The sequence below is a fragment of the Zosterops lateralis genome (assembly GCF_965231275.1).
Source record: "Zosterops lateralis genome assembly, chromosome: 28".
Lineage (NCBI taxonomy): Eukaryota > Metazoa > Chordata > Aves > Passeriformes > Zosteropidae > Zosterops > Zosterops lateralis.
In genome coordinates this window covers 5,153,042-5,220,786 of record NC_139788.1, presented here as the reverse complement: position 1 = coordinate 5,220,786, position 67,745 = coordinate 5,153,042, and the positions used below count along the sequence as shown (strand labels likewise).

General features: G+C 49.7%; 5 protein-coding genes across 11 annotated transcripts; 3 read left to right on the top strand and 2 right to left on the bottom strand.

Moving 5' to 3' along the window:
• Nucleotides 1-18,130: 18,130 nt before the first annotated feature.
• SYF2 (SYF2 pre-mRNA splicing factor) lies at nt 18,131-21,609 on the top strand. 2 transcript variants are annotated; one of them, XM_083879340.1, is made up of 7 exons: nt 18,143-18,334; nt 18,413-18,529; nt 18,676-18,801; nt 19,761-19,878; nt 20,225-20,315; nt 21,001-21,099; nt 21,177-21,609. In XM_083879340.1, the coding sequence occupies exons 1-7, from the start codon at nt 18,278-18,280 to the stop codon at nt 21,340-21,342; spliced, it is 774 nt and encodes a 257-aa protein (XP_083735466.1). In that variant the 5' UTR covers nt 18,143-18,277; the 3' UTR covers nt 21,343-21,609. The 2 variants fall into 2 exon arrangements, with proteins under 2 accessions (XP_083735465.1, XP_083735466.1); XM_083879339.1 differs by having other exon boundaries at nt 18,131-18,529.
• Nucleotides 21,610-22,341: 732 nt separating this feature from the next.
• RSRP1 (arginine and serine rich protein 1) lies at nt 22,342-27,638 on the bottom strand. The gene is made up of 6 exons (XM_083879278.1): nt 27,472-27,638; nt 27,296-27,351; nt 25,589-26,185; nt 24,785-24,939; nt 23,640-23,723; nt 22,342-22,865 (listed from the first exon to the last, which is right to left on the bottom strand). Exons 1-6 carry the CDS (start codon nt 27,540-27,542, stop codon nt 22,677-22,679), a joined length of 1,152 nt encoding a protein of 383 aa, XP_083735404.1. The 5' UTR covers nt 27,543-27,638; the 3' UTR covers nt 22,342-22,676.
• Nucleotides 26,239-30,987, top strand: TMEM50A (transmembrane protein 50A). Of its 3 annotated transcripts, none has more exons than XM_083879280.1 (7): nt 26,239-27,112; nt 28,274-28,380; nt 28,970-29,082; nt 29,673-29,740; nt 29,896-29,988; nt 30,380-30,440; nt 30,669-30,987. In XM_083879280.1, the coding sequence occupies exons 2-7, from the start codon at nt 28,288-28,290 to the stop codon at nt 30,712-30,714; spliced, it is 474 nt and encodes a 157-aa protein (XP_083735406.1). In that variant the 5' UTR covers nt 26,239-27,112; nt 28,274-28,287; the 3' UTR covers nt 30,715-30,987. The 3 variants fall into 3 exon arrangements, with proteins under 3 accessions (XP_083735406.1, XP_083735405.1, XP_083735407.1); XM_083879279.1 differs by lacking the exon at nt 26,239-27,112 and adding an exon at nt 27,788-27,828; XM_083879281.1 differs by lacking the exon at nt 26,239-27,112 and adding an exon at nt 27,817-27,863.
• On the bottom strand, nt 30,668-38,670 carry LOC310919761 (RH-like protein; the record flags this gene model as incomplete). Of its 2 annotated transcripts, XM_083879277.1 has the most annotated exons (10): nt 38,413-38,670; nt 37,717-37,903; nt 37,354-37,504; nt 37,078-37,219; nt 35,379-35,536; nt 34,852-34,989; nt 34,484-34,629; nt 34,072-34,151; nt 33,158-33,231; nt 30,668-32,873 (listed from the first exon to the last, which is right to left on the bottom strand). In XM_083879277.1, exons 1-10 carry the CDS (start codon nt 38,540-38,542, stop codon nt 32,847-32,849), a joined length of 1,233 nt encoding a protein of 410 aa, XP_083735403.1. In that variant the 5' UTR covers nt 38,543-38,670. The 2 variants fall into 2 exon arrangements, with proteins under 2 accessions (XP_083735403.1, XP_083735402.1); XM_083879276.1 differs by lacking the exon at nt 30,668-32,873 and having other exon boundaries at nt 33,077-33,231.
• A 3,146-nt stretch (nt 38,671-41,816) lies between these two features.
• On the top strand, nt 41,817-66,400 carry MACO1 (macoilin 1). 3 transcript variants are annotated; one of them, XM_083879548.1, is made up of 11 exons: nt 41,817-42,413; nt 49,073-49,214; nt 50,044-50,170; nt 51,346-51,469; nt 51,832-52,010; nt 52,487-52,982; nt 60,128-60,286; nt 61,247-61,429; nt 62,137-62,257; nt 63,963-64,137; nt 65,109-66,400. In XM_083879548.1, exons 1-11 carry the CDS (start codon nt 42,334-42,336, stop codon nt 65,309-65,311), a joined length of 1,989 nt encoding a protein of 662 aa, XP_083735674.1. In that variant the 5' UTR covers nt 41,817-42,333; the 3' UTR covers nt 65,312-66,400. The 3 variants fall into 3 exon arrangements, with proteins under 3 accessions (XP_083735674.1, XP_083735673.1, XP_083735675.1); XM_083879547.1 differs by having other exon boundaries at nt 41,831-42,413; nt 52,484-52,982; nt 65,109-66,398; XM_083879549.1 differs by having other exon boundaries at nt 41,836-42,080; nt 52,484-52,982; nt 65,109-66,398.
• The last annotated feature ends 1,345 nt before the right edge of the window (nt 66,401-67,745 follow it).

Genomic DNA, 67,745 nt, shown 5'->3' with positions numbered 1-67,745 from the left:
ATGATCCGGCCAGGGAGCCCTTCAGAGGAGGAAAACACCAGCAGAAAGTCTCTGGGATGGAAATAAAAGGCATTGAAGAGGTTTTTAGGAGGATTCACACCTCGGGTCTGTCTCTCCCTGGAGCTGCCTGCAGTTAAAGGCTCCAGACTCCCCTGCAGCCTTCCAGGGTTTATAAAAACAGGGATGGAGCCCTGGGTTCGTGTTTTGGTTTTCTGAAATTCTTTTTTTCAGGGAATTCTTTGTAAACAAGAGAAATGTTTTTGTAACTGTGTTATTTATTCTTTTTCTTAGGAAGGATTTCTTCTTGCTGTCCCTCTGCTCTGACCAATGGGAGTGAAGAGGTTTGTCTTTGTGTCACCAATGGAATTGGTCTGTGTGAAATAGTACAAAAGGGAGACACATCCCAGAAATAAAGGAGTAAACAGAATCACAGGGAGAGGGAATTTCCAGGGGCAGGGAGAGACAGGACAAGGGGTAGGATGGTTTTAAACACACAGAGGAGGAATCGAGGTGGGATATTGGGAAAAAGTTTGTCACTCAGAGAGGGGTGGGGGCCCGGCACAGAGTGCCTAGAGGACCCCTGGCAGTGCCCAAATCCAGGCTGGAACACCCTGGGACAGCAGGAGGCGTCCCTGCCCACAGCAGAGGGTGGCACTGGGTGGATTTTAAGCCATTCCCACCTCTAGGGTTTGGTTTTCTTTCCCCAAGATTCAGCTGGTGGATCCAGTGAGCCTTTTTTACCCTCTGAAGGCTTTGAATCTGGCACGAGAATGAACTGGAGTCCTCAAGGTCTTGGTTTTCTTGGTTTCTCTTGTGTTTATTATTTCTCATTTTACAATTCTCTGTGTCTGGCCAAGGTGTTCACAGCAGCTCGGACACAGGATGACTCCTCCGTTATGGGAGATCGCTTTGCTTTTATACAGATAATTATGCGTCTATTATTTACCATTTCATACCAATGCCCAGTGCCTATACCAGAAGAGTCATCTCTACTCTGACCCAATCCCCTCAAACCACCTTGTGCCACCATCACCGCAGAAAATGGGGGCCAAGGGAGAAGGAGAAGAACCCAGGGCACCGCCCTAAATCCTCCATCTTGTTCCCTAATTCTAAGAACCCCAAAACTACAAAACTTCCCACCCAGTGATAAACTACACCACTGTCTGTCACACATTTGTGACTTGTAATTCCTCTCTGTGTTGGAAGTTTTTCTCATGGACTGAAATCAAAGCCTGTGTCCTCCTGGGCTCTGTGCCAGGGTCCCAAACCCCCCTGTACAGACCCCAGACCCTCTTTGTCGTGTCTCAGACCCCTCTGCTGAGGTCTGTGACCCTGAGGGGTGCCCTGGGCCCCGACACCCACCCAAACCATCCTGAGATCCCATAATTCTGACACCTTCCACCCTAAACACAACCCCAAACCTCCAGCAGCTCATCTGGATCACCCTCCCCATCTCCCCCAGAGCTGCCCTGGGCAGTTCCCGGGTTAGAGGTGAATTTCTGTGCATTCAGGGCCATCAATCCCTCACCCCCAGCCCTGCAGAGCACCCGTGGAGCTTTTCCTGGCCATAAACCAGCACCTGGCACAGAGCAGCCTTTAAAAGGCTCTGAAGGGCCTGGAGGGACCATTCCTGCCTCACCTGAGGAGGGATAAAGATGGAAAATAATGGGGGATCCACGGGGATAGAACAGCTCAGCCCCTCAGGATGGGGATGGTGGGGGGCTCCTCTGGAATTTGGGGCACTAAAAGTGCAAAATGTGGGTCTGAGGTGATTCTTGGTTCATCCCTCTGGATTTTGGGGCACTAAAAGTGCAAAATGTGGGCTCTGAGGTGACTCCCGGCTCATTCCTGTTGGAATTCTCTTTCCTGCTCCAAGGTCAGAGCAAATAAAACTCAGGGGACATCGTTTTTGAAGTCCCACTTGAAATTTATCATCCTTATTTATCACAAACTCACAAGATGTGAGCTCTTTTTAACAAGTTGAGGAATTGAGCCCCAAATTGTGTCTGTCCAAGGCTATTTAAGTCCCGATGGTCCAACAAAGAGTTGACATCTCTTTTATTTATGCTTCTAATCCAGTTATGATCACCCAAACCCCAAATTTCTTTCACCCAGTCAGAAAAAACCATCCAGATTGGTGAAGAAGAAGGAAGAAGGTCCAAAAAGACAACTAACCCACACCCCAAATCCTCCAGCTTGAGTCATGTGTATTATCATACACTAAAACCCCAAATTCTGAATTTCTAGGACTCCAACACATTCCCAATGAGGCTGTCACAGTTGTGTCCCCAAAAATCCTGGACAAGGCTCAGAGACACAGAGCAGAGGAGGGCTCTGACCCTCCACAGAAACCCCAAAAACTTTCTCCTCCACCAAAAACCCTTCAAAGCCTCAGAAAACCCAAATTTCTCCTCTGCCAAGCGAGCCAGCCACGTTATCCTCTCCATAAAATCGAAAATTGCCATTAAGAGGGAGGTTTTTACCCTTTGAAAACCAGGTGTTTCCACTCTCAGGGGCACCAGGAGCTGCCAGGGCAGAGGGTTTATGGAGATTTTCCATGCTGGAGTCGGAAAAATTGAATAAATGAATGGAAGGAGCCCTCAGAGGGCAGGGCCAGGCCCATCCTCCTGCAATTCATTAAATCCTTCCTCCTCCCGGGGCAGGTGCTGATCAAGGGAAGGGGCAGGAGGTGGAAAAAACCCATTTTTGATCAAAACCCTTTTCAATCCCGACCAAAAAACACAAGTGGCTCTTTTTCCAAGCGGCTTCCACAGCCTCATAAAGAGGGTAATGACCCTGTAAATCTCAGCCTTGGGTGGTTTGGGGGCAGCTCAGCTCAGCCCCCAAAATGCTGAGGGCCCCCAAAGGAGCCGTGCCCTAAAAGGCAGCGCTTGGCACCCCCCAGGTGATGCTAAAAACCAAATTAGGATTAATCCCAGCAGGGATCCGGGTGTGGGGCAGGATTAACTCCATTTCACAGAATTATTTGGGGTTTTTTTGGGCTGGAGGGGACCTTAAAGCCCATCCAGCCCCCCGCAGGGTCACCCCATCCCATCCAGCCTTTCCCCAGTTCTCCCACCAGGGCTGGGCTCCCCTGAGGGCCAGGGGGGTTTGGCTCTGTGACAAACCCACCTGAGCCCTCCTGGCCCCAGCTGTGGCTCTGCCAAACCAGCCTGGGCATTTTCTGCCCCTCCTGGGTGGGTTTGTGGCCCCTGCAGTGGGGGAAACTCGGCTGCTGAGGGGTTTTTACTCCCCTTGGCCACAGGGACCAAACAAATCAATGTTCAATGAACATTTCAGGGTTCAGGGAGGATTGTCCACCTCAGCACAGGCAGCAAACCCTCCTGGGTGAGATGGCTGTGACTGAATCTGGGCAAAACTGACCCAAAATCAGATCCCAGGGAAGGGGGTGGGTGCTGTGGGCCCCTTGCCCACCCTCAAGGACCACCCAAGGGTGCACCCCGGGGTTCTCCTTGCCTACCCAGTTTCCCTAAAGGACATCCCTCCCTTTCCTGGGCAGCCAAACCCCCTCCAGCACCTCCAGGTGGGGATAATAAAAAGGGTTTATTCCCTCTCCAAAGCTTCCACTTTATTTTCTTCCCCCTCAGTGCACAAAAAAAAAAGGATTTATTCCCCTCTCCAAAGCTTCCACTGTAATTTCACATCCCCAGCAGCCCCAGCCCCTCCACCTGCCTCCCCCACGTTCGTGCCAGGTGAGACCCCAAACCCAACCGCCCCCAGGGCTGGTTCCCCCCAACTTCCCCAGTCAAACCCACCCCGGGGGGAGAAGGAGAAGAAGAATCAGGAATGGCTTTGCCCAGATGTGTTGCACAACCTTTAAAAAAGCAGAAGCCTCACTTGCAGAGAAACCTGTGCTGGGCAGCCCCGAGGAGCCCCAAACCTCTCTGCCCACAGCCCTGAGCAGGAATTCCTCTGAGGGGACAAATCCTCTGTCCCCCAGGGCCAGGGATGGCTCCAGGTTTGCTCCTCGCAGCCCAGGGAGGGGGTGCAAACCCCGGGGAGAGCCCCACACCTGCCCAGGAGAGGTTTGATCCCTCCTATTTTTAATTAATGGAAGATGTAACGCTCAAGGCAAAGAGAGCTGGGGCTGTCAGGGACAAAATCCTGGGTGTGGACATGGAAAATCAGCCAAATCTTCGATGACCCAACAGGGAGAGGAATAAAAGGCTGAAAATTCTCCCATCCCAGGAATAGCCCGGGCAGTTCCTGAATTACCACGGTGCTAATGGAGCTGCTGTGCTGGCAGGACACCCAGAGCTGCCCTCACCCCACGGGATCGATGCAGGAGAGCTCTGCTGGCCTCTCCTCTCCTCCCGGGACAGCCGGGACGGGGATCCCACAGCCCCACAGCCATCCCCTCACACCACTGCAGAGTCCAGAACCAGCAGGAGCAATGCCCACACCTGCAATCCAGCCCAAACCCCTCGTTTTTCACCCCAAACAAAGCTGTCCCTGCCCTCCCTGGAGCGATTTGAGCCTCCCAGCCCCATCTCAGAGCCCCTCTCCTTTCCCTTCCTTGCCTCCTCTTCAGACGTGACCTTTTGATTTCTCGGGTAGAGTGTAAATTACATGTCGCCAGCATAAAATATTAAATCCAATTTATATTTAATTATTGATGTTATTATGTATTCCATAGTAATGGCAGCAGGAAAAAAAAGAAGATCTCCACCCCACCATTAAAGAGCTGGGTTGCATTAGCAGCTTCTTGAGGTTAAGATTTCTTCCTCCTCTCCTTCTTAACCATAAGATTGATGGGGACTGGAGGGGTTTTGTAAATAGTCTTCCAGAAATATTTTATCTGATTATTGTACCTATAAAAGGGAGGAGGGAGGGGGAGAAGGGGCCTTTTCAAACCGCTGATAATTCGCTCAGCTAAAGGGCAAAGAGCTCCCCAAGCAAGCCCAGTGCAGGCCCCCGCAGGCAGAGAGAGGGGCCGTGGAAACCAGCCTGGGTTTAAGGAGAAAAAAAAGGCTGGTGGGGAACCACAGTGGTTTTTCCAGCTGAGATTTAACCAGTCTGTTAAACTCCAGCGTGAGGTTTTTACTAAAATATTAATCAATTCTGCTTAGACTTGATTAAGGTAATTTTCTCCCCATTTATTATTTAAGGCAGGAGCCACCCAAGGTGTGCAGGGCTGGGTTGGGGTGGGGTTTGTGGACACCCAGCACGGGCTGGGAACCCACCAGGGCCAAGCTCACCCCAAAGTGCCAGGAGGAAACCCCCAAATCCCCTTCACCCCTCCCCGCAGCAGCCTCGGGTTCACCAAAACCCGGCCATAATTCCATTTATTCCTCAGTGCCTCCCCACCCCACACAATAAAAACAGCATTAAAACCATCATCATCCCCTTGGCTTTAGGATCCAAATCAATAGAGCAAATGGAGAGAATCCGACCCAAGAAAAGTCAGGAGGGCGGGTCCGTCTGGGGACCTCTAAGTGCTGCTGTCACCGGGCTGGGTGACAGCCCCGGGAGCTGCAGCCCCCAGGGGAAACGTCCCTCCAGGCCCTGGGGCTGCTCCCTGGTCACACAGAGAAATGGTTCCCTGGATGCCTGAAGTTTGAGCTGTCCTGTGTTTCAGGTTCTGCACTGCCCAGGGGTGAGTTCTGAGCTCACAGTCAGTGTCACTCAGCTCTGCACACAGCAGGGACACAAAACAAACCCTTTTCCTGCTGCACACCAAGGACAATGGTTACAAGTTTCAGGCCCAAAAGTACAAACAAGAGTGAGCTGGAAGGAGGAACAAGAAGGATGGGACCTCACAGCCTGGAGCTGGAATTGGACAATTAAACCCCAATGTGCAAATAGAGCAAAACTTTTAAAAGTGTGAGACCTCGAGATTGTTCATCCATTTTAAGTCCATTTTGTGCCCATTTTGTGCCCATTTTGGGTCCCCCTTGAATATAGCACTGGCCAGGCTCTTGTCCTGCCCAAGGTGTATCCTAAAGGCCTTTCAATAAATCTCTACTTTATTCTCTGGCTCTGTCCAGTCTTTGTTCCAGCTCAGCCTTCCCAAGGCATCACCCTGATATTCCCATTCCCCACCTGGAGGGTCAGAACATCTCTGGAGCTGGTGGGCAACTGCAGCTCATCCTCCCATCCTCATCCTCATCCTCATCCTCATCCTCATCCTCATCCTCATCCTCATCCTCATCCTCATCCTGGTGTTAATTAACACAGATTATCCCCTTCAGTCACCCTCTGTGGTGCCCAAACCAGTTCCAGCAGAATTCTCAACCCAGGCCCCTGATCCAGCAGCAATTCCCAAATCCCATTTGCTCACAGGCAGATCTCTACCTTTAAGGGACATTTCAGTGGACAAATGACATTTCTATGGATAAATGACATTTCTATGGATAAATGACATTTCTGTGGATAAATGACAGCAGTGGTGTCTCAGAAATACCCAAAATATTTGGGTGGGTGCCAAACCCAGACACCAGGACCCCCACAAGGGCACCAGAGACCCTAAAAATCCACAGCCTGGATCATCTTTAACCCCATTTCTTATCCCTGCAGCCCCAAATCCAGGGGACACCGAACATTCTACAGGTGACAAAACCCAGGTGTGCTGCCCTGGGGACACAGAGGGATGGCCATGGTGACAAATGCTGGCTATGGTGACAAACCCTGGCCATGGTGACAAAAGCTGGCAGAGCCACCGCGCCTCCCTGCTGAGGAGTGCTTGGAAACAACTGGAAAAACTCTGGAATAACACTGGAATAGCACTAGAATAACCCTAGAATGACACGAGTCTGGAATAACTCTTGGATAACTCTGGAATAACTCTGGGTTAATTCTGGAATAAATCTGGAATAAGTCTGGGTTAACTTTGGAATAGCACTGGAATAACTCTGGAATAACTCTTGGATAACTCTGGGTTAACTCTTGGATGACTCTAGATTAACTCTGGGTTAACTCTGGAATAGCACTGGAATAACTCTTGGATAACTCTGGAATAAATCTGCAATAACTCTGGAATAAATCTGGAATAACTCTGGGATAACTCTGGAATAACTCTGGAATAACTCTTGGATAACTCTGGAATAAATCTGCAATAACTCTGGAATAAATCTGGAATAACTCTGGGATAAATCTGGAATAACTCTAGAATAAATCTGGAATAACTCTTGGATAACTCTGGAATAAATCTGGAATAACTCTGGGATAACCCTGGAACAACTGTGGGTTAACTCTGGGATAACTCTGGAATTGGTGCACCGGGGGGGACGCGGTGTCCCCGCGGGGTGGGGATAGGGACAGGGACAGGGACAGGGACAGGGACAGGGACAGGGACAGGCGGCTCCTCCCTTTGTGACCCCCAGGACGGACCGAGCCCCACTTTTGTGGGGAAATGTCCCATCCCGGGGCGAGGAGCAAAAGGACAAATCCCGGGCTGGGATCGGCAGGGAGGAGGCGAAGGAGCCGGGCTGAACATCCCGAGGGGGAAATCCCAAATCCCATCTGGGCTCCGGCAGGATGGAGACGTTTCCCCTCTCCGCCCCCCGGGCTAATTTTACCCGCTCTGGCCGGAGTTCGCAGCCCCTGGTTCTCGTTACCCCCCCGCCGAGCTCCAGGCACGCAGCATTTTTGTAAAGTTAACAGGGTAGCAGAAATATCCTTGTTTTGTTGGGGTTTTTTTTGTTGTTTTTTTTTTTTTTTTTTTTTTTTTTTTTTTTTATTTTTTTTTTTTTGCCTTTGGCCACTCCAAAGTTGGGAAAAAATTACGGAGTAGCAAGAGGCGGCGGGGAGGGGAAAAAAAAAAATAAATAAATAAAATAAAGTAAAAAAAGAACGGCCCAAGCCAAAGCCAAGCAGCAGAGATTAGACAAAAGCAGAAATAACCTCTGGGCTCTGGAGGGGGGATTGATCCTGCTCCAGGGGTGGAAGGAGGGAAAAAATTCAAAATGTAAAAAACGAGTTTATGTATTTAAAAAATACAAACAAACAAAAACACAAAACAAACCAACCAACCAAAAAAAAAAAAAAAAAAAAAAAAAAAAAAAAAAAACAAAACAAAAAAAAAAAAAAACCAAAAAAAAAAACCCCCAAAAAAACCAAAAAACAACATAGCCAAAAGCAGGGAAATGTGCCCGGGCAGCGGGGCCAGCCCGGCCCTGCAGAGGCTCCCCAGCCCCATCTGCGGGCTTGGGGCAAAATCCGCAATTCCCTTCCCTTGGCACTGCCGGGATGAGGAGACGGGGCCAGGGAGAGACGGGGATGAGCTCGAGGGGTCAGTGACATCCGGACAACAAGGGAGGGAAAGGGAGGGGAGAGCGGGGCTGGCCCTGAGGGGGACAAATGTGCCTCCGGGAACGGCCCGAGGGCTCCGGGCAGCACCGGGAGCTGTCCCGGCCCCCGCCCGGGGGAACAAACACCCCGGGCCCGCAGAGCCCCGACCCCCGCGGCTCTCACATCCCCAGGGAAGCCGGAACCGTGGGAGTGTGAACCCCCCGGGCGGATCCAGGAGCGCCCAGAAATGTGGGAATGGAACCAGAACCAACAGGAAAAAAGCGGGGTTTGGAGCTCAGCCCCGGCCCGGAGGGACAAAGCGGGGATGGAGCCCAAAGCACCGGAGCCATCCCCGCCCCGGGAGGAAAAACACCTTGGTGGGGTTTATTTTATTTTGTGGGGTTTATTTTATTTTGTGGGGTTTATTTTGAGGGGTTTGTTTTGTGGGGGCTGATTTTGTGGAGGTTTATTTTGTGGGGGGGTTTTGGGGTTTTTTTTTGCGGGGATTTATTTTGTCGGGGTTTATTTTGTGGGGTTGATTTTCGGGGGGTGATTTTGTGGTTTTTTGGGTGGGTTTTTTTTTGTTTGTTTGTTTTGGTGGGGTTTTTTTGGAGGGTGGGTTTTTGGGGAGGTTTTTTTTTTGCTTTTTTGTGTTTTTTGGTGTTTTTTGTTGGTTTGGTTTGGTTTTTTTGGGGGGTTGGGGGATTTTTTGGGGGGGTGGGTTTTTTGGGGGTTTGTTTTGTTTTGTTTTGTTGTGGTTTTTTTTTTTGTTTCTTTGTTTGGTTGGTTGGTTGTTTTTGGGGGTTTTTTTGGGTTTTTTTTTGTTTTTTTTTTTGGGGGGGGAGAAGGTTTTCAATTTTGTCGGGATTTTTTTTTCTTTTTTTCTTTTTTTTTTTTTTTTTTTTTTTTTTTTTTTTAATTATTTTTCCCCCCCGGCCGAGGGTGAGGAAGCTGCCGAGAGCCCTGGCGAACACATGGCCCCGCGGAGAAAAGCCAAATGCAGAAGGAAGCAGAAGGTGACAGCGGAGATACCGTGACTAACGGGATGTTCCAGGCCTGCGGAGGAACTGGCGGTGCCCCGGGGATGTGCCGGGGGCTCGGCGGGCCCCGATAGCATCAAATGGCCCCCAGGTGGTTCCTGGTGGACAGATAAAGGCGGCCAGCAGGAACACGTTTGCAGAAGTGACACCCGCGCCCGCTCCCGGCCCGGCCCGCGGCTTTCTCTGTTTGTTCTCCCGGGGAACAGCAACACCTCAGCGCCCGGAGCATCTTCCCCAAAGGCGGCCCTGCCTGAGCATCCCCCGAGCTTTCCTGACCCCGAGGCGGGCAGGGGCTGGGGGCAGGGCTGGGCGGCACGAGCGCACCTCTGAATCTCCCCATTTACCCCAAAAAATCCTCTCTCAGCCCTGCACTGGGGTGCCTTTCCCCACACCTCTGAATTCCCAAAAATCCTCTCTCAGCCCTGCACTGGGGTGCCTTTCCCCACACCTCTGAATTCCTCCATTCCCCCAAAAAATCCTCTCTCAGCCCTGCACTGGGGTGCCTTCCCCCACACCTCTGAATTCCCAAAAAATTCCTCTCTCAGCCCTGCACTCAGCTGCTTTTTCCTCACCCCTCTAAATTCCTCCATTTCCCCAAAAAAATCCTCTCTGAGCCCTGCACTCAGCTGCCTTTTCCCCACATCTCTGAATTCCCAAAAAATCCTCTCTCAGCCCTGCACTCTGGGCTTTTTTTTGTGCCTTTTCCCCACACCGAAACACCCAGACACTTTTCCATTAGAGAATTATTGGCTTTGGTTATTATTTGGCCTTTCCAGCTGGCACAAAGGATGGGGAAGGCTCGAGGGGCTCCCAAAAAAAACCCAAAAAACCCCACAAACCTCCCAAAATGGCCTGCCCAGCCCCCGGGGAGGCTCCGGGTAAGGGATGCTCTGGGCAGGAACATCTCCCGTGGGACAGTGGGGATGGAACAGGCTCCAGAGGGAAATTAAACTGGAATTCCCGCTGGAATTGAGGTCCCCGGGCAGCAGCAGCAGCAGCAGCAGCTCCCGGCTCAGCCCAGCTTGCCCCCAGCCCTCCTCTGCTCCTTCCACCCCAGTCTCACCATATTAAGCAGCTGAACTGCATCATCCGAGGAGTGTCAAAATTGGTTTTAAACGGTTCTAATTATAACCAGGAAGTTTTAAAGCTGTGTGGGTGGAAAGGAATGCAGCAGATTAATTTAATGGCAGTTACACCACGGCACAATGGTGCTTCAATTAAGAGTTCTTTCTGACTGGGGTTTGTTGGGGGTGTTGGGTGCTTTTTTTTTGTTTGTTTCTTTTCCCTGTTAATAATAAATGTCACAAATGAGAATAGACACATTACTTCATCAGATGCTTTGGCGTATCTGGCGGCGGAGGAGCCCTTTTTGCGCAGAAATAGTAGCCGAAAGGGTAATTTTATAGGGCTTAGCACTCACTTAACACTTTAGAAGCCAAAAAATCGGGCCCTCAGCAGAAACCCAGGAAAAGCTGCACCTGTTTCCAGGCCGGCAGAGCCACAAAGGGCCGGGAATGGTGTGCGAGGCACGATCGCGGGGCGCTCACATCCTGCCCCGCCGGCTGGGGAGCGCATGGGGAGCGGGGCCTGCGGGGCCTGCGGGTCTGTGGGGTCTGTGGGGCCTGCGGGGTCTGTGGGCCCTGCGGGCTCTGTGGGGTCTGTGGGCTCTGCAGGGTCTGTGGGCCCTGCGGGGTCTGTGGGCTCTGCGGGCTCTGCGGGCTCTGTGGGCTCTGTGGGCCCTGCGGGCTCTGCAGGGCCTGCGGGGTCTGCGGGCTCTGCGGGCTCTGTGGGCTCTGTGGGCCCTGCGGGCTCTGCAGGGCCTGCGGGGTCTGTGGGCTCTGGGGGCTCTGTGGGCTCTGTGGGCCCTGCGGGCTCTGCGGGGCCTGCGGGGTCTGCGGGCTCTGTGGGCTCTCTGTGCTCTGCGTGCTCTGTGGGGTCTCTAGGGTCTGTGGGCCCTGTGGGCTCTGCGGGCTCTATGGGCTCTGTGGGCCCTGCGGGCTCTGTAGGGTCTGTGGGCTCTGCCGCCTCCCCCGGCCCCGAGCCCCGGCCCGGCCCAGCCGCGGGGTGTCCCCGGGCACGGAGCGAGCGGGACCCGCTGCGGCTCCCCGCGGGCAGGGAAGAGGCTCCGGGCCTTTGAACAGCCTGGGGGATCCTCCAGCCCAGGTGTCCGGACGGGAAACGCCGTTCCCGGCCCTGCCGAGGCGGAGGGGCCGCGTGTGGGGCGGGCTCGGGGGGTCCCGGAGCCTTCCTGGGGCCGGGATGTGCCTCACGGATCCCTGGAAAAGGGACAGCACGGCCCCGGGCCTGCCCTTGGGGCTGCCCTCATTAACGCCCGCCGTTAATTGTCTCATACCTGGATCCCCCATCCTTCGGCTTTTCCCTCCCGGGCCCGTTTCCCTTCCCGCTGGAAGTTTTCCCCGGCCCCGGCTGCCGGTGCTGCACAGGGAACTGCCCCAAATCGCCTTTGTGGGGGTTATTTTGCGGGGTTTGTTTTGTCTGGTGTTATTTTGTGGGGTTTATTTTGTCTCCTTTTTTTTTTTTTTTTTTTTTCGGGGTTTATTTAGCCGGGGGTTATTTATTTTGTCGGGGTTATTTATTTTGTCGGGGTTATTTTTCCCCCTTTGACAGGTTTATTCTGGCGGGTTTCGAGCCCGCTGGGATGGGGGCAAACCAAGGCTGGAAATAAGGAGGCAGCGAGGATGCTCCCACGGCCCGGAGACAAAAACCACCGGGAAATGCCACCAAAAAGAGCTCGGAAAAGCCAACCTGGGGCTGGGAGGGGTCAGGGGACACCCCGTGGAGCCCGGAAGGGCACCCAGGGTACTGGGAGCACTGGGGGAAGCTGCCCCCTGTCCCCCCCAGCCCTGAACCCCACCTTGGGGGTGCGGTCCTGCTGCTTTACCAGCACCAGCTTCATTTTAAATAATTTAAAGATGCCCCAGGCGCGTTTGCCGTGCAAGAACCACCCCAAATTGTCCCGCTGAGGGACAGGGACAGGGACACGTCCCCGGAGCCACCCCAGCCCTGCCGGGGGAGCCTCCCTGCCCACGGCCGAGTGCTGGAAAACAGCAAAGCCTGAGCGATATTCCCCAAAATCCGGCTCTGTCTGGGTGATTTGTGAGCTCTGCGATATCGAACCGCTGCCTGGAGGGACCCGGGTACTTAAAAACCCCGCGCAGGAGGCGAACAGCGAGATCTATCATTTTACTTTTGTGGTTTTCAGATAGTTTATGACACCGGGCTAATAACTCCCTAACCAAAAAATCTTCATTGATCCGGGGGAAACGTGACGTTATCCTCCTCCCCGGGCGGCCTCCGGGGATGGCTCCGTCCTCGGGATGAGCCGAGAGAGGGGACAGAGCAAACCCTGGGCGCCCAGGGCACCCTCCCGGCTGTCCCGTGGGGCTGAGGCTCTGCACTGTCCCCTCCCCGCTCCCAGGTCCCCCCGGCAGCGCCAGCAGGACGCCAGGCACCCCGGGGACAGTTAATGAATTGTCACTTGTCGCCATCCCCGCTGCTCTGGGGACACCCCGGGGGTGGCACTGCCACCCCACCCGGCCGGGCTGTCCCCGAGGGGACAAAGGCACGGGGAGGGATAAACCCTGTGTTTGTGTGATAAACCCCCGCAATTCTGCCTCATCGGCAATGCGCGGTAACGAGCGAGCCGCTCTCGTCCAGGAAACCCCGCCAGGTTCCGGTTCTTAGGGAAAGGAGGGGAGCGGGGGGAGCTGCCGGGAGCTGCCCCCTCCCCCGGCCGGGAACGGCTCCGAAAGGACGGAGAAACCTGCCTGGGGGGCTGGAGTTTATCGGCTTTGGGGCTGGGCATCCCAAACCAGCCCATTCCCCATCCCGCCGTGCATCCCAAACCAGCCCACCCCATTCCCACACTCACTGTGGATCCCAAACCAGCCCACTATGGATCACAAACCAGCCCATCCCACTCCCTCAGTCCTCTGTGGATCCCAAAACAGCCTGTTCCCCATCCCACTGTGCATCCCAACCCCTCTCATCCTGCTCCCCCAGCCCACTGTGGATCCCAAACCCTCCCACCCCATTCCCTCAGCCCATTGTGGATCCCACTGTGGATCCCAAACCCTCCACCCCACTGTCCCCAGCCCACTGCCCCAGTCCCAGCTCTGGCCCCGGGCAGGGCAGCCTTGGGCAAGGCAGCCCCTCCTGAGGGCACCAGGGACACCCAGCAGGACCCTCTCTGTGACTCCAGAGGGTAAATCAGGGAGGATTTCCCACTTTTCCCATTACAGGGACACACAGCAGGACCCTCCCTGTGATTCCAGAGGGTAAATCAGGGAGGATTTCCCATTTTCCCCCTGGCTGGCTGCTGGCATTAAAGACAAACCACCGCCATCATCTGAACTCCACGATCAGGACCTAATTCAATCCCACCCTGCTCATTGTTGGAAGGGCTGAGCATTAAACTGAAACCCTAAGCCAGGCCTGCAGTCATTTGGCCGGGGAGGAATTGATTTTGGCCTTCAGCACTTTCTCATTTTCGATGGAGTCCCCACGTAACCAGGTTAATTTCTGTTAATCCCATTAGCCAGGTACTTTTGGCTCTCCAGGCCAATGATTTTGTGTCTGATCTGAGAGATTGTAATTGCAACCCGAGGGGACACAGAGAGGAGCCTGTGATGGAGAGGAAGCGGCCTGAACACAGAACCAGCTTCTCTTCCACCTAAAAACCAAACCCTCTTCACGTTTCCCCTCGCTCCGAATTTCCCCATGTTTTAGAGACCACACGCAGTGAGATCCATCTCTAATTAATCTCCCAACAGTTTAGATTCCCCCATTTTGCTGCATTAATGTCATTATTGTAAATTTGGTGGGGCCCTGTGCAAGTTTCAGACCTGGTTTTCTTCTTCCTGACTCAGACCAGTGCTGGTGCCTGCAAAGGGCTTCCCAGGGAGGTTTGTCCCAGTATCCCACTGGGCCCAGGCCCAGCTGCTCCCAGCCATGTGGGGATCCCTGGAACTGCCTCTTTTCCTCCCCAGCACATCCAAAGAAAAGGAGATTTTCCCCCAGGTCTGAGATCCCCACTGAGGCTGGGGACACCCATCCCTGCCGGGGACACCCATCCCTGCCTGGGGACACCCATCTCTGCCTGGGGACACCCATCCCTGTCCTGGGACACCCATCCCCAACCTGGGGACACCCATCCCTTCCAGGGACACCCATCCCTGCCGGGGACACCCATCCCTGCCGGGGACACCCATCCCTGTCCTGGGACACCCATCTCTGCCTGGGGACACCCATCTCCATCCTGGGGACACCCATCCCCTCCCTGGGGACACCCATCCCCACCCTGGGGACACCCATCCTGGGGACACCCATCCCTGCCTGGGGACACCCATCTCCATTCTGGGGACACCCATCCCTGCCTGGGACATCCATCCCTGCCTGAGGACACCCATCCCCAACCTGGGGACACCCATCCTGGGGACACCCATCCCTGCCCGGAGACACCCATCCCCCCCTGGGGACACCCATCCCTGCCTGGGGACACCCCAGCGCTGTCCCCGGTGCCGGGTGGCCGCGGGCTGAGCCCCCCCCGCCCTGGGGTCCCTTCCGCCGCCGGGGCCGCTCGGAGCACGCAGCGCCGGGGCCGCGGCAGCTGCGGAACAGCCCGGGAGGAAACGGGAGCGGCTCCCGCAGCTGCGGGCCCGGGGCTGCCGCCTCAACCCCCCCATGACACGCGAGGGACACGGGGACCGCGCTGGTGGCACCGGGGACACGGGAGGGACACGGGACACAGGGCTGGACACCCGGACAGGGGGGGCTGTGGGGACACCGGAGTGACTGTCACAGCTCGGGGACACGGCAGTGACCGTCACAGCTCAGGGACAGAGCAGTGTACATCACAGAGCCGTGGGGACACAGGAGGGACCCACTGTGGTGCAGGTCCAAGTCGTGGCACTGCACACCCAAACCATGGAATTGCACACCCAAAATACAGAATTACCCCCCCAAATAATGGAATTACACACACAGATAATGGAATTACACCCCCAATAATGGATTTACACACTCAAATCATGTATTTCCACACTCAAATCATGGACTTGCACTCCCAAAATATGGAATTACACCCCCAAATACAGCACTGCACACCCGAAACACAGACTTACACACCCAAACCATGGAATTACACACCCAAATAATGGATCTACACATTCAAATAATGGAATTACACACCCAAACAATGGAATTACACACCCAAAGCATGGAATTACACCCTCAAATTGTGGAATTACACCCCCGAATAATTACACAGTCAAGTCATGGAATTACACACCCAAGCCATGGAATTGCACCCCCAAATCATGGAATTGCACCCCCAAATAATAAATTACACACTTAAATAATGGAATTATACCCCCAAATAATTACACCCCCAAACCATGGAATTACACACTGCAGTCACAGCACTGCACACCCGAGTGCTCCACATCGCTGTCCCCAGGGCTGGGGGTCACCCCCTGTGGGGTCTCAGGCTCTGTCACCCCGTTATTTCTCTGGGAACCTCCCAACCCTCTCCTTTCCCCTGTCCCGGGAGCTGAGGGGCTCTGGGTGCACATCCCTGATAAAATCTTTGGGGGGAGATAAGGGGACATGCCTGATAAGATCTCTGGGGGGGAGATAAGGAGACACCCCTGATAAGATCTCTGGGGAGGAGATAAGGGCACATCTCTGGTAAGATCTGGGGGAGATAAGGGCCCATCTCTGATAAGATCTGTGGGGCTGCTGCTCCCCCAGCCCTGGGCAGGATGTTCCCCTTGGGGAGGGATGAGTCAGTTCCTCCGAGCCGCAGCCGCTGCTCTCTCTCCATGGAACTGGAATTTCTCGTTTCATTCGGGCGCTGCAGGGGAGGCCGAGCCGCGGGAGACAATGGAGGAGCACAAACACTGTGAAAATATCTAAAAATACTTTATGAACTGTCGGTGACAGCCCTGCCTGTCCCCGCTGCCAGCTCCGCTCCTGGGCTTTGCAGACAAAAGGGTTTGAAGCTGTAGCAGTGGGTTGTAGCTGTTCCCCTCTCGGCTCAGTTGGTGTGTGGGTAGTGCAGGTCGTTTGGATTATTCCCGGCTCCCGGGCACCGGGATTTGGGGAATTTGGGGGCTGGGGGGACACAGGGCACCCCCCCCTAGCTGAGGTGCCTGGAGAAGTGACCTGGAACAGAGGCTGGGCAGAATTGAAAGGATAAATATTTATTAAAATGTAAATTTAGTTAAATTCAATTTAGTTATAAATAAATTATTTTTTTGTTAATTGATTAATTGATTTTTTTAAAAAGAATAATTTATTAATAGTATTTATTTAAGAGGCCTTTAAGGATACACTTTGGGCAGAACAAGAGCCTGACCAGGGCTACAGCCAAGGTGGGCTCTGAGCCAGGAGTTTGCCCACTTTTATAAGTTTTGGTCCCTGTCCCATCCCTGTCCCTGTCCCATCCCTGTCCCTGTCCTGTCCTCGTCCCTGTCCCTGTCCCATCCCTGTCCCCATCCCTGTCCCTGTCCTGTCCCTGTCCCTGTCCCTGTCCCTGTCCCTGTCCCATCCCTGTCCCGTCCCTGTCCCATCCCTGTCCCTGTCCCGTCCCCATCCCTGTCCCTGTCCCTGTCCCTGTCCCTGTCCCTGTCCCTGTCCCTGTCCCATCCCTGTCCCTGTCCCGTCCCCATCCCTGTCCCTGTCCCTGTCCCTGTCCCTGTCCCGTCCCTGTCCCTGTCCTGTCCCTGTCCCTGTCCCTGTCCCTGTCCCATCCCTGTCCCTGTCCCGTCCCTGTCCCTGTCCCTGTCCCATCCCTGTCCCTGTCCCTGTCCCTGTCCCTGTCCCTGTCCCTGTCCCATCCCTGTCCCTGTCCCTGTCCCTGTCCCTGTCCCATCCCTGTCCCTGTCCCATCCCTGTCCCTGTCCCTGTCCCTGTCCCTGTCCCTGTCCCATCCCTGTCCCTGTCCTGTCCCTGTCCTGTCCCTGTCCCATCCCTGTCTCATCCCTGTCCCTGTCCTGTCCCATCCCTGTCCCTGTCCCCATCCCTGTCCCATCCCTGTCCCATCCCTGTCCCTGTCCCATCCCTGTCCTGTCCCTCTCCCTGTCCCTGTCCCATCCCTGTCCCTGTCCCCATCCCTGTCCCATTCCTGTCCCATCCCTGTCCCTGTCCCTGTCCCTGTCCCTGTCCCATCCCTGTCCTGTCCCATCCCTGTCCCTGTCCCTGTCCCTGTCCCTGTCCCTACCACACAAATCTGTCCTTCCTCCTTCCTGCCCCGTTCCCGTTTCCTGTCGGTGCCTCTCGATATTTATAATTCCCCAGCAGGAATTAAATTAAAGGATGAAATCCCTTGGCAGCAGAAGAAAGAGGAGTTAAAAGGGAACAGGGTTTGCCTCATGGCTGGGGCTGTGAGTCCCTCTGCTGGTGTTAGAAATATTATATTATATTAGTAGCTTTTTTGTGTCTCTTATTGTCTTTTTATTAAACCTTTTCAATTTTACCAAAAAAGCTGAACCCCATTTTCCACACTGGGAAGTCTCAGCTCCAGTGGAAAACCAGCTCAGCCCCACAGCCCTTCACCCACAGGGCTTTGGGAGCTTTTCCTCAAAGGAAACCCCGAATCCCGAGCCCTGAGCACAGGGAAAGGCTTTACCAGAGATGTGTTTTTATCAATGCGGCGAGAAATTGATAATAAATCTCCACGTAAAGCCGGGAGGGCCCGGCCGCGCCAGCAACGCCACGGAAATCTGGACTTCCTTTGCTCGGAAGTTGCACCAAAAGCTTTTTTTATTTTTATTTTACAGCTGTAGCTGTGCCTGGTTTGGGACACGCGGGGGATTTGGGGGATTTTTTGGGAATTCGGGAGAATTACAGGCTCCAGGACCTCCCGCCCGCTGGGGGGCGCCAGGCAGGACGCGCCAGAAGTACCGGAAGTGCCGGAAGCCGGAAGTGCCGGGAGGCGGAAGTACCGGGATCCCGGAAGCGGCGCGATGGCGGCGGCGGTGTCGGCCCTCAGCAGTCTGGGGCTGCCCGAGGCCGATGTCGGGGTGAGGCGGGGACGGGATCGGGCGGGCGGGGGTCCCGGCTCCCTCCCGGGGCTCCCGGCTGAGTTCGGGTCGTTGCAGAGCGAGGAGGAAGAGGAGGAGGAGGAGGCGGCGGAGCCCGGCCCGTCCGCGGCGGCGGCGGCGGAGCAGCGGCGGGAGGAGCGGCTGCGCCGGTTCCGGGAGCTCCACATGAAGCGGGTACGGAGCGGCACCGGGCGCTGGGGGTTGGGCGATCTCCCGAGGTCCCTCCCGTTATTATCCCGATTATTCTGGGATGTTCCGCGCCCCTCCCGGGGCTCGGGCTCGTCCTCCCGGTGCTCGAGCGCTGCCGTGTCCGGTTGCAGTACGAGGCGTGCAAGCTCAACAGCCAGGAGGTGGTGGAGGAGGACAAGAGGCTGAAGCTGCCCCCGAACTGGGAGGCCAAAAAAGCTCGGCTGGAGTGGGAGCTGCAGGTGCAGGAGAAGAAAAAGGTAAAACTCCCCGGGGAGCTCGGGACGGTCCCAGCACAGAGTGACACCACCGAGGCTCTTTGTTATAACCCCATCCTGCCTTTTGTACAGTGTTTACAAACCTCCAGGGCAACTTCTAATCGATTCATTAACAGCTTTCTTGGTAATTATTTTATTGATTAGTAAAAGACATTTTACTCCTCCATCAAATCTCTGTTCCCAGACTGTTCACTGATTTTCTTTACTGATCCTCATGGGGAAAAATCCCTTTTCATTACTAGTACCGTTGTTATTCACCCCCAGGACAGATTTCTGTGTTAAAGGAGCTTCTCATTCTCCAAACAGCTTCACACAAAATTCTATTTATAAATAGAATATACAGAATATAGAATATAAATAGAATATATGTATTCTATATATATATTTAGAATATATAGAATATAAATAGAATTTATAAATATTTATAAAGAATATTAATAAATGACTTGTTGGCTGCACTTAGAAGAAAGGACAGGGCAGGTTTTGCCCCGTTCCTGCAGGGACACAGTGCCAGCCTCAAATCCACAGGTGTCACCTCAGATCCCTGTCCTGGTTAACCCCTGAGTGTCCCAGTGCACAGGAGGGGATGGCTGGGCTGGGCTGGGCAGCTGGAGTGGGCTGGATTTGGGGTTTTTGATGGGATGGGTTGGATTTGGGTTTTTTTGTGGAGCTGGGCAGCTGGAATGGATTAGATTTGGGATTTTTACTGGGCTGGGCAGCTCTAATGGGCTGGATTTCGAGTTTTTGCTGGAGCTGGGGTGGATTAGATTTGGGGTTTTTTTGTGGGGCTGGGCAGATGGAGTGGGCTGGATTTGGGTTTTTTTGTGTTTTTTCTGTAGCTGGGCAGCTCTAACGAGTTGGTTTTGGGGTTTTGGCTGGGCTGGGCAGCTGGGCTGGGCTGGATTTGGGGATTTCACTGGGATTGGGGTCTCCCCCTGCAGGAATGTGCAGCCAGGGGCGAGGACTACGAGCGGGTGAAGCTGCTGGAGATCAGCGCCGAGGACGCCGAGAGGTGGGAGAGGAAGAAGAAGAAGAAAAACCCCGACCTGGGGTTCTCAGGTGAGGGCTCAGCTGCCCTGGGGTGTCCCTGTAGGAGCCCTGGATGTGTGTTTGGGGTGAGAAGGGGAGTCAGGGCCCTGGATTGCCCTGGGGTGCTCCTGGGTGCGTGTTTGGGGTGAGCAGGGGGATCACAGCCCTGGTTTGTCCTGGGGTGTTCCTGGGCAGGGTTTGGGGTCAGCAGGGGGGTCACAGCCCTGGTTGGTCCCTGTTTTGTCCCTGGGGTGTTCCTGGGCAGGGTGTGGGGTCAGCAGGGGGGTCACAGCCCTGGTTGGTCCCTGTGGTGTCCCTGGGCAGGCTGTGGGGTGACCAGGGGCTCAGGCCCCCCCTGACCCCACTCCTGCCCCAGACTACGCGGCGGCACAGCTCCGGCAGTACCAGCGCCTGACCCGGCAAATCAAACCCGACCTGGAGCAGTACGAGAGGCTCAAGGAGCAGTAGTGAGTCCTGCCCTCAGTCCTTGGGGCGCTCTGGGGGATCTCTGAGGTAGCAGCAGGCACTGAGCCCTGAAATCTTTCCAGCCTGGTCTGCTGGGAGGGTAATGGGGTGATTAATGGGGTGGTTCATGGGGTTCATCTCTTCAAGCTTGGCACTGCTGAGTTGGAAGGAACATTCACTCAGGTTTCAGTGTAATCAGTCACTTCCTGGAGCAGGGTTTGGGGTTTTTAAGCAGCCCAGGTTGGTTTAGGGGCTGAAATTTGCCCAGTTTGCATTCAGACATTTCAGGGGGGTCTGGGACTTTCAGAGGCACCTGCTGGTCCCTCTCAAATAACTGAGAGCTTGGGTTTAGTGTTGGCATTTGTCACTTGAGTCTGGGATTCCTAGAGCTGAGTGAAGTGTGACAGTGACACTCAGGCACAGTGAAACCACAGGGAAACAGAGGGACAGGAAAGGGCTGAGGGGTTCAAGGTGAGAGAGGGGAAGTTTAGGTTGGATGTTGGGAAGAAATCCTTCCCTGTGAGGGTTTGAGGGCCTGGTAGAGGTTTCCCAGAGCAGCTGTGGATCCCTGGCAGTGTCCAAGGCCAGGCTGGACATGCCCTGGGGCAGTGGGAGGTGGGACTGGACCCTTGTGGGGTTGTCAGAGCCCTCCACGTGTGTCAGTGATTGCCCTGGTGTGCCCTGCAGCGGGGAGGCCCTGTACCCCACCTCGGACAGCCTCCTGCACGGCACACACGTGCCCTCCAAGGACGGCGTGGACAGGATGGTGGCAGACCTGGAGAAGCAGTGAGTGACAGGGACAGGGGGGTGGCAGGGAGGGCTGGGGGTGCTGCAGGCCCAGGCTGAGCCCCTGCTGCCCCCAGGATCGAGAAGAGGGAGAAGTACAGCCGGAGGAGGCCCTACAATGACGACGCCGACATCGACTACATCAACGAGAGGAACGCCAAGTTCAACCAGAAGGCTGAGAGGTTCTACGGGAAATACACCGCCGAGATCAAACAGAACCTGGAGAGGGGCACGGCCGTGTGAGCCTGGAACAGCTGAGACCAAACACAGACAGACAGAGCCTGGGGAGGGACAGAGCTGTGAAAGCCTGGGACAGAGCACACAGAACCTTCCTGGCACAGCTCACTCCTGGCTCCTCTGCTGCAGTTCTCACACAAAGTTAAATTGTATCAAAAGTAGATTGTAGCTGTTGCTCTCTGTAGGTAATTTGTATAATCCAGCTGTAAATAGCTTTATTGCAGGAGCACACAGGTTCTCCCTTTTGGGCTCTGAATAAAGTCTTTGGTCTAATTTGGGAGTTGGTGTCTGTTCCTTAGGTTGGTTTGGCAGCAGGATGGAAAGCAGAGGGACATTCCCATGGAAAGGGAGCTCCTCTTAGTAACTCCAAGGGTGGAATTGCCCCCTGGCAGTAATTCCAAGGGTGGAATTCCCCTCTGGCAGTAATTCCAAGGGTGGAATTCCCCTCTGGCAGTAATTCCAAGGGTGGAATTGCCCCCTGGCAGTAATTCCAAAGGTGGAATTCCCCTCTGGCAGTAATTCCAAGGGTGGAATTGCCCCCTGGCACTGCAGCTGCCCAGCCTCACCAGGGACAGGATAAACTCGGGATCCTCCCACCCATTCAAGGGTTTCTTAAAGAAGCTTCCAGACAGGAGCAGTCCAGTTCAGTTTATTTTACTAATTAATTTATTTATACAAAATCCGAGTTACTCCTTGTCCTCCTTTCTCCTGGGCTTTCTGCCCCTTTTCCCTCCTGCCTCAAGGGAGACTGGTTTTAAAGCAAACCAAATAAATACTGTAGGAACTCGAGTTCAGTGTAACTGGGAATGGCCCTAATTTCTGTGGCAGCAGCTGAAATCCTACACAACCCCACAGCCAGAGGGGAACCCAGGGAAGGAAGAAGTGTTTAAAGAGGGAAGATCCACTTTGAGAATGATGCAACGGCTCTCCTGTGTTACACCTGGTGAGAGGAGCTGGGAGAAACCCAGAAATAACCACAGGAGCACAGGCCTGACACCTGCCACAGCCAGTGCAAAACTAAACTTTATTCACTTAAGTAAACAGTTACACAATGTAAATCCAGGTTGTTCGAAGAACAGCTACTCAACTATGGTTTAGAAAAAGTTACCCACCTGCAAGTTCTAGTCCAATAAAGCAATACAAAATATTTACAAATATACACAAGATTCCCATCTGTGGCTTCTGGATCTGTGTGCTCTCTATCTGAAAGAGAAACCTAAGATTCCAAAAATTAAGACCTCAAAAATAAATACTCAGTATTAACAAAATCTTCAAGCCCATCAGAACTCTCCATCTCTGCACTGAGGGGTGTGAAGTGCTGCAGTCTGCCAGGGACTCCTTCAGCGTGCCCTGAACAGGGAACTTTTGGGTGAGAAGTTCAGGAATGTTTTCTTCTCCTCCTTCTTGACAGGAACCCATTGCCCATAGGGGCTTCCCTTCCTGTCATCCTCCCTGGGTGGGGAAACCACTGGCTCCTTCACCACAGCATGGCTCACTGGCTTCTGCAGGGCAGGCTTGGCCATTGTGTTCTGGGAAAAACAACAACAACAAACCATTTCTTGTAAGAAAAGGTGCTAAAACCAAGGGAGGGGTTTATCTGTGCTCATCATATAAATGTTTTCTCATATAAATCATATAAATGTTTTCCCATATAAATCATACAAATGTTTTCTCTCCAGCTCTTGGAATTCCTGATGCTTATACTGGGTATCAATCACTTGCTCTGAACACAGGAGCAATCTCTGAATCCTACATTTGCATTACTAAAACATGTAAATTGAAGTAAGTTGTGTTTTAAACTAGTTCTCATTTCAAACACAGTGCTGAGGTGTATTTAGGGTGCTCTGCCAACTCCTCCAGAGAAATCACTATCAAACAGGAAATTCCTTTTGTTATGGAGAACTCCATTTGGGAAAAGCCAAAGGAGGCTGAAGAGCTGGAATTCCAGAACTTACATTAGGGCTGAAGGGAATATTCCTCTGGAATTCCATCACTTACATTGGGCCTGAGGGAAATGCTCCTCTGGAATTCCAAAACTTACATTACATTAGGACGGAGGGAAATGTTCCTCTGGAATTCCATCATCTAGATTAGGATTGAGGGAAATTTCTTCTGGAATTCCATCACTTACATTGGGGCTGATGGAAATGCTCCTCTGGAATCCCAACACTTACGTTAGTGCTGAAGGAAATGTTCCTCTGGAATCTCAACCCTTACACTAGAGCTGATGGAAATGCTGCTCTGGAATCCCAACCCTTACACTAGGACTGAGGGAAATGATCCTCTGGAATCCCAACACTTACATTAGGGCTGAAGGAAATGCTCCTCTGGATGGTGGCTCTCTCCATGCCAGCCTTGCTGACGTCCTCAGCTGCACTCCCAGGTTGCTAAAGAAGAGCAGAGTCAGCTTTAGTGGGGCTCCCTGGGCAGGCAGTCATTGCACAGCACAGCACAACTCTCTCTGGAGGGTGTCAGGAGTGAACTAAAGTAGCTGTGAAGCTACAGCAGTGCTGGGCCCAGGAAGGGCAGCAGCACCTGGCCAGGGCAGCTGTGCCAGTTCCTGAGGGGATGGAGGCAGTGCAGCCCCAGGCACAGCTCAGACAAGGCTCAGAGTCACCCAGAGCAGGGACACGTCCTGCAGAGCTTTGGAGAACAACAATAAACTTATCTGCAAGGGATGCAGGCCTCTTCTTCTGTACTCTCTCAACATCTGGAATATATTGCATATGTTTATGAAAGGGATGCCTGGAGCATTTGTGTCAAACCCTCAGCAAATTCACTTCCCTTTCCAAAGCAGCACCTGAGCCATATAGGTGCTGCAGGTTTGTATTTACTGTGACTCAGGGTGACACACCACGACAGAACCAAACTAAAAGTCACTTTAAAGCTGCTCGAGTTTCTCCCTCCCTTCAATTCACAGCAGCTACAGCCCACAAGTCCCTTAATTACCACCAGATTTTCTTCCTCATGTCTGGAACCATAGTCATGATTTCTATAAGACAGAAATAAAGTATGTAAAATGCATTGTGTGCTTGGGTATGGAATTTCTGGGAAACAGTTTGTTGCACATGAAAAGCTTTTCAACAGTTAAAAAAGGCAGAAAGATTTAACCTTAAAAAAAAAAATAACCCCACACTATTCACTATGTTTGGCAAGGAGACTCCTGGTTTTAGGTCAGAGAGGCATAAACCAGTGGAATTCATGGGAAATATCCCCTTAGGAGAACAGGTCAAAGGAACAAGTCTCCTGTCCTTCCCCAGCTGTCCCTACTGGACACTCAGGGGATCAATCACTACGAGGGTCTCTGTGCTTCCAGCTTAAGGCAACGCCTCGAGGTTTTGTTCAAGAGTTTGAACTCATCATCACGACCTCCACAGGTGAACTACAACACAGCCATGCAGAAAGTCTAAGAGGTGTTTACCTTTTCAGGAGAACACTCCATACTTACCTCAGCTGACTCTGGGCCTTCCCCACGCTCCTGCTTTTCTGTTTTGGTCTCTTTGGCAGGAGCAGAGAGCTTCAGGCTGGCTGGCAGGACAATGTTGTCTGTTCCCAGAGCTTTGGCAGCATTGGCTTTTGCAATTTCCAGGAGTTCCCTCTTGTCTACAAGAGGAAGGAATTAAAAAAAAAAAAAAAAAAGCCTTTTATTTTCTAAATAAAATAAATACATTTTAAATACTTTATTTTTAAAATAAAATAAAAGCACTGTGCTTTTATGCTATGTTAAAATCCACATAGGTGAGTACCTACTCAAGCCTAAACCCTGCAGGTTTTATATTTATGCAAGCATCACCTGGGACTGATCTCATCACAGCCAATAATGTTCTGAATATTTAGTATTAAATACATATATACATTTAAAATCATACCTAATTATATATATATACACACATATATTAGATACATATATACATTTATAACTACACATACATTATTATATATATCCATATTAGATAAATATATGTATTTATAATTACACACACATTATTATATATATACATACATTAAGCACAGGTTTAATACGTATTTAATAATTAAACACACTTTTAATAACGGCCATTTGCCCGACCACACTGAGGTCCTCTCACTCAGGCTTCACAAACCAAGCAAGCAAAGCACAAACAAAACCCGGTTTAAACCTCCCACACAAAGAAGCCTCAAAGAACCCAATAAAAATCTCAAAAAAACACCATTTTTTGTTACCAAGTACATTTAGAACCTCCCAAAAAGTACATTTTTTGTTCCAAAGTACCTTTTTCGCTGAGGTGCAGAGGCGACCTGCTCCGCGAGCGCGTCCGGGAGCGGCTCCTCCAGCCGCGGTAGGCCTCGGGGTAGACGGTCCTGCCGAAGCCGTAGAAGCGCCTGCCGCGGGAGCGGGAGCGGCTGCGCGAGAAGGAGCGGCGGTAACAGCCCCGGCCGCGGGAGCAGGAGCGGGACCGGGAGCGGGGCCGGCGGTAGCGGGGCCGGTAGTGCCGGGCCGGGTAGCGGTGCCGGTAGCGCCGGTAGCCCCGGGAGCGGGAGCGGCTGCGCGAGTAGGAGCGGGAGTAGCGCCGGCAGCGCCGGGAGCCGTTGCGGCGGGAGCGGGAGCGGGAGCGGCTCCAGCTGCGCGAGGAGCGGCTGGAGCTGGAGCTGCTGGAGCTGCTGGAGCTGCGCCGCGAGGAGCGGCTGGAGGAGCGGCTGGAGGAGCGGGCACAGCTCCGCCGGGAGCTGCCCGGGGAGCCCCTCGCCTTGGGCGAGCTCAGGCTCAGGTCGTCCATGCAATCCGTCACGGCCTGCGTGTGCCCGGAGCTCTTCTGGGCGCCCTCAGCCGCCGCATCGGCCTTGGCCCGGCAGTGCCCGGTCTCTGTCCCTGCGGGGCGGAGAGAAATTCATTTACCACGGTGACACACGGGCAAAGCCAGGCGTGATTAAACACCCCAACAACCCTCAGCCACCTCCCAGGAACAACAGAGCTCTGCCATCCCTCCCCCGCAGCCCGGCCACAACACTGGAACACAAGGCTGCACGAAAAAAGAAAGGCTTCAGTCTAAACCGTGAGTGGTTCTGGGTGGAATTTTGGAGAGAAGCAAGCCTATATGGGTTTTAAGTATAATTCCTTTTGCAAGACCTTTTTTCCTAAAAAAAAAAAAAAAAAAAAAAAAAAAAAAAGAAAAAAAAAAAGAAAATCTCGACACTCTTGAAAAGAACTTTCAAGGTATTTTATCCTCCATCTGTCATCAATACAGCCCATTGTGTCTAAGATACAAAATAACCATTAGTCTCCCAGCTCAGTACAAATTGAGCACTTTTCTGCTACAATTCCACAGAGGCTTTCACTCCAACAAGGGGAAACAAAAGTATCTTCTAAGTCAAAAGCAGAGATCTCGCCTGTATCGTGTCATAAAACCCAGCCCCAAACATCCCAGCGGTGTGTGCAACAAGCTGCTGTTAAAAACGTTCGACATAAACAGAGCAAAAGGCGGGGGCTGATTCAGTGGCCGTGACTCGCACAGGACGCGGCCCTTCCCGGCTCTATATTAATAATTAAAATGGCTGTCCCGGGAGTGGCAGCCATTTTACGGTACAAAGGTTACTCGGGGTAAGAATCTTATCACAAGACTTAAGCCCCGAGTTACGTAACCAGTTTACAGTTTAGGGAAGCTTGCTGTGACACGGAATTTCTATTTTAGCGCTCAAGGCAAAGCCAGGTTAGGCAAGAAATCCAACCCACTCGCTGAATTCTGTAATTTAAATTGCACGAGAGCTGCCAGACGCACCTCTCTCTCTACTACTCCAGGTAAAGTTTCACCACTACTTCACCTCTACGTCAGGACCAAGGTCACACGGCTGGGACGGTAATGAGAGACACCCCCAGGTGCCACCGCCGTGGCCAAGCCCTCCCGGCCCGCGGGCCCAGTGCCGGTACCGGCCCCGCCGGGCGCCCCCGGCCCCTCCCGGCCTCCCTCCCTCCCGCACTCACCGCTGGGCGCCGCCGGGCACGCCCCGCGCTGGTTCCCCTGCGGCACCTGAGCGCTCCTGCAACAAAACAGACCAACACCCGTAAAAACCCACCCGTGAGCGATCCGCGGCCCTCACCCCGCACCGCCCACCGCCATCGGCCTCTCCCGCCTCCTTCCCCCCGCCCCGGCGCCTCACCGGCTCCAGCCCGCCGGGCTGCCCCCGCACGGGTCCTGAGGGGAGAGCCCCGCTTCGTGAGTCACCCCCATAGCGCCGGGCCCGCCGCGATCGGCGATAGAAGCGCGCTAGAAGCACGAGAGAAGCGCAGCCCGCAGCCGCCTCCGCCCGCCGCCGCCGCCCGCCAGCGACTGAGGAGCCGCCCCAGAACCTTCCAGAACGGCCCTCCCGTTACGCAACCCCCGCGCTCGCGGCGCACGCGCCGGGCCCGCCCCCACCGCGCGCCGGGCCCCGCCCCCAACGCCCGGGACGCGCCCCCTCCCGCCCCTGCGCGCGCACTGCGCCTGCGCGCGGCCGCCGCCGCCGCGTCCCGTGACGGTGCGCGGGGGATGCGCGGGGCGGGAGCGCGCACGGTGCGGGGGCGCGCGGGGGATGCGCGGGGGATGCGCGGGGTGCGGGGACGCGCACGGTGCCGGAGATGCGCGCGGGAGATGCGCGGGGAGCAGGGCCGGGAGCGTAGGGGATGCGCGGGGAGCGGGGCCGGGGGCGCGAGGGATGCGCGGGGAGATGTGCGGGGGGATGCGCGGGATGCAGGGCCGGGGTGCCGGAGATGCGCGGGGCCAGGGACGCGCACGGTGCCGGGGACGCGCGGGGTGCGGGGGATGGATGCGGGGGGCGGAGAGGAGCGCGGGGCGCGGTGCCGGCGGGGCGCGGGTCCGGGGCGCGCCCGGTGGCGGTGCCCGGTGAGCGCCGTGTCCCCGGCGGGCGGCCCCGCTCCCCGCGGGTTCCTGTGCGGGCTGAACGGGCCCTTTCCTGTCCCCAGTTGCCGGCTGAGCCATGTCCGGGTTCCTGGAGAGCCTGCGGTGCTCCGAGTGCGTGGACTGGGGCGAGAAGCGCAACACCATCGCCTCGGTGGCCGCGGGAGTGCTGGTACGGCCCGCCCCGCTCGGGGCTTGCGGGTTCTTTTGGCTTTTCTGGAGGAAAACAAAAATTAGGAGCGCTTTGGGAGTCTCGTCTCCCGCATTACGAGTGAAGGGATGGGAGGAAACGGCCTCAGGTTGTGCCAGTGGAGGCTCGGGTTGGATAAAACTGGAAATTTCTCCACTGGAAGGGTGGCCAGGCAGTGGTGGAATGTTTAAAAGGCTTTGGGATGTTTAAAAAAGTCTCCGGGTGTGGCATTTGGGGACACGGTTTAGTGGTGAATTGATGACTTTAGGGGAATTCCAGGGGAGGAAGGACAGGGCTACATTGTTCCTGTGTGTAGCACCGGCCCTGGCTTCCTCCGTCCATTTTTTATTTAAATTTCAGTTTTCCCCAGGGAGGAACTGCTGGAGTGGGCAAATCCCTGGCGTTGCAGTCAGCTGGGTCCCAAACTGACAGCAGTACAAACGGTGTTACCAGTTTAGCCTGGGCTGGAGACTGAGGAGGCTTAAATATTGATGATGTTTTTCCTAGAGCAGTCCAGAGGATTCTGAGGAAAGGCTGTTGTGTGCATTTTAAGCTGTTTTTTCCCCCCCAGTTTTTCACAGGCTGGTGGATCATCATCGATGCTGCAGTGAAATACCCTCAGGTGGAAGATTTCAACCATTCCTACCACGCCTGTGGGGTCATTGCCACCATTGCATTCCTGATGTAAGGACCCCCCAGCAGCTCCTCTGTGCAGTTAACTTGTAAAACTTGTAGAAAATGGATTTTTAGGGGTTTCCCAAAGCCTGACTGAAAGCTCACAAGGTCTTGTGCATCTCTGTGCAAACTCTGGGATGAAAAATGCTGATTTAGGAAGGCCACGGGATAGAACAGACATTGTTGAGAGAGAAATGGGACTGGAAACAAGTTTCAAAGGATGGCCTTGCAAATAAACCAGATATTTTTGAGAAATAGAACTATGAATGATGTATTGTAGCAAACCCACGTGGGGTATTTTAGTAGATAATTGGTTTAGAAGCATTAGCAGCATGGTGTGGCAGGAGCTGCTAGGCCAAAAAATGCTTTATAATGTAATTAGGAAATAGTTTGGCTCCTGATAATGATTTTCATCACAAATTCTGGTACAATTTGTGAGTTGTAATGTCTGCAGCATCTCACCCTCCTCGTGAGACTGAAAAATGGAATAAAAGTCTTTAAAACCCCTCTGAGGAGCCCCTTCTGTGGGTCAGAAAAAGGGGTTTTCCGACAAGGAATGAAAGCAGAGGTTTCATGGCAGCTTTGTCCTGTTTTCCCAGGATCAACGCCGTGTCCAATGGGCAGGTCAGAGGGGACAGCTACAGCGAGGGCTGCCTGGGCCAGACAGGTACTGGGGACACCTGGGGGGCCATGGGGTCACCTGTGGGGCCATGGGGACACCAGAAGGACCAGAGGGACAACTGCGGGGCCAGGGGGGTTTGTGGGGCCAGGGAGAGGTCTGTGGGGTCCCACAGCTCCAGCACATCCCCCGTCCCATTGCAGGGGCTCGGATCTGGCTCTTCATCGGCTTCATGATGGCTTTTGGGTCCCTCATTGCTTCCATGTGGATCCTTTTTGGGGGCTACGTGGTTAAAGGTAAGGCCTGAGCCTATTTTTGGAAGTTTAAGGTGTCCTGAGTTTTAGAACTGGTATTTAGAGGGTTTCTAGACAGGCCCAGTTTGAATATTTTGCCCTACACACCACAGTCCTGTATCACTACTGATATGGGGATGGATTTGATCTAAGTACAAACTTCCTCTACAAACCCAGCTCTTGCCCAACTGGGAACTCCATGGATATAATTAAACTGCTGCAGTTTTAAGGGAATAACTCCCTGGGTGAACATTTATTCCCAGAATACAAATCAGTGAGTTCCTGCAGATTGCTCCCAAAGCCTCTCTGCTAAACTAGCACAAGGGAGAAGGACATGTCAGAAATGGGATATGTTTGAAAATTATTTTTTTAAAATTATGGTTTTTTCTCTTAGAAAAACCAGTGGTGTACCCAGGAATTGCTGTGTTTTTCCAGAATGCATTCATCTTTTTTGGGTAAGACTCTCCTCTTTTATTTGTTTCCTATTTAATTGGCTTTTAATGATAAAAAACCCAACACTGGCCGTGATCTGCTCGGTCCTAAAGTCCTGTTTTGTAACCAGAGCTGTGTGAATAAACTGGGATGTGCCTGCACAGGGATTGGATTAACAAATACCCCCTGAGAGGCTGAGTTTAAAACTAGAGGAGTTTGATTTGTGGTGTTCCTTTGCTGTGTCCTCACAGGGGCCTGGTGTTCAAGTTTGGCCGCACAGAGGATTTGTGGCAGTGAACTCCCCCCGGAGAGCCCTGGGCTCTCACTGCACCACGAAAAGTTTTGTAAAACCATTTTGTAAACCTTCCATTGTGTCTGAAGAGGAATCAAGGAAAGCTGAAAGCACTAAATCCAGCTCTGCTCCCTTTATTTTTTTTACTCTTGTATGTCCACTTTGGTGTCGTGGTGTTTTTTGAGAAATGTAAAATTGCTGCAGACAACGGTGGGGTCACTTTTCTAAAATGATTGTTTGTTACAAATAAAAGGAGAGTGGAATATGGAGGAATTTAACCAGCTGTTTCTATTACGTTATTTACAATCTAAAACTGCATTAAAACAACCTTTTAACAGATATTTATTAAATATTTCCTATATCTGGGCAATATAACCATTTCTTCTATTTCAAAACTTGCTGGTGTGTGGCTTTTCTTGCATAATTCAGAATTGTGGTGCCTTGGGATTTTTTTTTTCCCCATCCCTGAATATGTCATTTATCCTGTGGTGATAGAAAGGAAGTGTCTGGGAAGTAACAACTCCCAGTTGTGTGCAGAAGGTTTGGGCAGCTGCTGGGAGCTGGGAACAAGGAAAACTGGCCCTCCCTCTGCCTGGCTGCATTCCTTGGGAGCTGCAGGAATGCTGATCCCAGGAAATGCACGGATCTGCTCATCCCAGTGAGGGAATGAGGCCAAGGAGCCTCATCAAAGGGCTCAGCCTTGTCACGAGCTCCCTCATGGCTCACCAGGATGCTGAAGGAGGAGAAGCAGCCACGTTTGCACTCCTTTATTAGGTAAGCACTGCTGGAAGGTTTTCTCTGTCAGCTGTTTTTGAGAGTAAGAAACACTGAGGATCACAATCCATTTAAAAACAAGAGTTCCCTGGCAGAGAATTGTCACTAGACAGACACAAAAGAACCACACTCACACTGCCCAGCTGTGTGAGCAGAAAGAAGGAAGTTTATTTTTTAGGATTAGGGTTTAAATCGTGTTTGGAACTTGATCAGCAATTGGGCCATGAGGTTGGCACCTTTCTGACCCCACTGGTCAGGTTACAACTCCATCAATTTGTCCTTCCCCCAGGAAAAAATATATAGTTTTTCAAAACATAACTTTGTTTATGTTACATGTGTGAGAACCTGTCACCCTGATTTTTTCAGCCTTCTGATGTTTTCATTCTTGGACTGGAGCTTTCTCAGGAATTGTAAGAAAAACAAAGAGTGATGTTTGGTAAATAATACATTTCTTTCCAGGGGAAAGGACAAATTGATGGACTTGGGGTCCAGAGAGGTGTTACTCTTGTCCCCCAATCCCTGATCAAATTCCAAACCCTATTTAAAGCCCAAACCAAAATAAATTTTCTCTTCTCACTTCTCACCTTGAGGGGTGAGTGTGGTTCTTTTGTGTCCTCTAACGACAAGAACCCAAGTCCAGAAATGCAAAACATCAGAAGGCTGAAAAAATCAGGGCAGCAAAGAATGTTCTGTCCCCAAAGTCCTGCAGTTCCAAAATGGGGTGGAAGACACTCCCAGGCCCTGCCCTGAGCTCTGGTTGTGGTTTACATTTGCCAGAAAACCCCAGAGGGTTCAGCACCACCATCCAAAACGGAACTTTCTGCCATCAGAACCTCCCAACATCCAGTCCCCAGCCAAGTGATCCCAGATTTTTCCAGGAGTTCAGTCTGGCCCTGCTCCAGCTCACTCATCAAACCCTGGCTTGTCAAGGCCTTCAGCAGAATCAATTCAGCTTAAAAAACTCGAGTGCTTTTCTGGATGAGAAGTGCTCCTTGAGGAATTACAATTTCAAATCCATCCTTCTGCCTTGTATACTCGGAAGCTAAAAGTAGTTTAATGTTTCCAAGCATTTGGATTGAGAAGCCATGAATACAGCCAACTTTTTTGTACATATCTTACAAAAAAAATGTTTAAGGTGAGGACAACAAAGCAGAAAAGCTGAATGCATCTGAGGTTTGCATCTGTGAATTCACACTCTGTACCTTGCAAGGATAACTGGAACAGTTTGAGTTTTGAGTGTCCATTGGGGTGGCTCCTGTGGGGCTGAGAATTGGTCTTTCAGGGCTCTTTGAACCCATCAGATTTTCTGGTGATAAAGAGGAAAATCTTGTCTTGGTCCTGTCTGTCAGCTGGGATCCTCCACTCAAAATCCAACAGACAAGTGAGGGAACTGTGAACACAAACATTCTTGTATCAGAACACAGGAAAAAAAACCCAAACCCATGGAAAAGCTGATTAAAAGCTTCTTTTCACCCATTTGTTACTCCTGTAATTCAGATTACAGCCTCACATCAGCACCTAAGGGTGCCCAAGGACTGTTTGTACATCAAAATGTGCTGGGAAAAGGAATAACCCATTTTTTCCCCCACATTTTTAATTCAAATATCTGGAATTCTTCATCAAGGTGCTAAATGAACTCACCCAGAGGGAATCTGAAATCATTTTGAAACTCACCTCCCAATAAAGTTGGTCATCAAAGTACTTTGAGACATGCACAGCTTTTAGCAGTTTGATGTTTAAGATTAAACCTGTTGGTAAAAAGAGATCCAAAATAAACACCAACACCAGGGCAAGGGGAGCATTGTGTGTAACAGGAGTTTCTTGGCAACATTTATCCAAATGTAACAGATCAAAACACAAATTCAGACCCAAATCCTCTGGCAGAGCCCCCTGACCCCAGCTGGCCTCAAATACAACAAGAGGCTTGCCAGGATCCAGGGTTGGGATGCTAAAAATGAATTACTTTAGGTAAAACCCCATTGAACAGCTGCTAGATTATAAAAATACATCAAAATGATGAATTTCTTGCATGAGAAGTGCCTGTGTATTTAAAACAATCTGGTTTACCAGCACTGTTAGTTTGGGATCTCTGGATTTTTAAACAATTGGTTAAACCCTGAATGTTTGGTTATTTCAGCTGGATGCCATGTGAGTGCTGCTGCTCCCAAAGCAGCAAAAAGTCCCCAAAAATCCCCAGATCTCTTGATCAAAGGGCTGCAGCAGGGCTGAGGCAGCTCCTGATGTTATTGAAACTTTGCACATTTTTGCTCCAAATGGCCTAAAAAGTGACAAGCCCCAGATTGGGGCATCTTCTGTCACTGAGACAACAACATCCAAAAGTGGAAATATTTTCATCTCCACACCTCTCGTGTCTGCAGGTTGAAGGCAGCTGTTCAACCTTGGTTAAAATAAAACTGCAGCGCTGAAAGAACGGTGCTGCTGAGTTATTTCTGTGCAAAACAGCTCCTCTGCTTCGAAAGCTGGGAAGAGTCCCTGGCATTCGTGTTTCCATTTATTCCACAAGTGATTTAGCCATAGAAACTTGCTCCAGGGAAATAAAGGAGTTCCTGGGATGCCTCAGTACTGACCTGTAATCAAACCTGTTATCAAAGCAGTGCTGATGGTCTGGCAGAAGGCACCAATGTCAACAAAGACAAAATAACCCAGACTGAAAAGCAAAAAAAATGTTTCACCTTTAGTTTAGTATTAACACTGTGATGTTAATGAATCTGCATCTCTCAAAATCTCTCCTAGAAATTCTCAAATCTGCAGCGGCATTGAGATGTTTAGGAACATACCAGAAGCCTAATGCAGACTTCAGAGGGTTTGTTTTTGCCCATCCTTTTTGCATTAAAACTCCATTAAATTTGTTTCATTAAGAACATGATGAGAAGTGGCAGGCCCTCATGCTGCACTCTGATTCCTCCCTCCCTGATTATTTACCTTCATTATTTTTAAATTTATTTAATAATAAATTTAATTATTTAAGAATTGATATACCTGGATAAGTCACTCCACTGTTGAGCAATCCCTGTTTCTACGACATGGAGAACAACAGAGGCCACAGCTCCAAGCACAGCAGGCAAACCAAAAGTGAAATGAACCCCAGAAGTATCCTGAAGCTTCAGAGCAGGATTAAAGCACCTCTGGGAAGAAGAAAAGGTTTAATTGACACCCAGAAACACAAGCTGGTAATTGCAGATCAGCTGTTGCAGAGGTGGAGGATGAATTTGCTCTCAGAAGCTGCAATCCTGCACTCTGCCCAGAACACCTCAGTTTGGAAAAGAGGTTTCCCTTGGGGGATGTCCTGCACTGGAAAAGAAATTTATACAGCTTCTCTGAGAACCATTTTGGGGTTTGAGCATTACCTGTAAGCAGTGAGATCCCAGGATGGTGATGACACTGCCCAGCAGCCCCAAAATCATGGCAATCCAAGGGTGCCGGATGCTGTGAGCTGTGTAACTGAGAGTGACCCCTCCAGCCAGCACTGCACTGTGGATGTGAGTCTGTACAACAACAACAACAGGGAGTTAAGGGACTTTTACAAGGGTTTGTAGTGATAGAACAAGGGGAAAGGCTTTACACGGAAAGAGGGAAGGTGCAGATTAAATATTAGGAAGGAATTACTCCCTGGGAGGGTGGGGAGGCTCCTGGATCCCCGGCAGTGCCCAAGGCCAGGCTAGATGGGGTTTGGAGCAGCATGGGACAGTGGGAGGTGTCCCTGCTGTGGCAGGAGGTGGGATGAGGTGATCTCTGATGCCCCTCCCCATCCAAACCCCTCTGTGAGTCTGTGACTGGTTCCAGTTAACAGCTGTTGTATTCCCAGTGTACTCCTGAGGGGACCAGGAAATCTCTGAACAGAAGAACCCCGTGCAGGCTTTCCCCTGGTCCTTACCATCCTGAATTTGCCATCCTTGGAGGTCAGGGCAGACAGCATGAAGGCAGCCACAGCACTCACTGCCAGGGCCAGGTAGGTGTTGAGCACTGCTTTCATGCTGGAGTCAGTCAGGAGGGAATTGAAGCTTGGCCAGAACACCCAGACAAACACAGTGCCTTGGGGACAAGGACAAGAGAGCCTCAGGACTGCTCTGAAGTACAGGGAACCCATCCCTGCCAGGCTCTGGATGGCCCCAGCTGCCATTCCCAAACCTTTCCCAAAGCAGAGATCACTCTGAGATCACTCCCAGTGTGGAACTGTCAGTGTCACACCATGAGCACACGGGTTCTCTAACAGGAATGCAAACAGGTTCTCCTGCTCCTGTGCCCTTAATGGTCAGCATTTGGGATCCAGGACTCCTTCCATGCCGAGGGAAGCACAGATGGAATTCCAGCCAGCAGAGGGACTGGGTGGCCTCAGAGCACCTCAGGCTGATGCCACAGGGCCCCGTGGCCTGGGCTGTGCACAGACACCAGCACAGACACAAACACAAAGCTCCTCTGGCATTGTTGGTGTTGTATTTTGTTGTATTTTGTTTCCACTCTCATCACTGATGTTGTGTTCCCCACCCCAGAGGTCCCAGAGCCTTGTGCAATCCCCCTGGCAGTGACATTTGATGTGTTCTTGTCCCAGACCCCTAACAAGTGACACAGGCATTGTCACTCCCAGGCACAAACCCACTTTCCAGCAGCCCTGGCAGGCACTGATTCTGTACCAGCTTGTTTTGGCTCAGTGAAATCCAGTCTCCATTGCTAATATCCATTATTTCAGTGCACCAAGGCAGAGATAACCATGCCTCAGACAGGAGAGGCCATTCCAGCAACTCTAAATTTATGGTAGCACTGAGGGCTTGTGAGATGATTCATCCTATTCCCATTGATGAGGCAGTTAGTCAGTCCTAAATACAGATATAAAATCTACTGAAGCACTCCTCTGAGTATCTGCTCAGCTCTGGAAACAAGCAACAAACAAGAACTCCAGGGACACCAAAGAGCAGCATTTAAATTTTGTATTCCCTAAACTGGGGCAAAGACTGACTGAGGATGAGCCTCTGTGGAGCCCTGCAGGAAGCTCTGGGTTCAGCTGGTGGCAGAAGTTGTGACAATAAAACACCAAATTGCTTCCATAAGAAAAGAAATGGAAGCCCCAGACACTGAGCCTGTCCTCCCCCAGCTCCTCTCTCATGGTCCTGCCTGTATCACATCCCCACCCTTCCCCAGGCTTTATCTTTTTATTTATGTCCCCAGCAGGGCCTGCCCCTTTCTATCTCTGTGCACCAGCTGGAGAAACAGCCTGAGCACTGCTGAAACTTGTGAGCTCAGCTCTGGCACACAGCCCCTGACCAGCAGGCCTGGGCAAGCCAAGGGGGACAACTTGGCCAGGAAAGGGAGTGGTGAACCTGGAGAGAGAACTGGTAACCTGGAGCAGCCTTTATGTTCAGGTGACAAAAGGAAAGTGAGTCCCAAGAGTGGTCTTGGGCCAGGTAAAGTGGCCATGGGGACAAAGCAGGAGGCACAGCAGCAGCTGCTGCATTTTGCAGTGAAACCCCCCAACCCTCTCCATGTTCTCCCTGCAATCCCTCTGCAGCTGGGACATCCCAGCCCTGCAAATGTCACTGCAATCCCTCTGCAGCTGAGCCCCCGTGGCCAGGACTCACCCAGCATGGAGAACAGGTCAGATTTTGGGGTGCTCCGGCTCTTGTCCAGCCCTGGGGGGGGCTCAGGGAAGCGAGAGGTCACTGCCAGGCCAAAGTAAGCTCCAAAGAGGTGCACGTGCGTCAGGGGAAGGTCCTCTGGGACCTGCACAACACAACATTCACCCTCTGTGGGCTGAGCGAGGCCACACAAAGCCTTGGCTGCAGCTCCTGGCAGAGCTGTCCCAAAGCTCCAGTGACATTTCCCCCTACACACATCCGAAAATCCCACCAGGGTACCTGCAGGAATGTCGTGTTGATCCATCTGCTGATGTAGAAGAAGATTAATTCCATCAGGGTCATGACAATTAGCTGCACAGGATTGGCCTTGCCCAGCACAGCCCCAGTGGAGATGACCACAGCAGTCATGCTCACCACAGCCTTGGCCAGACTGCAAGAAAGGAAGGAAAGAAAAAAACAACTCAGGCTGGGGGTGACACCAGGGCCAATAAAAAGGAATTACACAGAAAAATGTACTCAAAACCCAAAACTCCTAAAAATGCCTGTAAATGTGACTCTGCTCATCCCTATAAAGAGGCATTCCCCTGCACAAGGAGCCATCAGCAGCTCTGCATTAGCCCAGCTCTCACATGAATTCATTACCTTTTCAAATCAACTTCATAATACTGGAGCCCAAGGAAACGTAAGAAATCTTCCATCACCAGAGAGCACTGGACACCAAGAACAATCAGCAAGAAGTTGAATCCAGTGCTGCTAAAGCCACATCTTCTCAGAACCATCAGGAAGAAGCCAAATCCAAAAATCACCATGTGGTTGACATCTTGAAAACCTGCAGGATGGAAAAGAACAGGACAGCAGTGAAATCGTTAATGCAGAAAAAACAAAATTAAAAAAATACAATTAACTAAGAAGCCTTCAAATAAAAATTCAAGTGCCACTAATGTTTAGAGCTTGCAAAGAATTCCAGAGCTTTCTTTCCAATCTATAATCAGAGAAAAAAATCCCCTTAATGCTGAATTTATTTTTACACAGTGATCTGGATGCAGCAGGATGGGAGCCAAGAAGTCCAAAAAACCCAACAGAAAACTGACCAAAAATACAATTTAGTCTTGGATCCCCATCATAAAGAAACTCCCAGCACTCCTGGGTTCAAAGAGCAGTAAAACCATTCTCCTTCTCACCAGCAGACCCTGCTGTGTCTCTTGTGAGATGACTCATCCTATTCCCATTGATGAGGCAGTCATAAATACAGATATAAAATGTAGATTGAAGCACTCCTATGCTGTGTGTCACCCCTGAGCAGCACAGGGATCATTCCCAGCAGGATGCCAGCCTTACCTGGGTAGAGTTGGGGGTAGACATCCCCAGGATCTGGGAAGCCAAAGAAGGAGTAGATGAGGCAGAGGGTTTGCAGCAGCAGCAGCAGCCAGGGCAGGCTGCAGCGGAAGTTGAGGTACCGGGCAGGCATGGTGCTCTCGGCTACATCCAGCACCAACACGGGAATTCTTCTTCCTTTTCCCTGTAGAAGTGTCTCAGTGCCCTCACAGCAACAGCAGAGGAGCTGTGGGGGGCCAGCAGGGAGAGCTCAGGGGGAGATAAAAGGGCTGAGAGGCGTGAGCAGGGAGCAGCTCCTTATCTGTGCTGAGGCAGGAACCCAGAGTCACCGGGCTGAGCTCACCCAGTGCCCAGTGCCAGCCCTGCTCTGGGGACATTCCTCCTGGGACACTCCAGCTGCTGGGGCCAGCCCTGCCCTGCTCCAGGGACACTCCAGCTGCTGGGGCCAGCCCTGCCCTGCTCCAGGGACATCCCTCCTGGGACACTCCAGCTGCTGGGGCCTGGCAGCTGGGCCAGAGGGCCAGGACAACATGGACACCATGAGCAGGACCATTGTGTGTTGACTTGGCCCAGGTCCTTGTTGCCCTGATTTTTCAGCCTTCTGATGTGTTTAAGTTCTTGTACTGGAGTTCTCAGGATTGTAACATAAAGAAAGTAGATTGTTCTCACATTCCTCTCTGTGATGGACTTCTGGCTTGACCAGTGGGGTCAAAGGGGTGTTAACCTTGTCCCCCAATCACTGGTCAAAGTCCGAACTCTATTTAAACCCTGAATCCAAAAATAAAATGCTTCTTTTTCTCACTCTCATGCAGACAGGTGAGTGTGGCTCTTTTCATGTCCTCCTGCAACAGGTCCTGGCACAGAAAGGTGGGGAGGGTCCCGCTGAGATCCCCAGGGTGACTCCACAGCTCTACAGACACATCCCACAATGAACCTTGGATGGAGGGATCCAACCCACGGCCAGGGGATCAGGGAGCTCTGGAGGTGCAGCCTCTCCTCTGCTGCTGCAGGATCAGGCTGCTGTTCACACAGGTCCATGGGAACAGCTCTAGGGACAGTTTAAGGATCCACAGGACAGAGCATGGGGTGGTTTGGGTGGGAAGGGACCTTAAAGCCCCTCCAGTGCCACCCCAGGGACACCTCCCACTGTCTTAGGCTGCTCCAAGCCCTGTCCAGCCTGGCCTTGGGCACTGCCAGGGATCCAGGGGCAGACACAGCTTCTCTGGGCATCTTGTGCCAGGGCCTCATTCCCTCTGAATAAAGAATTTCTTTTTAACATCCACTCCAACCCTGCCCTCTGGCAATTTAAAGCCATTCTCCCTTGTCACGCCATATAAAAATCCCTCTCCTCCCTTTATAAGCCTCCTTTAGGCACTGGAGGAACATTTTTCCCTTCTCAGTATTCCCTGTGCCCTCTCTGCCCAGGCAGCTCAGATTAAAGCACTGTAATCACACCCCAGACTCTGCTCTGAGGCTGGCACGGCACAGCCTGAGGAGAGCCCAGAAATGGGGAGAAAAGTGCTCAGAAATAGGGATAAAGCCACCTGCTGGTGACAGGGACATTCATCAGGCAAAAATACACCCAGAAAACACACAGTTCACTGAAATTTCAGACTGTAGCCGGGCTGTAGGGCACAATAATAGTGTGCAAAGCATCTGTGCAAGGTCTGGATTTGTGGTGATAGCTTTAACCTTCCTCCCATCCAACATCAAACTGCTTTAATATCACATCACTTTAACAGAAAAGCCTTTTCCCAGCTTTGGATTAGGCCTAATAAAGTTCAATATCCCTGCATCTATTTCAGAAACTGCTAAATAATAGCAAAACAACCACTCCTTTCCCAGGCATGCAAAGCACTGCCCTGGCTTCAGGAAAATCCTGATCCACAAAGATCCACATTCAGGTCCTTTTTCTGGGAATTCTGTGAGCCTGTGGGTAATTCAGACAGAACCAGGACACCTGGTGAACTTTGTAGACAGGATAGCAGCTCAAGCAGGAATGAAGGAATTAATTGAGTTAACACAGTGAGCCCTTTTGCTTCCTGCTACTAAATCCCACCAGTGTTAACATCCAGGGAAAACACCCCAAAGGGGAGGAATTCACCCCTTTTCCCTCAGGATGACACATTGTAAAGGTGTAAAAGCTCAGGTTCACAGATTGTGCTTCCAGAGACCAAAAGTTGGTGATCTTTGACAGGGTCAAGCACTAAGTAACTTTTATATTAGGACAAAGATTTCCCCCACGAGGGTGATGAGGGCCTGGAAGAGGTTTCCCAGAGCAGCTGTGTCTGCCCCTGGATCCCTGGCAGTGCCCAAGGCCAGGCTGGACACTGGGGCTGGGAGCAGCCTGGGACAGTGGGAGGTGTCCCTGCCATGGCAGGGTGGAACACGATGATCTTCAAGGTCTCTTCCAGCCCAAAAATAAATAAAAAAAAAAAAAAAAAAAAATCCACGATGCTCCGATTCTAAATTATAACTCCACTACCAAGACAACACCCCCGTGACTCCTCCTGGAACAGTTTTAGAGCCGTTTTGGGACCAGCGCTCCTCACACTCAGCCCATCACTGCTCGACCCTTGTTCTGGGAGTTACATCACCCCCTGGCAGGCCCGCGGCACCCAGCCCAGCGCCGGGCGAGGCCGGAGCGGCCCGGCCGCGAGCACCGCCGCTCTCCACCCAGCCAGGCCCGGGCGGGGCCCGCACCGCGCTCCGGCCTCCCTCAGGAGGGCGCCGCCATTGTTCCCCTCACGGCTCCCACAGGGGCCTCGGGGCGGGGGCTCCACGGAGGCCTCAAGCGCGGGCCCCGGGACAGGGGCTCAGCCGGGCGGCCTTGGCGACAGGAGGCCCGGAGCCGGGGCCCAGAGCCGGGCCGGGGCCGGTGCCCGCCCGTGACTCGGCAGCCCCCGGTGGCGGCAGGACCCGCCCGGCCCCGCCCCTCGCGGAACGCCCGCCCCCTTCTCACAGGCCGCCCTTAGGGACTGCCCTCCCATTGGCCAAGCGCTGCTCCTCCTGGCCTCTGATTGGCCTATTATTAGCACCTGCCGTCTTAGGGCCGCGCGTCCTGCACTGCGATTGGTCCTCTCGCTTATCACTCAGCTACACGCGCTATTTATTGGCTGGCGCGGCCCATCAGTCAGCCTGCGGGTTATTTTGCCCTCCGGTGAGCCGGCAGCGGAGGCCGCGCTGTGGGGGCGGCACCGGGCGGCACAAACTGTCACTGCCTGTCTTTGCATCTGAGATATTGTGTCCCCTTCCCCAGCTGCCCATTTGCTAGTGAGGCTGTCAATCAAGCGGGAGAGGTGGCACCTCGGTACTACGGTGACAGAGGAAATTGAGCCCTCCCTCTTCCGTTTCCGAGTGGATGGCTGAGCTGTCCTTTTATTATTCTGCTTCTCTTCCATTGGGCAGCTTTGCTGTCGGTCACCGCAAGGGGCGGGAACCAGCCGGCAGCACAGTAGGCGGGATACGATCAAAGTCTGCATTCTGATTGGTTGATAGGCCATCATTCATAAATTATCGTATCTGATTAGGTTACAGGGCGATCACTCATAGTGGTGGGCGTGGCACGCGACTGCTCGAGGCGGGCTCAACTTTCTGGCGCTGCGATTGGTCTATTTTACCGTCAGTCTGCCTTTCTTCGCTGTTGATTAGTCGGAGATGCTGTCACTCAGGTGGATTGAACCGTTTGATTGGTCCGCGCGTGGGGAGGCGAGGCGCTGCGCGGCGGCTGCGCGGGGGGACACGGCGGGGAGGGACGGACCAGGAATTATTTTTATTTCTTTGTTTCCCGGGGAAAAAAAAAGGGGGAAAAAAGGGAAAAAAAGAAAAATAAACCAAAAAAAAGGCCCCGCGCTCGGGAACCCCCCGCGGGGGCGGATGGTGCTGCCGTGAGCGGGGCGGGCCGGGCCGGGCCGGGCCGGCGGGATGAAGCGGCGGAGCGCGGACTGCAGCAAACTGCGGCGGCCGCTCAAGCGGAACCGCATCACCGAGGGCATCTACGGCAGGTACCGAGCGGCCGCCGCGGCACCGGGAGCGGGCGGTTCGCGGCCCCGGGCCCCCCCGGCCGCCCCCCGGCCCTGTCACCGTCATGGCGCCCCGGCCGCCCCTCAGGCGCTGCCCCGCCCCGGGCCCTCCGCGCCCCCGGGGCTCGGCGGGGCCGGGGGGAGCTGCTGGCCAAGGTGCTGCCGGCGCTGCCGGGACAGAGCGGCCCGAGCCGGGCCTGGGGTGCGCGCTCAGCGCCGGGGCCTTCGCCCTGTGTCACCCCCGGCGTGGCGCGGCTGGGGGCTCCGAGCCTGGCTGGGTCTCCTCAGGGAGGTTTTCCTGGTGGGGTTTTACAGCCGGACAATGCCAGAGGTGCCGGAGCTCTGTGTCTCCTCAGGGAGGTTGTCCAGGTGGGGTCTCACGGCTGGACAATGCCAGAGGTGCCGGAGCTCTGTGTCTCCTCAGGGAGGTTTTCCCGGTGGGGTTTTACAGCCGGACAGTGCCAGAGGTGCCGGAGCCCCCAGCTGTGTCTCCCCGGGGAGGTTTTCCCGGCCGGGCACTCCCAGAGGCTCAGGCTCGCCCTCAGCAGCGGTTCCGAGGCAGAACACCTGGGCTGCTGGCTCGGCTCCTCACGCAGGGTTCCACCAAGTTGTTTTTCCCGTGCTTTTGGGAGGCTGTTTTGGGAATCCCCGGAGCAGGGATGGATGGCCCGGCTCAGCCCTGACCCGGGAATGAGGAAACAAACAGTGCTGAAGGGAGATGCACGTGGGATGTGCCTCATCCCGGCAGTCGGGATGTGTTTTCCAGGTGTTCACAAGGCACCAAAACGCCGAGTTGTGTCCCAACACCGCCGTTGTGAGCCTGGTTAAGGGGTAGTTTAGAGCTCTGCTCTCCCGAGTATGTCAGGTTTTGCGTGGAATGCAGAATAATTCTGCATTTCTCAATCAGCAGGAGTTTGTGAGAGCTGTAGTAAACGTGCTGCTGTCCCATTTCTGTTTCTAGTTCAGTGGGGCTGATGAATGCAGTGCCTGGAAACCTGAGCGAGCTCATACAATTCAGATGTTAACTTTGCATGAGGGAAGCAGCTGCTGGGGAGCTGTGACAGGAATAAAATCGTCCCAGTGTGCTGCTTATCCCACTTGTAGTGAATCTGTGAGAGTGGAGAGCTTTTGGCTTTAGACTTTCAGGTTTTGGGAAAACGCTGCCTGAAATGGTAAAGAAAAGCATCCCTCGTGTAGAAATTGTTATTCAAGGTGAAGAGTAATTCACATATTTAAGGGATTTCTTATAAGTGGATTTCAAAAGTCATTCCAAATGACTTTTGGATATGGACAGAATTTACCTTTGAGGTGACTGGCAGGGAAGGTGGGGTGAGGGAAGGATGGAAAATCAGGGGAACTCCAGGAGCTGAGTGAGTGCAGCTGGAAGAGCTGCTGGAGTCCTGGGAGCAGCTCAGAGGCACCTCTGGCTTTGCTTCTCCTGGGACGTTTTGGTTCAGGAATGGATTTTTAGACTTTGTTTCACGTGGTGTTTTGCTGAACAGAAACAATCAGTGTCCTCAGAGTGTTGTCCCACAGAAAGGAAAGAGAAATCATGGGAAGGGCTTTTCCTTAGGAAATCCAAGCAGAGGGAAGTTCTTCTGCATGGGTTTGGGATCTTCCTCTTTTTATTTTATTATTATTATTTCTGTCTCTACTCTATTATTCAGTGATCACATGCCGGTAACATCTCACAGAACTACAGTTGTCTAAAAATTCTTGTAATTACTGCAGTTATTTACTCAGCTTATCTTAATTGTCCCCATCAGCTTACACAGACCCAGTAAATGCAGTTATCAGGAGGAAGCATCCTGGGTTTATGGGCAGAGCAGCCAGGCTGAGCAAACAGCAGGATTGGGATACTTAACTCTTTGTTTTGTTTGCTTTTTAAATTAAGCCTGATCTTAAATTTAGCCTTCTGTCCAGCCTAGGCGAGTGAGCCAGGCACAGCTGTGGGTGAGAGCTGGGAAAATGAGGAGTTTTGGAGCAGGTGGAGCAGGGAAGGAATTGTCCTGCAGGGAGGCTCTGGTGGCAGAGTTCACTGCGTGTGTAAAGCTGAGGCAGATTAGAAGAAGTGACAGAAAAACAGAACAGTGTTAGAAATGTAAAATCCTGGGCTGCATTGAAAATGTGGATGGTCTGTCTCTGAATGTTGATTTTTGCAGTGACTTGGGCTCTTTAGAAGGATCTGTGGAGAGAACTTTATTATCATTTAAAATAACTGCTTTCAACAGATCTCCAAACCCACCACACTCACAGTAGGAACTGGAGGATCTCTATTTCCCACAGTTTATGTTCCAAATTTTGCCTCCTCCCGTGTAAAACAACGGCAACAGTTTAAACATGCTGAAGTGATTTAACATCTCCTACCTTTGGCAGTGTGCATGCATTAAACCCTTAATTGTTAATTAAAGTATTCATTGCAGCTTGTCATCAGTTAAGCAGTTAAATTTTACTTGTTCCTGCTTGTTCCTAAGTCTTCCCAGTCCCCATCTTCGGTTCAAATCCGGTAAAAATCCTCCAGCTGCGTTGCTGCTATTGCTTGTTTTGGCTCTGCTTGGTCCCACTTTTATAGCTGGGGGAAGTTTCAAGATGAATTCCACACATCCCTGCTTTAGGTTGTGCTGGTGGCTGCAGTCTCCTGGATTCCCTGACAATGGTCCTGAAATACTCCGTGTTCCTTCAGAGCCAGGATTTTTTTAGCTGAGGATGTAAATTGCCTTTTCTCCCAGGCACTCCGTGGGCTGGCAGCCAAGTGGGTGCCTGCCAGGGGAGGGTGTCTCATCTCCTGGTGGCACAGGACAGGATTCCTGGGTGCCACAACCCCTGAAACCTTCCTGGTTCCCTCTGCCACCCAAATCCTGACAGGGCTGAATTCCAAGGGCTGGATTTCTGACAGCCAAATAAACCGGAAGGAAAACATCAGCACTACCCCCAGGAATTTGGCCTTTTTTAGGCTTTTCTTGAAAATCCATGATGATTCCTCCTGCTAATTTATTCTGGCACTTTTTTTTTTTTTTTAAACCAGCTTCCTATAGAGGGTAAAGCATTTTCTGCTGGAGCTGCCCTAGAGGTCTGGAACAAAGCAGCAGAGCTGCCTTTTATGACTTGAACTTCAGTGCAGGGCTCCAGTGTAATTTAGCCTACATTTAATGTGTTCTAGTGTGGCACAGGGAATATCAGCCCTGGTGCTAAAGCTAAAGGGCTCCTGTGGTTGGATTTTGGTGTTGGCAGCTGAATTCCCAGAGTTGCCAGTGGCTCCTGTCCCTGCCCCACTCCCTGGGTGCTGATTGCTGGGCTCCCATCACTGCCAGGGTTTTGCCTTTCCTTCCCTGTCCCAGCTCAGGGGTGGAAACCTCCTGTGCCCTGACAAGGCACAGAATCAGGAGTCAGGGAGCTTTCCTGGGATTCTTTGCATTTCTTTTCCTTTTCAAAGCTGTAGCTGGCGCGTGTTTCAGGTGGCCAGTGCCAGCAGTGATGTTTTCTGCCTTCCAGGCTCGCTGTGCTCGCTCTGTTCCACTTCTCCTGCCCACTAATAACAATCTTAGATATCTGTTTGTGTGTTTATTTATATAAAGCTTTTATATTTCCTAATCTCCCCTCAGCATCCCCAGTGTTGTGGCTGCTGGATATCCCTGAGGTTGGGAGGGGGGTGGTTTGTTGATTATTTGGTAAATTCACCCAAATGCTCCAAGTTCACCTTTTTTAAAGCTCACCTGTGCCCTTGGCACCCTGCCAGCCTCGGGATGCCTCCCACTCCATTGTCTTGGCTGAGTCAGGCTGCCGAATGGAACATGCCAGGATTCCCTTCCCAGCCTTTGGGCCTTGCTGATCATAGTGGGGTAGAATAAAGCTTAATCGACCTCTCCTTTGGGTTTGAGGTGCAGAATTGGGTCTTTTTCTAGGGATTTTTGGCAGTATTTTTACCTTACAGCCAGCAGAGGATCAGCTTCTGCGGGGCAGTAAAAGGAGAACAAAGAACAAGAGAGGGAGGGAAAAAAAAAAAAAGGAAATGGCATCTGGCACTTGCAGGGGGAGCAAGAATAAGGAGGAAAATTATTTGTTTGCAAATTCAAAGGGGGAGCAGAGGCACTGCGGGGTTATGAATAAATCTTTCTCTGCAGTGTACATAAGGCATCAATTGACCTTTCAGAGGAATTGCAGCACTGTGATCACTGCTCCTCCCTGCCCTGTGCCCTGCTCCTCCATGGATGTGTCCATCCTTCCCCTTCCCGTTATCACCCTCCAGGATTAGATGCCAGATGCTGTTTCATGGGGAGAGCCCTGGCCTTAAACCTCTGCCAGAGGGCAGATTTTTTGACATGTGTCAGGAAATTGGATAACAGATTTCAGGTATTTATCTGCAAGAATCTTCCTCTGTGTTGGGATCCACCTCAGAATTCCGGTTGGCCTCGTGGAATATTATTTGAGGCTCTGCAATAAAAAGGTTTTGCAGGGGATTTAATTCCTGGGGATGTGTTTCAGCTCTCCCTGCTGAACACAATCCTGGCTGTGCAGCACCTCAAGGGGAGCAGCAGCTGAGATTTGGGCTCCTTCCCTGCCAGGCCCAACACAAGGATTGAGGCTTTTAAACTTCCCGGTGCTCCTGGAATTCTGAATGGCTTTGGAGCCCTTCAGACAATGAGAAATGGGCTCTTTTAATACTGTTGGCAAAACCTCCTTACAAGTGTTGCATTGTTCCAATTCCACTTTAGAAGGTGCTAAGTGTCAGCAGGGCCCTTGGATTGATATGAATTTAATATCAGAAATCACTTTAATGGCTGTGTTACAGAACTCTTGTTCAGCAAATGCTTTCACTTGGAGTGGCACTTCACAGCAGCAGCATTAGCCCTGACAGCCCTCGTTTGCTGGGGAAAAATGGGGTCTCCTCGTGGAGAAAATAAACAATAGCCATGAGTGGAACCCAGGAAAAGGCTCCACTACACAACTGAACAGGGAATTCCTGGTTGTGATGATTTTATAGAATTTCATCACATCTGAGGTGCTGCACAGGTACAATTGCAGAGTCTGAACCCAAATGTCACCTTTAGTGTCAAACATTCTCTGAATGCAGCTGCTTTTTCCAGCTTTCTGGTGAAGATCTAAACTTTAAATAACCAGGGAAAGGCAGCCTATGGAAGCACAATCCACAGGAGAATGTGACCATTTCAGGGGTTTTGTTTGGCTGGGGTCTGGTGTGAGATATTTTGTTTTGGGGTTTGGGGGGTTTTTTCTTAATTAACACACTGTAGTTTCATTCTCCTCAAACAGTGATTTGTGACTGGGGCCGGCTCCATCAGGACTGCAAACAGCACTTCCTTAACTTTCCCGAGTGTGTGCCATTAATTTTTTGTTTCCATTCCATAAAAGTGCTTCCTGCAGCCTTTGGCTTTGTGTTTTCCCCAGCCCGTTGTGTTGGTCAGGGCACTCTCAGGCACATTCACCTCTGAGTCCCAAGAAATCCAAGTGTTTTCCCAGCCCTGTGCTCTGACCCCGACCTTGGCTGACAAGTGGGTGAGAAATGCACGGGTTCAGTCCTTTCCAATGCTCTGCCGGTACCTCTTTCCCTGGAAATTCTGTGGTTTGTCTCTTCCCTAAAGTTCTGAATAATTTCCTAAAAAAGCAGGGCAGGAACTCGACCCTGCCTGGCACTGGGTGCAAACCCTTGGCACCTCCCACTGAACATTCCAGGGCAAAGTTCTGCTGGTTGTGCTGGGCTGGGAGAAGAGGGAAAACAAGTTGCTAAAAGGAAAATTTGCATTTGATTTAACAGAGAAAAATATATTTTTAACCCCCCCTTTTTTGTTGTTATAACCCAACAGAGTGGAGCAAGGTATTGGGGAGTGGAGTGACAGATCTGAGGGTGGTGGGTTTGGGGGGGAAAAAAAGGGGTTTCGCTTCTTTTTTTGGAAGAATGGATTGGGCTGATGGCTCAAGTGTTGTTTGGGTATGAGCTCAGAATGTTTTTAAGCTCTGTTGCCAAGAAGGATCATCAGTGGTTCCAAATGCAGGACTCAGAACATGGGAATGTGGCTCAGAAATAATTAAAAAATAGAAGTCAGGCTGGTCTCAGGCCTCATGTGCTTCCATTTTTCTGGGCCTTTATTTGTTTGGTTTTTGAGGGATCTGTTTGCCTTCATGGAAATGTTTTCAAGTCTCACACTGATAACTCAGTATCAAAACAGTCTTTAAATTGCTGTAGGCTTAAAATACATCTCAGTTTATTGGTGTTAAATGAGGGAACATCTGCAGCCTGCTGAGGATGGGGAACACAGGAATTCCTGAGTCCCAGGGGCAGGAGAGGAGTGGAAAAGGACAATTCCAGCTGGGAGAAGTTCCCTTTGGCAGGAAAGTGCAAAGGGAAATGTGTGAGAGCAGTGACCCTGCTGTTTATCAGGAAAAATAAATGCAAGTTCCGTATTAGCTTCATTAGACCAGGCTCTGCTGTAATGGAATAATAATAATAATAATAATAAAACAAACCCTACACTTATTTTATAAAATTATTTTGGCTGATATTTCCCTCTATGTATTACAGTTGTCCTTAATTTTAATTCTGAATATTTTAATTAAGAAAAAAAAAGAAACCAGTTTGTCTGTTGGAAATCCTGACTTGAGATTTCCTTTTTCTTTTCCCCCCTCAGCACGTTCCTGTACCTGAAGTTCCTGGTGGTGTGGGCCCTGGTGCTGCTGGCAGATTTTGTGCTGGAGTTCAGGTTTGAGTACCTGTGGCCCTTCTGGCTCTTCATCAGGAGCGTTTACGACTCCTTCCGATACCAGGGCTTGGTGAGTGGGCACTGTATTCCCTCTATTCCTGGAATATTCCAGATATTCCAGGGAATATTCCATGTTCCACAGCTGCCCCAATGGCACTGAGGTCCTCCTCACGGCACAGGGGTTTTCTCTGATTTATCTCTTCTCTCTGGTGGATATTTTATCTATGGGCAGTGGAAATAAAACAAAGATTTATCCAAATTTCACCACAGAGAAATATAATTTAAATTACTGAGCTGGGTTTGAATTAATCAGAATTATGTATAACCTTATATATGTAAACAAGCAAGACTTTCTGTATTATTTTAAAGAAAACTCTGTTATATAGAGTTTTAATATTTTTGTGTGTGTGTTTATTATAAATGTGTATATATTATGTGTATGGTTAGGTGTTTATGTATTTATATACATATATATTATATATATGTTTACATATGTTTCTATATCATATGTAATATATTATATATTATCTATATATTTATATTTTTATATGTGTGTGTTTTTAATTTATTCATTTATGTATATGTGTACACACAGACCTGCTGTCTAGCTGTATATAGGGGACCAAATATATAAAAATATATTTTAATACGTTTAAATATTGGGGCTCTCTCTATACATAAATATATTTTAATATGTTAAATTATTTAAAAAATAAATAGATAGGTAATATTAGAAATATTGGTGTGTTAAAAATTATAGCTATTAGATATTTTATATAAATTGTATATTATTATATTATAGATATTATGTATTTTAATACCTATTAAAACCCCATATTGGTTATTTTTCCTGGAATAACTAAACCTGTTTCTTTATCCCTCTCCCTCCTTTCTTTCAGGCCTTCTCAGTATTTTTTGTGTGTGTAGCATTCACCTCCAACATCATCTGTCTGCTCTTCATCCCAATCCAGTGGCTGTTCTTTGCTGCCAGCACCTATGTGTGGGTACAGTATGTGTGGCACACAGGTGGGGCATTATTCTTTATTTACAATTTCTTTATTGGCCACTTCCAGGGCTCAGTTTGTACCTCACATCTTTTAGGAACAAAACCCCTCTGCTGTTACCTTACTTAAAGCAGGTTTTTTTTAGAGTTAAAGATTTTATTTTGGTTTTTTGTTTTGCATTTGGGGTGCATCTTCAGTAAGCAGGAACTGGAGGGGAATCAACAGGAATTCCAGAACAGTTAAAGGAAAATGAAATTCCTGGCTTTAAAACTCTGCTGCAGTGATTCAACAAATACAGAGCACACAGGAAAAATTTGTGGCAGTGTTCTGTTCTTCCACAGTCAATTGGTGTGCTGTTAGTTGAGTCAATAACATTCAAATATCAGTTATTTCAGTGACCAGAGTTTAATTCTGCTTTAGCAAAACTTTGTGTCAGCTGGGTCCAGTTTCTGAGCTGGTGATAGCAGAGCCTGCCTTGACAGTTTGAGACTTAGATGGAGAATTCTTGTCCCCCTCTGCTGCCCTTTTCTCCCTGAGTTATTTGGGTTTGTTCTCATAAACCCCTGGCTTTGGAGCTGGGCGAGGTGGTTTCCTTCCTTCCCTCTATCAAAACATTTGTGGAATAAAATCCGATTGAAATTTATTTTTAGGGGTAACTTTTCCCTCCCCAGATTCCTGGGGTTTGGGGTTTGGGGAACATTTGATGCCAGGGGCTTGCAGGGTGCTGTGGATCATCCCTCACTCAGCTCTGTGACAAATTAGTGACAAATTAGTCACTGCTAATAACAGCAGTGTGGGAGCTGATGGCAGATGCTGTGAACCACTTGCTGCCCAATTTCAAATACCTGCAGAAGCTGGGGTTATTTTTAGAGCTGTATTCATATGTGAAAGCCTCATCTGAAGTTGTTCAGGGTTGATGCTCAGAAGGAAGAACTTGATGGGCCAGTTTTAGCTGTAGCTATTCAGCTGATTTCATATTTTAATTCATGGCAGCCTCAGGAATTACTCATTTTCAGTGCTCATCCAAGTTGACAGGAACTTGATTTTTATTTTTTTTTTTTTTTAAGTTATGATTCTTTTAGGTGAAATCTTTAAGGTTTGTTTCCTCAGACTCCTGAAATGTTTTAAAATTAACTTTCCAATCCTTGCTGCCTGTACTCTGTCCCTGAGGTGCCTCTGTTTCCCTTCTCTCCACAGAACGAGGTGTGTGCTTACCAACAGTATCACTGTGGATACTTTTTGTTTATATTGAAGCAGCCATTAGATTTAAAGATTTAAAAAACTTCCACGTGGATCTTTGTCGTCCATTTGCAGCACACTGGTAAGTGCTTCTCTGTCCTTTTCCTGTTCACCTTAAATTCACCAGGAAAATGAATAATTGGGTTTTTTGGGGGTTCAGGGTTTGTTCAGTGTTTCCCTCACACTTCTGCCATGAAATATTCCATGAGAAATGTGTGTAAACAAGGGCCCAGTGCCACCTTTCTGTGCTGTCAGGAATTTGTCATGTGGGTATTTCCTGAAAGCTCCTGTGGAACAGCAAAATCCACTTTCTAAATCTTTTCCTAGGGAAATTGCTCCCAGGTGTATAATTACTGATTAATTTGCTATCATGGCTATAGTTTATATAATATTAATATATTAGTAAAAATTATTAATAATATTGCTTTTTTTTTCCCTCCTTAGCATTGGCTACCCAGTTGTGACTTTGGGCTTTGGCTTTAAAAGTTACGTCAGCTACAAGATGCGTTTGAGGAAGCAGAAGGAGGTGCAGAAGGAGAACGAGTTCTACATGCAGCTCCTGCAGCAGGCACTGCCCCCAGAGCAGCAGATGCTGCAAAGGCAAGAGAGGGAGGCAGAGGAAGGCAAGTTTTTTCTTCTTGTGTTCTCTGTTCCCTGCTGCTCCCAGAGAAAACGGAGCCCAGACGTGCTGAGGAGCTGCTGGGTTTGGTGGGAGTGTGCTGAGCTCAGGAATGAAATCAGTTTGGGGTGGTTAATGTGGCAGGAAAAGTGAATTATGGCCCCTCTGCTCAGCTCTTCATTAGCAGCTGCATCAATCTGGTCAGTCAGTGCTGGGTGAAGCTCTAGTATTTATTATTAAATTTATTATTAAATTAAATCTAGTATTTATTATTAAATCCCCCATTTCCTGCCTGGAATGAGGCAAAAAGCCTTCAAACGGGTGACTTTGGATTCTCTTTTCTAGAGAGTCTCCAATACTGATTGTTTCCTGCAGGAATGATGGATGTGTCCATAATGATTTTTCTTTCTGTGGCACGTTATTGATGGATTTAATGAACTAAGTTTGGTTTATTTTTTTCTCTCTTTGGTGTTGCAGCAGCCAAAGGATTATCTGATATGGATTCCTCAATACTCCTTCAGCACAATGGAGGCATTCCAGCCAATAAAAAAATCTCTGCAACGTTGCCAGAGCTGGAATATCGAGAAAAAGGGAAAGAAAAGGACAAAGATGCAAAGAAACACAACCTTGGAATAAACAACAACATTTTGCAACCTGTAGACTCTAAAATACAAGAAATTGAATATATGGAAAACCATATCAATAGTAAAAGATTAAACAATGATCTTGTAGGAAGTACAGAAAACCTCTTGAAAGAGGACTCATGCACTGCCTCGTCCAAAAATTACAAAAATGTCAGTGGGGTAGTGAACTCCTCACCCCGCAGTCACAGTGCAACCAACGGGAGCATCCCCTCCTCATCCTCCAAAAACGAGAAAAAACAGAAATGTGCCAGCAAGAGCCCCAGCACACATAAGGACTTAATGGAAAACTGTATTCCTAATAATCAGCTAAGCAAACCAGATGCACTGGTAAGGTAAGTTGGGCCTGAGCCTTGTCTCATCCTCCCTTGGTCCATCAGGACTCGGGGCTTTAATTTGCTTTTTATTGGGAAAATGTCATTTATGGTCACGTAGAGAAGGCAGAGTTGTGTTGGTGGTGGGATAAGATCTGCAGGAGATGTCTGGAGCTGTGTTGCTGGTTTTTGTTTGATGTGCAGCCTGGAGCAGATTGCCTCATTTCTGGCTCAGGATCTGCTGCTCCCCAACCTCACAGCTCTATTGTGAGGCACCAGAAATGTTCTGGTGGAAGGCAGGAGAAAAATGTGGAGAAAATCAATTCATCTGTCATTGACAGCTCTTCTGTGGAGCACCCTCTGCCTCTCCAGGGACTTCAGTGAGGTTTCTTGGTGCCTGAACAAGTGGTTTTGGTTTGTTTTTCCTTCAAAGTGTTTGGCTTTTGTATAAATCTTTAATTTCCAGCGTGGAGACAGAGGGTGCAGCAAGGCAGGGCTAGGTTAGGGGCAAGTGTGGGGCTGAGTTAGCTCTGCTCACAGTGAGTTAGGGGGCTGGTGTGGGGCTGGGTTAGCTCTGCTCACAGTGAGTTAGGGGGCTGGTGTAGGGCTGGGTTAGGGGCTGAGTTCAGCTCTCCCCACAGCCCTGGTGCAGACACAGCTCACAGGGATCACTTTGGGATCTCTCAGCATGGAGAAGTCCCAGCTTTGCCCCTGCTCCTGGGAAGTTCGGGGGGAGGTGGATGTGAGGTGCTCACCCTGAGGCAGATGGTGTGTCTTGTGCTGCCAGGAAAAGCTCCAGTGAGGAAAGTGACTGTGCATGGAGAGATGTCTGGAACAAAAACTGTTCCACAATTCTGCCCTTCTCCAGCATTTCCCACCTGCCTCTCTTATTCCTTCTTCCCCCAGATCAATGTTGGCCAACTTAATTGGCACATCAGGCTCGTTTTCCCTGCAGGTACCTTTGATAATTGGGCTTTTGTCTCTGAGGATTTGTGCTGTGGGAGCACAATTACTTCAGTGGAAATATTATTTTCTTCTCTGGTAATCACTCTGCCCCTGATTGACATAGCCCTGCCAATTAAAGAGCCACACTAATTGATACCTAAATGAGAAAAGCAGCTGATCAATGTGATCTGTGAATCCAATGCAGGATTGATGGGATGCAGATTGTTCCCATCCTCAGCTGGCAGCTCTGCACTCTTTATAAGGTTGGTTTGTTTTTAAGAAGGGTCAGCTCAGTTTGCTGCACTTCCAAACATTCCAAAGTCTTAAGAAGAGGGAAGGGAAGGAATCCTTTAGGAATGACCTGCCAGGCTCAGAACTGTGTGGCTGTGACAGGCACTGAGATTTAAACCTGGTGTGTTTAAAGCTTAAATTTCACGTTGAAATCCTTATGTGTGAACTTAGAGCAGGTGGTCGTGAATTGCCCAAGGTGGGTTTTGGATCACAGAAATGAGTCTGCAACCATAATTCCTTAGGGAATTCCTGGAGCTCGCTGGGGAAGGACAGAGAGCACAGCTGTACTCTGAACATGCCTCACTCTGCCCTGAGAGGGAATTGAACTTCTTCAGACAAGTGTTTTTGGGATGTGTGGGTGTGGAGCTGTGCTACAAATCCTTGGAGCTGTTCCCTGTCCCTGCTGTCCCTGTGCAGGCAGCCCAGAGCACAGGGAGCACCAAACTCCAGCATCCTGCTCCAGCTGCTGCCTGAAATCATTCAGGAAATCTTGTTTCTGCTCAGCCTGCCTGTGTAACTCCCACACCACTGGGAGCATCAGCTCACCTGACAAATTGGATGGGATGGATGCACTTAAATTTAAAAATTCATGGCGCTTTTTTTATTTTAACCTTGTCAATTATCCCGTCCCTGGAGTGCCAGGCATTTGTTCATCATCTTTTCCACTTCCAGGAGTGTTACTCATTCCTGTTATTAAACTTTCAGCCTGCTGGAGCCTGGAAAGGGCTGAGTGAAGTCCTGCATTTGTTCAGGCTCGGGTCAGATCTGCTCAGCTTCCAAATAAAGCTGCTTTTTGTGACTCTGTCCAGCAGCACACAGCAGGATGGCAGAGCTGAGCTACTTTCCTTTTGTGTCCACACGTGATGAGGCCCTGAGCTGAGTAACCAGGAGCAAATGTGAAATATTCCTGCTGCTGCTGGGGGCTTGGGATTGACAGGGCTGGGGACAGTCAGGATCAGGAGCTTTTGGAGACCAGGAGTTTTACAGGGCTGTTCACTTTGAAACACTTGATGTGATCTCTCTGGAAGGGTCCTGCATAATTATAATTAATGATAGATTTTATAGCTACAATACTGCTCTTATTTGAAGCTAAACTTTATTTTTGCTCTGTCTGGTGGAATGGCAGGGCCTGAGTGGTTTTGTGGAGAGGAACTTCCTGCTGTCCATCCCTGGGAATTGTTCCATCCTTGGTAACCAGAGCTGAGGTTTCCCAGAGGATCAGGGACCTCTGGGCTTTTCTGAGACATCTCCTGAGGGTGCTGAAATCTGCTGGTGCCTGTCCAGCCCCTCATCACTGAATCTCTGGGATCTGAGGCTTCTTTCCCAACTCTCAGTGGAGGGATCCATTTGGGGTCAGCCTGGTGTCCCTCTGCACTTTGCTGCTCTTTGTCAGGAGATCCAGAGCAAATCCATTTTTTACCATTTCACTGTCACTTCTGAGGTGAAACAGATTTAGAGCCTCAATATGTGGAACAAGTCCAAGCTGTAATTGCTGCAGAATTATTTTTTTGTTGCTGTTTATTGCACAGAACAACCCATGACCTGCCCCTGCCTTTTAACACCCTTAAAAATCCCTGCACTAAAACAACCCAAAAAAACCCTGGCAGTGCAGCTTGGCAGAACTGTCTGTATCCACAGAGGTCCTGCCTTGGCACACGAGGTGATGAACAAGCTGTCTCATGTACTAATTATTCCCACAGATAACGAGGACATCTTCTGGCAGTTGGACTGGGAAAATTCTTGGTGAAGCAAAAGCTGCTCTGCCACAGCTTATTTTGCTTCTCTTAAAATGGTGTTACCTGCAGAGATGGACTGGAAGGTTTTAATGTGAATTTTATGGCTGTTTGGTGCTGATAGTGTGAAATTTGGGCAGAAAGGGCTTGGTGCCTCTTGCTCACCCCCCTGTGCCTGGAGTGGCATTAGAGCAGCAGAAGGTTTCCTGTGTCAGCTGCAGGGGGGTGAGGGCCAGGCTTCCCTGCAAGCACAGAGCAGAAAATCAGGATTGGGAAGGTAAATGAGGAATGTTGGGAGCCAATCCCTCCTGCAGACCCTTCCCAAGGCAGCAGAGTGCTCAGAAACTGAACAGCCTTTGGCAATGGCCCCTGCTTGGAGCAGGGAAAGGATCCTGGTTTTCTGTGGGTTCCTGGCTTTTTTGGGAATGAAAGAAGGATCCTGGCTTTCTGTGGGTCCCTGGCTTTTGGGGAATGAAAAGAGGATCCTGCTTTTCTGTGGATTCTTGGCTTTTTTTTGGGAATGAAAGCTGCTCCTCAGGGCCTGTTAATTCCAGCAGGGAAAGAAGGATCCTGGCTTTCTGTGGGTCCCTGGCTTTTGGGGAATGAAAAGAGGATCCTGTTTTTTCTGTGCATTCCTGGCTCTTTTTTGGGAATGAAAGCTGCTCCTCAGTGCCAGCAGGAGCAGCCCAGGGCTGCAGAAGCTCAGTGGCCACTTGCAAGGAGCAGCTTCACTGCAGGGACTGCTTGTGCCAGAGCTGAGCCTTTTGGAGAGCATCTCAGGGTCTTGTGGGTACTTTAAAATTATAATTTTTATATATACTGTGTTTCAATCGAGTGCAATTTCCAGATGATTATGGGATGGAGTAAACTGAGCACCCAGACATCAGTACTGGGGAGCATTAAAGCTGGATTGAGTGGTCTTTAAGTTCACCCATGAGATATTTGGGGAAATACTCCCTCTCCGAGGTGATCCTGGTGAATTCCCCTCACCAGGAACGATAGGAGGTGGTGCTCAGCAGAGGAAATGGGTAAATCTGCAGTTAGAGGAATGACACACTGAGGGAATTGACCTCACTTGTATAAACAGCACGACATAATCTGCAGCTAAAGCCTCATTTAAAAAGCAGTTCTGTGTCAGAACGAGTGAAACATCTTCCACAACTCGGGTTTGCTTTGCTCCCCCTCCTCTGCAAATAACTTTCTCCAATAAGCCTGGAAATAAGAGACTTAAGCAGCAAATGAAATCAGAGTAAGAATAACAATAATCAGAAAAAGGCTGGTTTAGTGGGTCATTGCTCATAGCAGCAGTGCAGCCAGTTCAGAGGGGAGGAGGGCAGCTCCCTGCACTGCTCCCTGCGTGCAGCAGTCATGTTTTATGGCTCTGTGTGGGTTTACCTTGATGTGCTTTTATTTTGGAATGGTTTTAATGTCCTTGTGGGAGAGGTGAGCTCTGTGACAGTGCAAGGAGCACCTGTGGGTCTGAGGGGTAACTCCTTTCTTGTTTTCTTTTTCTTAATGAAGTTGTGTCTCCCTAACTGGGGCAGAGGAAGCACCTTTGCATGATGGTGGATTTTGATCTTCCTCTCTGGTTTTGGGGAGACAGGAGCCTGCATTTGCTCTGTAACTGGCACAAAACAGATATTCTCTGCTCGGGTGTTTAAAGCTGGAGCAAAACCTTCAATGTAATGAAAAGGGGGTAATTAAAACCTGCTAAAATCTTTCTATAAAGCCTCATTCCCAACAAGCCCATTGATAAAGCGATTTCCCAGGGGTTTGTGTGGCATTGAGTGGAAAGAGAGGAATTTCTTGTGATAATTTTTTTCTGGCCCCTTTGGAGTGATGTCTCATGGATGTTCCACCCTCCCTGAGGCCCCATCCCACAAATTCCCCACACAGAGGGAAAAGCTGTGGCCTGATCTCTCTCTGCTCCAGGACTGCAGGATTGGATCCTGCAGGTTGGTTTTATTTTTGGAGCAACCTTGGGAACACTCAGGTGCAGGAATGTCACCAAGCAGATGCCTCCACAACCCTGAACTCACAGCAGCTCCCCACTGCCAAAAATACAAATTCAGCCTGTCCTTTGCCAGCACCTCTGGGCTGTTCTGGTTTTATGGGCTCAGGGCTTCTTTTCCTGGAATACTCAATACCCAAAATAAATCCTGGGGTATCTTAGGTTGGCATAGTCTGAGCTATAGGTAAAAGCTATTTACAGCTCTTCTCTTCAGTTATCACTTCACTGTAGCCACGGGTATTGAAATTATTTATGGGTCAGTGCAAAGTGGGGTTCAGGTGTGTTCCTCTATTGGAACAGCATTTTTTATAGAAACCTGGATTAAAACCAATCAGCTGTTGGCACACCCCAGTCTGGCAGTGGCTCCTACAGCTTCTTACTCTCTTTAATTAAAACATTTGCTCTCTCTAAAACACTGGGCTGCTGCTTTTTTGGCAGTTGAAATGAAACTCTGCTTTCTTTGCCCAGCAACTGCCCTGTCCATCATTTAACACTGCACAGGGTGGCACCACTCCCCTAAAAACAGCTGCTGCTGTTCCCATTTTGGGGCTGAGCTTGGAATACTTGGTCAGGTTTGCAAATTCTTTCCCTCAGCAGAGCACCAGGTGTTGAAGTGATTTATGCACTTCCCTTTGAGGTGGGTGTTTGCTTTGTGCTGTTACTATTTGCCTGTAAGTTGATTTTTTTTCTTTCTGTTTAAGGGTTCTTTTGCCCGTTTATAGTGCACTGAAGGAATTCCTCTTCCTAGGAGGGCACTTCATAGACCTGGAGAGGCAGCTGGGGCAGGAGGGGGCTGAGGTTTGAGTTGTCTGAGGTGTCCCAGCCTGCAGAGGCTGCTCCTGGCTCTTCACTCCCCCTCTCACCTCTCTGGGCTGTTTGAGCCGTTACAAACCCACTTCTCTGGATTCCCACGGCTTTGGTGGTTCCACACTTCCCCTCTGGATTCAGTGGCACAGGATGTTCTCCCTGCTCATCTCTCAGTGCCTTTCAGGCTGAGATTTCCCTGCACTGAAACCCAAAAATGTTTTATTAAGAAATCAAAAAGCTGCAGCCATCCATCTGCAGTGCTGAGTGTCACTGAGGGCAGCTCTTCTTGGCTTTTGTGATTGTTCTCCTCATCTTAATGTCCCACTGCCACGAATTCAGAATGGAAGCCTAGGAAATAAAACCACCTTCATCTTCTTTATGGGTATTTTAAAGCTCTCAAATCAATACCTGGCAGAGCAAAGGAGGATTGTGTGAGAATGGCTGAGGTGTATTTGCTTTAAATAAGTGTGTAACAGAGTTTAAAGAGGTTGATTATTCACCTGTGATGTTTTTATTCTAAGAATCAATAACCTTATTTGTGGGGGGAAGAATCAAAGTGAGCTGAGTGCCTCTCTTCCAAAACGTTGTGTTTTATTTAACAATATTTTAATTAATAAGATTACATGAATCTTTCAGGAATTTTCCAAAGCTACAATTTCAAGCATAGAGCAGATGGTCCCTGTTCAAGAGCAATTAAAACTAAATTTACTGACTCCTGAGCTGGGGATGACTTAACACATCCTCCTTCCTCAGCGTGCACATCATGTGCTGCAAGAAAATACCAACGTGCTGAGGTGACAATTGAGCAGCTCAGCTCTGGGAGACAAATCAAACCCAGCATTTGTGGACAGAACAAAATCTGTCTGTGTGTGTTAGAGCTCCTCAGACTCGAGAGGAAATGCAATTCCATGGGATTTGTTTTACCACTTCATGGAAGTGAATTCCTGTGGGAGGCTCTGAGGCGTGTGTGGCTCTACATGGAGCTCATGTGTTGCTCTAATTTTCAGCCTTCTGATTGTTTCTCATTTTACTGGAGCTTTCTCATAATTTTAACATAAACAAGACTTATGTTTTTGTAAATAACATTCTTTCTAGAGGGAAGGACAAATGGATGGACTTCTGAGTTGACCACTGGGGTCAGAGAGGTGGTCCTCTCATCCCCCAATCCTTGATCAAATTCCAAACCCTATTTAAACCCCAAATCATAATAAACTTCCTCTTTTTCTCTGCTCCCTTCTCACCTGACGGTGAGCGTCGTAATTGTGACAGAGCCGTGTGTGGGGAGTTCAGTAAAACCCGATTATTTATCGAGGGCACAACCCCGCAGAACTGTGAGAGCTGTCTGTTGGGAGGCTGAGCGTGTCTGGGTGTCTCCCCAGGTTGGAGCAGGACATCAAGAAGCTGAAGGCTGACCTGCAGGCCAGCAGGCAGGTGGAGCAGGAGCTGCGCAGCCAGGTGAGCTCGCTGAGCTCGGCCGAGCGCGGCAGCCGCGCCGAGATGGGCCAGCTGCGCCAGGAGAACGAGCTGCTGCAGAACAAGTACGTGCACCCCGGGCCGGGAGGGGTTAGCGGGGGGACAGGGCTGGGGGGACACAGGGGATGGGGATGGATGGGATGTGTCCTGTGTAGGTAGTATAGAATGTGTGTATATATAGTGTAGATATACCTTGTGTATAGTATGTATACTATACAGTATATATATACACATTATATGTAGTGTGTATATATACCCATTATATATAATGTATATACCCATTAAATATAGTGTTTATATGCACATTAAATATAGTGTGTTTATACCCATTATATATAGAGCGTGTATATACCCATTAAATAGACTGTATATACCCACTAAATATAGAGTATATATACACATTATATAGAGTATGTGTATATACTCATTAAATATAGTGCATATACACCTTATATAGAGTGTATATATACACCTTATATAAATTATGTATATATAGTATATAATGTGTATGACGCATAGAAAGTGTATGCATAGTATATTTCATGTATATAAAGTATAAAAGTTGTATAAATATATATAATGAATAAAAAAATATGCATATGTATTGTATATCATCTGTATATAATGTGTACAAATATGTCATGTATATAAAATATGTGTATATATTATAGTGTATATAGAAGGTGTGCAAATATATAATGCATATATAATGTGCACAAATACAATATATAGTGTCTATAAAATTTGTGTACATATAATATGCATATATAATGTGTACATGTATTGTATATAGTTTATAAAAATACTGTATATACTTATATATAAGTATATTAGTAAAATTTGTATAAGTAAAAGCTAATATATAAATGCAAAAGGCAACTGTATTGGCATTTATAACCAAGTAGGTGTCACTGCCTGGGGGCTGCAGAGGGGGATTGTGTTAAATCATCCTGAAATGGGAGGAAGAGCCAGTTTGATTTTAATAAATCAATTGATTTTAATGAATGGATCCTGTCTCCCTGCAGATTGCACAACGCTGTACAGATGAAACAAAAAGACAAACAAATGATCAGCCAGCTGGAGAAGAAGCTAAAGGCAGAGCAGGAGGCAAGAACCTTTGTAGAAAAACAATTAATGGAAGAAAAGAAAAGGAAGAAGTTGGAAGAAGCAACTGCTGCACGAGCTGTGGCCTTTGCTGCTGCTACGAGGTGCTGTGCCCTTGGGGAGGCTCTGGGGCAGGGAGGAGGAGCCTGGGGTTGATCTTTTATTTCAAAATAACCAGCTTTATTTGCCTTGAGAGGTTTATTTGTGTTGAAACAAGGCAGCTCTGGGAGATGTTCTCCCCTGGAGCTGAGCCTCGGTGCCTACATGACATTTACACGTGTAAAGGATGAGTGTGCTCTGAATTACCTGCTGGATCCTGCTCTCAGGGATGTGTCCTGCTCACAGGAGCATCTCCTTCTACCTAGAGACTGGGAACTCAGGATTTCTGCAGTGACATTGCCCAAAATGCTGGAATTTCCCTGCTGGGGCAGCAGCTCTTAGTGCTCAGCACTGTGGGGTTGCTGTAGTCCCACAGCAGCCCAGCACAAACTGGGGTCACTTCAACCTGCAGGGCTCCAAATGTAAAGAATTATTCCAGCTTTTCTGTAAAGAATTAGTCCTGCTTTTCTGCTCTCCTGCATCTCATATTGATGAATATTTCATCAATATCCCAAATCTCCCAATAACTGAGGCATAACACCAAATAACTTCCTGCATTGTCGCCATGAGGGGAATCATTTTGCTGAGAAGACTAGAATTGGTTGCTTCTTTCTGTGCTCCAGTTTTTATTTTAGTTTTTCCTGTAGCAAAGAGCTGAGGAGGGGCAGCCTGGTTGTTATTTCATGTGTTTTGTGCTGTGCTGTCCCTGCAGGGGGGAATGCACCGAGTCCTTACGGAACCGCATCCGGGAGCTGGAGACAGAGTGCAAGAAGTTAACAATCGACATCAAACTGAAGGAGGATCAGATCAGAGAGCTGGAAATGAAAGTTCAGGTAATGCCACAGCACCAGGGGCTTGGGCCAGCAGCCCCAGAGAGCTCCCAGCCCTCCCATATCCATGGATCTGCCCAGGGAGTGCAGATCTCCTGGGGTGAGGAGGGGCCAGAGGCTGAATCCAAACCGTTCCATGTTCAAGGAATGTCCAGAGGCTCAATCCAAACCATTCTGTTGTTAAATGGGGATTTTTTTTCCCCCCAGACCCTCTGGTCTGTGTAGGCTGAGTGTAGAATCCTATCAGCAGGATTTCTCCTCCTCCCAGGAGCCTGTGGCCAGTCTCCTTATAATAAATCATAAATTTCACTAAAAGTTGCTGGTTAAGGCAGTCTGGAGCACTGGCCAGGGTATTTTTTTTTCTTTGTGAAAGTGCCTGAATATTGAAAATGCTTCATGGTAGATGTGCAGCAAACAGGGTTGGGTTTGTTACAGCTCAAATGTGTGCCCTTACTCCTGTCCTAAAGATGTGCTCAGACTGACAAGCTGCATGAAAATGGATTTCTAATGCCTCTTCAAAACCCACCTGGTGCTGCTGTGGACTCGTTTCCCAACCCAGGTGCAGCCTCCTTGTCCCTGGATTTACCAAACTCTTCACAACGAGCGTGGTTTATCCATGGAGTGTTTGAGCATGGCTTTCATATAATTAAACCCAGCTCTCATTAAGCTTTTTAATTTTATGCATTTTAGCCTCTTCAAGCTGTTAGAGAAGCTTTTTTTGTTGCAGGCATTAATATTTCCCCCTTTGCACTGTTGTCCCTCCATTTGAAGGTACAGAATATTTTTGTGTGTGTTTTTTATTTCCCCCAGCCACAGGTTGCCTGGCTCTTACATCCATGATAATTGCTCCCTGTTTTTCTTTTTCCTTATTTCCCTTAATTTCTGGCATTTGCAGCACAGTGAGGTTTAATGTGAGCTAAAAATAACCCCTTGAATCAGCCATTTAGATTGGATTTTAGGAAAGCTTTGTTCCATGTTGTCCTAAAGCACTGGAAGGGGCTGCCCAGTGATGGAACCCACAGCCTGGAAGTGTCCAAAAAAGTGTCCAGAGCCGTGGATGTGGCACTTGGGGATGTGTTTGAGCTGGATTTGATGCTCTGAGAGTGAACACTTGTGTGATTCCAGCCTTTTTTTCCACTCCCCCAGCCTGGCTGTGGAGCTCAGCTGCCCCTTGGAAAGGGATTTTGGGGGTTTTTGGGTAGAGGGTGAGGCCCAGAGCAAATGGTGCTGGAATTATGGCTTTAACCACTTGTAATTCCTGGAGGTGATACTGGCGACCTTAATTAACCAGCCTTTTAATTAATACCAGGCCCAGTGTGGGGAAAGGGAAAGACTCCTGAGGCTCTCTGCTGTGTAAAGTCCACCAGGCTGGCATTTTTTGTCCCCCAGGATGACATTTCTGCCCTCAGGATGGCATTTTTTCCCCCCAGGATGACATTTTTACAGCCAGGAAAACATCTTTACCCCCAGAATAACATTTTTTGGCATTTCTGTCCTCAGGCTGACATTTTTTTGACCCTAGGCTGGCATTTGTACCCTCAGGCTGGCATTTTTCCCCCTCCCAGGATGAATTTTTACAGCCAGGGAAACATCTTTACCCTCAGAATAACATTTTTGCCCCCTAAATGACATTTTTTGCCCCCCAGGCTGGTATTTTTGCCCCCCAGGCTGACATTTTTGCCATTCCCATTGGGATTTTCCCCCGCAGGAGCTGAGGAAGTACAAGGAGAACGAGAAGGACACGGAGGTGTTGATGTCAGCACTCTCAGCCATGCAGGACAAGACCCAGCACCTGGAGAACAGCCTGAGTGCAGAGACCAGGATCAAGCTGGACCTTTTCTCTGCCCTGGGAGATGCAAAAAGGCAGCTGGAGATTGCCCAAGGTACCTGGGGGCTTCCATTCCAGAGAGACTGGGGGGGAAATCCTGGAATTTTGTGGTCCCCACTCAGCTCTCAGAGGGAATTTGGCATTTTCAGCTTTGGGAATGTGGAGCTTAAACCATCTGACCTCACCTTCCCAGCCCACCAAACTGATAATAAACATTAAAATAGGTGCTTAAATTAATTCATGGTTATTTTCTGTATTTTATAAACCATTACAAGGAGCTGGAGATCTTTTAAAGCTCTAAAAGAGCTCCGTATAAAAGAGATCAATGAATTAAATTAAGCCTGTTATTAAGCTGCTGCCCTTTCATCCTAATATTAAGAATTTATTACTCCTCAAGTAAATAAAACCTAAATTTGGGGAGAACTCGACCTGTTTTAACCCTCAGCAGGTGAGGGGAGTGTGGGCTCTGCTGATGGTGCCACCAGAGGGAGCAGAAAACCAAAATAAAACCCAGGCCAGGCTTTGTGCAGCTGTGCAAACCGTGGAGCAAAAATTCAATAACTCTGCATTTAACACCAGTTTAATTTCCCTGCAGAGGGCTGTTTGATTGCAGGGATATTTAATTAGAGGGAGAAATTGTTTGGTTTTGTTTCAGCAGTGGGTTTTTTTGGTCACCTGCTTTCAGGAATTGCCATGGTGGTGGTGTTGTGAAAGCTCAGTGGGAAATGATGGGAATGGGGCAGTTTGGAAAATGAATGGGTTTTATGAGCAAATATTTGGGCTTTTGTGAGGAGTTTGGAGGAAAAAAAATGCAGAAAATGAGATGAAATAAAAATAATCCTTGGGGGTGGTGCAGCTGTGAATCCAAACAATGCAAAATTACAACTGGAGCCTCGAGTTTCCTTCTGTGCTAATTGGAGCTAATTAAACACAGCCCTGACCAGGAATCAGGAGCTGCACAGGTGGGGATTTCAGGGCTGGGGGAAAAGGGAACATTCTGATTTCCTGTGCTTTGGTGTTTCACAGGGCAGATCCTGCAGAAGGATCAGGAGATCAAGGAGCTCAAACAGAAGATCGCCGAGGTGATGGCAGTGATGCCCAGCATCACCTACACTGCAGCCACCAGCACTCTGAGCCCCGTGTCCCCACATTATTCTTCCAAATTCGTGGAGCCCAGCCCCTCTGGGCTGGACCCCAACGCCTCTGTCTATCAGCCCCTGAAGAAATAAAAGCCAAGCCAAGGTTCTCTGTGCCCTGGGGGCTGCAGGAGCTCCCAGGGGCTCTCTTGCAGTCATGAGGAAAATTGTTTTTCGTGTGGGACTGTGTTTGTTGTCATTTCCAGCAGGAGGAAAAAAAAAAAAAAAAGAGCATTTTGACTAGAACTGCCCATCAGTTTTTTCTTGTAAATTTTTAGGAAACCTCATGGAACTTTTTGCGATTTGTTTTCCTTGGCCAACGCATTAAAAACAATTCTTGGTTTTTCAAGTAGCCAATTTTTGCCTTTTTATGTATTCTTGCATGGTTTCCTCTTGAAAACAAAACAAAACAAAAAAACAACAAAAAAACACAGGGCTTTGCTTGGTTTTTAACCCTTTCTCCTCAGTTTATTTTATTTAATGATCAAATTGGATTTGCAGATTCATCCAGTGAGGAAAACCCTTCAGTTTTCCTCAGTGAAAGGGTTAAAAGAATCCAACAAAGCTTTGATTTATAGATGTATTAAATACAAAACACGTGGATGTTGCAGAAGATAATTTGATTTTTTTCCCCCCCCTCAAAGGACCAAACAAATTCCAGGGGCGTTGTTGAAGGGAAGGAATAAAGAATAGCTGATGATGTGATGGTGGTTGTTGTGTGAAATATTTATAAATCCCCCATTGGTGTTTTTTTTTTTTTTTAGTCATTGAGAATTGCTCAACAGTCTTGTTCACAGTGCCTTGGGAAAAAGACATTTCAAGAGGAAACTTGATGGTTTAAACTATTTTTCCCCCCCCACCCTTCACTGTCATCCAGCTTCTGTCTCAAAGCTCATTCCAGAGCCTGCTGCAAGCTGCTCATGGTGATTTGGGTGTTCAGCAGGAGCCAGGCTCCATCCTCTGTTTCTTTTTGGTCCAAACTCAGCAGTTGTTCTGTCCTTGGTGGTTCTGCACTGGGAGGCACCAGATCCCTCCAGGAGAGTGAAGGTGGAGCTGTGCAATGTTCTGTACACGAGAGACTGTAAAGCTGCCTAATAAAAGCTGCAGTTCTGGGGTTTTTTATTTTATTCACCTGTCATTTATATACACTTTATCTCTCCCCTTCTGTCTGAGTGGTTTCCAGCCAAGGAGGTTGGGGTTTTTGTTAAGGAAAATCACAAATTGCACAAAGTTTTTAAAATGTGTGTTTCCATCCACAGAAAAGGGGATTTTAAAGGGGTTTTTGCACTGCAGGGGGTCAGAGTTTGGGAAGGTGGGGAGTTGGGAGGGGTGGGAAGCCAAGAGGAAATCCAGCCCCAGCTTTAGGATTCTGCAGACATGCATTGGACTCTGGTAGTTCTGAAAAGAAAATATTTTGGTTTTTAATTATGGTGTTAATTAGCACATTACCTCATGCAACAACAACAACAACAACAAACAACAACAACAACAACAACAACAAAAAAAAGGCAGGGCACTCAAGTCAACAGAAAAATCCCAATTCCATCCTTTTACTGTCAGAGCTGCCCTGGGCTGCAGCTCCCAGCTTTAGCCAGGTGTGAATGTTGCTGTGGTTTGGATTTTGGAGCCATCCCTGTGTCATTGTCACCATAGAAGTGTCACTCAGAACTGTCAGATCCTTGAGCAGGACATGGAATATTGTCCCTGATTTTTGTGCTGAGGTTCCCCCCTTTTGCTGCCCCCCTGGGCACTGTTTTTGCTCAGTACTTGGTCATGGCTGCATCTTTTTTTTTTTTTTTTTTTCCTGTGGGGTTTAGAAAAAATAAACATTTTCTTGCAGATAAAAACTCATTTTTAAATATTTTTTTTGCCTTTTTAACTGCCCTGATGTAGGAGCAAAAAGGATAAGTTTGGTTTGTTATACCAGGTAAGTTTTTCCTTTGGCAGCAGGGAAGCAGAAGGAAGAGCAGCTCTTTTTTGGGTTCCTGTATAAAATCAGCAGCTTCCCCCATCTGTGGGCTCTAAAATCAGGTAAATTTTAATTTCTTGGACTTGCAGAAGTCCAAGTTTGGCCTTTGCCCTTTTTCAGACACAAAGCAGAAGCAGCTTCTCCCTGGTTTTCCTTTTCTTCCCAGTTCTCTTCATTGTAAAATCTTCTCTTGGGAGTCCTGCAGTTGGATTTGGAGTGAATTTGGGTTTTCCCTCTTCCTTTAGCTCCTGAGTTTTTGGGCTCCATTTGGCCTCCAGGTAAAATTTACCAGGAAATTCCAACCTTTCTTTATTATATTTTTATTTTTATAATTTATTTTTATATTTTTAATTTTTTACTCTGAAGCCACCCCCAGTGTGACACACACACACACACGGACTGTTCCCAATCCAACCCCATTTCTGTGCCCAGCAGCTGCTCCAAACATTTTCTTTTCCAGGACATTTGTGTGCAACAGATGGATTTTCTACACTCCAAACCCGAAAAATCTCCTTCCAATACCACCAAAAGGGTGTTTGGTAGAAAATTAAAGGAAAA

What these genes read in the sequence shown, in the direction of transcription:
- RSRP1 (XM_083879278.1), bottom strand. Translation starts at nt 27,542, where the DNA reads ATGGGGGTGACTCACGAAGCGGGGCTCTCCCCTCAGGACCCGTGCGGG. An exon ending in GTGCCCGGCGGCGCCCAGCG is followed by an intron (nt 26,186 to 27,295) that starts GTGAGTGCGGGA and finishes TCCGCCCCGCAG; the next exon opens with GGACAGAGACCGGGCACTGC. An exon ending in GCATTTCCTTCAGCCCTAAT is followed by an intron (nt 22,866 to 23,639) that starts GTAAGTGTTGGG and finishes TGTTTTTCCCAG; the next exon opens with AACACAATGGCCAAGCCTGC.
- MACO1 (XM_083879547.1), top strand. Translation starts at nt 42,334, where the DNA reads ATGAAGCGGCGGAGCGCGGACTGCAGCAAACTGCGGCGGCCGCTCAAG. An exon ending in ACCGAGGGCATCTACGGCAG is followed by an intron (nt 42,414 to 49,072) that starts GTACCGAGCGGC and finishes TTCCCCCCTCAG; the next exon opens with CACGTTCCTGTACCTGAAGT. An exon ending in CCTTCCGATACCAGGGCTTG is followed by an intron (nt 49,215 to 50,043) that starts GTGAGTGGGCAC and finishes CCTTTCTTTCAG; the next exon opens with GCCTTCTCAGTATTTTTTGT.
- TMEM50A (XM_083879280.1), top strand. Translation starts at nt 28,288, where the DNA reads ATGTCCGGGTTCCTGGAGAGCCTGCGGTGCTCCGAGTGCGTGGACTGG. An exon ending in CGGTGGCCGCGGGAGTGCTG is followed by an intron (nt 28,381 to 28,969) that starts GTACGGCCCGCC and finishes TTTCCCCCCCAG; the next exon opens with TTTTTCACAGGCTGGTGGAT. An exon ending in TGGGGGCTACGTGGTTAAAG is followed by an intron (nt 29,989 to 30,379) that starts GTAAGGCCTGAG and finishes TTTTTCTCTTAG; the next exon opens with AAAAACCAGTGGTGTACCCA.
- SYF2 (XM_083879339.1), top strand. Translation starts at nt 18,278, where the DNA reads ATGGCGGCGGCGGTGTCGGCCCTCAGCAGTCTGGGGCTGCCCGAGGCC. An exon ending in AGGTGCAGGAGAAGAAAAAG is followed by an intron (nt 18,802 to 19,760) that starts GTAAAACTCCCC and finishes CTCCCCCTGCAG; the next exon opens with GAATGTGCAGCCAGGGGCGA. An exon ending in GTGGCAGACCTGGAGAAGCA is followed by an intron (nt 21,100 to 21,176) that starts GTGAGTGACAGG and finishes TGCTGCCCCCAG; the next exon opens with GATCGAGAAGAGGGAGAAGT.